This window comes from Microtus oregoni, unplaced genomic scaffold, assembly GCF_018167655.1.
Source record: "Microtus oregoni isolate MIOR12 unplaced genomic scaffold, Mior012 000029F_ref0000214, whole genome shotgun sequence".
Lineage (NCBI taxonomy): Eukaryota > Metazoa > Chordata > Mammalia > Rodentia > Cricetidae > Microtus > Microtus oregoni.
This window is the reverse complement of record NW_024543088.1, coordinates 12,997,456-13,058,403: the sequence shown is the minus strand read 5'-3', so window position 1 is coordinate 13,058,403 and position 60,948 is coordinate 12,997,456. Positions and strand designations below refer to the sequence as shown.

At 46.5% G+C, this 60,948-nt stretch overlaps 1 protein-coding gene across 1 annotated transcript; it reads right to left on the bottom strand.

Moving 5' to 3' along the window:
- Positions 1-662: 662 nt before the first annotated feature.
- Kl (klotho) lies at positions 663-39,587 on the bottom strand. The gene is made up of 5 exons (XM_041678190.1): positions 38,763-39,587; positions 11,195-11,705; positions 9,461-9,729; positions 4,373-5,474; positions 663-2,647 (listed from the first exon to the last, which is right to left on the bottom strand). The coding sequence occupies exons 1-5, from the start codon at positions 39,585-39,587 to the stop codon at positions 2,310-2,312; spliced, it is 3,045 nt and encodes a 1,014-aa protein (XP_041534124.1). The 3' UTR covers positions 663-2,309.
- Positions 39,588-60,948: the final 21,361 nt, after the last annotated feature.

The window sequence follows — 60,948 nt, the reverse complement described above, 5'->3', positions numbered from 1 at the left end:
GGCTTTCTGTCTGTGTCTTTCTCTCAGGACTCACCTCCTGTGGCTGTCTGAACGTCCCAGTCGCTCTGGTAACTTCTTAGGTGCCTTAGCTAACTTAATACTTTTTATTTTATTACATTTATTTTTTCAGATTTTTTGACACAAGGTTTCTCCGTGAAACAGTCCTAGCTGTCCTGGAACTGGCCTTGTAGACTAGACTGGCCTCGAACTCACAGAGATCCACCTGCTCTGCCTCCCAAGTGCTGGATTAAAGGTGTGAGCTATTACTGCCTGGTAAGTTTATTACATTTTTTTAAAACACGGAGTCTTACTCTGTAACCCAGGCTGGCCATGAACTCCCAATCATCCTCCCACCTCAGGCTTTTCACATACTAGATTATAAGTACAAGTCACCATGCCTGACAAAAAATTTCATTAAAAAAAATCCACTAGCAGTCTACCGGCACATGGTTATGATAGAAGATAAAGATGCACAAAGATTGATTATAATGCTTCATCAAGAACAGAATTACTTTTCCTTACATTCAAGGAACAGAGTAAGTGATGCAGCAAGAAAATTATTTTTAAATAATATTTATTATTGAACTAATTAATGGGAAATTGGCTCAACAAATAATACAGTTTTCAGATATTCTAACAATATTTTCCATAGCTATTAAAATTTTGTTCTTGAAGACTAATGACAGAAAAATTATTCAATAAAAATGAATAAAGAAGATGTGTACCTGTGTATAATAGGATCTGACTACATCAAATACAACACATAGGAACTGTCAGTAGTGTCCTTGTATTATATTAGATCTTTTTCTTCACATATAGTTGTTGTCTTTTAAATCTTTACAATTAATATATATTACTCTGTAATCAAGAAAAATAGAGGCATAAAATAAACTATTGGTTCTTTAGCATTTGACTTCAATAACAAGTCCAATTGTATAAAGAACACCACAGCAAAAGCTGATTGTTCATGAGGAAAACCATACCATATCACAAGATGAAGTAAGACCCTCTGTTAACACGGGTAACTATGCATGCTTTGGCTGGCTTATCTTGTCTGTCTGGTATTGGCTTATCTCTAAGACCACTCAGGTATAGCAAGGGAACATCCCCTGTGGACTCAGTAAGACTTAGGGTAGCGGGTGTGGAAGGAGAAGACCCAGGTAGCCCTTTGGATAGAAGTCAGTAGCGTGGTCGGTGTCAGAGTTCCAAGTGGGACAGGTTCGAAGACCATTCACAGTTGCAGAAGCCCAGAGTGACTCTCGGTGGCCATAAAGACAGGTTCCCAGTGTGTTCACACCCGATTGCTCTTGCATCTACTACGAAGTTGGGAAACTATTGTGTCGAAGCATTGACAGCATATTCTCAGAAAGCAACAGTCATTCTCCACAAATCGGGTGACAGTTTCATCTTTCTTCACGTGGGAAAGGTCATTTCATTCATTCCAAGGTCTGCTCGAAGACAAAAGGATGTTTAATCAAAACACTCATGCTGCTCATTAAAAAACAGAAAAAAATCCCTCCTTTCTCCTTCCTAGAACCGCCGCCGTGCCCTGCATTTTGCAGTCGGTTTCCCAAAGAGGCCAGCAGCTCAAGACTCATCTTTATTTTTTGTGTTCATTTACCAGAAAAAAAAAAATCTCCAACATGCAGACTCTGAAAGGAGAGGCAGTAAGAGAGAGAGCCCTCAAGGATCTGAGGTTTAGAGAGCACCTCAAAAACATTCACAAAAATCTAAGTCTCCATAATGTGCTCTGTAAGCATGTTCATAAGTTAATATTAGCAGCATTTGGTAAAAACAGCGCTCTCAAATGGACTGCTCTAGCCCAGGGTCTCTTGCCCATCCGCGCTATAAATTCTTCCGTCGTTGCCTTGTGAATGTGGAGCAGGTAAAGCTGTTAGGTATTAACACGGCAATTGAGAGATTGCTACTTCCGAAAACATGCGAAATTTAAAACTGGACACAGATACATTTTTCTCTGTGTTCCTCACGTTGTTGTTCTTCAAACTTCGGTCCAGTTAGCACTGTTATGGCTGCCATGTTTCCTTCCTTCCATACAGGGGTTCTGTAGAACTTGCGGCGAGTACAGTTGCCTAATCGACCCCAACGAGGGCAAATTCAGGTACTCTTCATCTTACCAATATTTTGCAGTTACCAGTACCTGTTACAAAACCTCTGCCATCTGCGACAAAAAGGCTTTCTGACATCCAAATGTGTGTAATGTCACCTCACGATGCGGAGAGATACAAATGGCTGGCAGCTGACAGCGGGTGCTTAATGAGCCCAGAGCAAACGGCCAGAAGGCATTCACACTAGATATAATTTCTCCTGCCTTTCTTGGAGTAGTAAAAGATAAGAGCGAGAGAAATAATAAAAGCAAAGACAAGAAACACGATGAAGATGAGTAAAGACTTCCGGGTGTGAAAAAAGCTGCATTCGGTGCACAGGGCGTATTCCTCTGGACAAAACCTTCCCTGCGTTTCGGAACCCAGGAAGCCATTGTCGTCGATAATTTTCCTATAATGTCTCAGAGATGGTTTGGGCTCGAACTGATTCGCAGCGTAACGATAAAAGCCAGACTTCGGAGCCGACCGATCACTAAGCGAATAAGCAAAGTAGCCGCAAAGGTTGATTCCATCCAACATGTAGGCTAGGGAGACAAAGGGCAGGAGAGGATTTACTGAAATATTTTATACACCACTCAGCCTTTTTACACCGCTTTGGTGGATAACGAAAAGCCTCAATACCAACAGGCTTTACGGAAGAACAAATTGGCAAATATCAAGACAATATGGAAATACTCTACAGAGCTGGTTTTGCACAACCAAACCTATGCTTGGTTTATTTTTAATACATCGAGCAGATAAGATGGCTGTGGGAGCAGCTGCATCATTCACAGTAAGTGTGAGGTATTTACCAACAGATAAAGGATAAAGGAATCGTGGCACATGCGCATGGTGGGATTTCGTTCAACCATGAGGCGTGAAGGAGGTCGTTTGCAGGAAAGTTGATGCAGCAGAGATCGTTATATTAAATGAAATAGCTAAGACTCAGATAAGTATCGCACATTTTCTCTTGTGGCTCGTGTGTGACACACACAGATGCACACACACAGATGCACACACACACAGATGCACACACACACAGATGCACACACACACAGATGCACACACACACAGATGCACACACACAGATGCACACACACACAGAGGACATGAAAGCAGTTACTGGATTATGAGTGCTGGAAGAATCTAAATTCTTGGGAGAACAAGAGAGTAATGGAGAGAAAGGAACAAAGGAGAGCAATTTCCTTACATGTGCAGAACACCAGACACACACATACAGACACACACATGTACATATACGAGGCAAGAGGGGTCCCGGTACTCTGGTCCTTACAGTCTTTCCGTCCCCTCTTCTGTGATTTCCCCACAGCTTTAGGTGTAGGCGTTGCCCTGTGGATGCATTAATTGAGGTCAAGCACCCCATGATCATTTGTTCTAGACACAACAGGAAAGCTGTACCCATGAATTCTCAACAATAGGGCTGCTTAGCGAAGACCTGTACAATAACACCACTAGTTGACAGGCCAACTTGGATGGGTGAAGTCTCACAAGGCCCCGCCCCTAGATGAAGAGCTGCAGGCAATCAATGGCCACTGGGGGAGAATCGATCTCTCCCCAAGAAGCCGCCTGATAAATCCAATTCCAAGTGACCAGCCCTACATAGGTACATACCAGCAACATTAAATGGACTTGGTAGTGTGTGTGTGTGTGTGTGTGTGTGTGTGTGTCTGTAAAACAATATCAAGGAAGAAGTCACAGAATTTGAGAAGGAGTGGGGGACACAGAAGGAGTTAGAAGGGGAATAGGGGACATAAATGATATAAACACAGTATTCATACAAAAATAAACCATTTAAAAGGTTTCAATGTGGTAAGAAAGCCTGGGATAATCTGCAGAACGAGGGGGACTATCAGGAGATGGGAGGGTGATGGAGGACAGAGGGAAGTGAATGAAAGCACTCTACAACAACACCCATACGATCAAAAATGTCATAAGGAGCTCCTTATTGTGTATGCTCACAAAACAATTAATTTAAAAAAAATAGGAAAAATTTTTTTTAAAGAAAATCTAAAGAAACAGAGAGAAAGACAGACAGGTAGACAGGGAGGGAAGGAGAGAGGATCATCTGAAGCTAAGCTTTTCAGAGTGGGGCTGGAGACTCTGTCTCCACTTTCCCCTATGCTCTTTCCACCACAGGGGAGATGCTATCTTTAGCTCTACTTGAGGACGGGCGGTGTTCCCCTCTTCATCAGGAACCACACACTCTGATGGTGATGGCATTTCTGGGAGTGGGGGCAAAGGAGGCTCACCTTTCAGGGCCTCGTTCACGTAGTTCTCAACATAGTACATCCTCAGCGCGTCCTGCTCGGCGTGGGGATCATCGTCTATGCCATTGGCAGTCACATACATGGGGAGGTCTCCGTACTTGAACCTCAGCCAGCTGAGCACCTTGCGCAGCCCCCAAGGCACCACAGCCACCTGACTGGGAGAGTTGAGCCACGTGATGTCAGTCATCTCCTGTACCTCCAGGTAATCGTTGTATTTTATGGGATCCTCCCTTTCCCAGTCCACGAGGATGGTGGTGTAATGGCTCAACGCCAGGAAGTCAAAGGAACCCCTGATTAGCTTTGCCTCGTCTTCAGTGAAATATGGCAAAAGGAAATTGTTTTTTTGGTTCAACCAGTCTCTCATCACACGTGGATAGTCTCCGGAGCCGAAAATAGGCTCTGCCAGCCAGCCAATATCAAATTCCAAAACTCTCTCGGCCACTTCTTTGTCCTTCTGAGAGAAAGGGCAGGCCGGTTCTATCCAGTCGGCCTGCAAGGCAATGGATATTTTGCCTTTCTGAGCCGCCCTAAACTTCTCGTCGTACAGGCGCCAAGCCAAGGCATGCGCTTTCAGGAGGTGATGGCCGGCACGGTAGGTCATGTTCCGTGTGTTGGGTTCGTTTACAGTGATCCAGAATTTGACCCTGTGGCCCAGCTCTGTAAAACACAGGTTCGCATAGTCTGCAAATGCCAGGGCCGTGTGTGGGTTCTCCCAGGCCCCGTGTTTGGCCAGTGCGTGTGGCAGGCCTTGGTGCTGGGCTGCTGGTTGCCACAGGGCCACCACCGGAGTGATGTTGGCGTGCACCAGCTCGCTGATCACGCAGCGGTAGAAATGCAGAACCGTGCGATTCACTTGGGTCTGGTTACCCAGAGGCAGGATCAGTGCCCAGTCCAGGGAGAAGCGAAAGTGGGTGACGTGCATTTCTCGAAGTAAGGCGATCTGAGGCCGGATGGCAGAGAAATCGACACAGTAGGGTTTTCTCTTCTTGGCTACAAGCCCGTCTACTTTAATAAGCCTCTTACTGCGATGTACATCCCACAGGTAGATGTTCAGGTCGGTAAACTGAGAAAGAGTAGTGTCCACCTACAAAGAACCAAGCGATTGTTACCTTCCTGGCAGACCGGCAGAAACTCAGGCAATAATTTCAACAACGTTAGCAAGCAAGAGATGCACACTTAAGTTCTCATCACGCTGAACACTTAAATTGTTGTTCGCGAGAAAGAAAACATTACTCCCCCCACCCCCGCCTTTTTTTAATGCGTATGGATATTACCCGTAGTTCTTACTAATTGAAACTCTTACATTAAGATATGTTTTTAAGCTGGATTTTGTTACTTCAGATAACAGATACTAGTGGTTTCTATACGTGGGAAGTCTGTAGATTACAAGCAGAGAATTTTTCATTATTTTATATTAATTAAAAATTTTTATGTAGCCCAGGCTAGTCTCCCCTGCCTCGGCCTCTTGAATGCTGCGATTACAGGTACGTACCCCTGCAGCTAGCATGGATGTTTTGCTCTTACTATAAGACGCCACTAATGGTGTGAGACTGCTCTTTCTTTATTTTTAAAGGCATACTTATTTTTTTGTTTTAGGTGTATGGGTGTTTGCCTGCATGTCTGTCTGTGCACCACATGCTTGCAGTGTCCATAGTGGTCAGAAGAGGGCATAGGAGTCCCTGGAACTGCAGTTAGGCTGGTTGTAAGCGGTCGTGTAGATTCTGGGAATCAAATCAGAGTCCTCTGCACAAGCAGCCTGTGCTCCTAACCACTGAGCCATCTCTCCAGCCCTAGGACTACTTTTTAGAAACAAACAAAAAAAGTGTTTAAAAAAAATAGGAAAAGAAGGAAAATTGCTTCTGAGTGGTTTAAAGTCAAAAAATGAAGTGCCGTTAAATCGTGCTTGTTAAAATTGTGCTCTGTATTGAGGCTTGTGTTGTTCTGGGTGCCAGATATGTGTAACCACTGCCTTTCGTTGGCCTGAGAGACAACAAAATCTTAGATAACACAATGATGATTAAAAATTCTGAAAGTTTGCAAAGAAGTATTATTGACACACAACATAATTTCTAAGTAGTTTTAGGTTTTGAGTTTCCTAAATTGGCTCTTTTTTTTTTTTTTTTTTTTTTTTTGGTAGCAGCATTAACAATAACCGTGAGATATGTAAGCCTCCAAATCGAAAATGTCTCTAGGAAAAGTAGGCCAAGTGTGAGAGCAACATCATAAAACCTCGGGGCTTGCACAGAAGGGAAAATCCCCCTGACACAGGCCACCCAACCTAAGCTGGACTTTGCTCAGAAATAATCCTCTGAGGACAGGAGCCTTCATCTGACCTGTCTATAAGAGCAGGGAGTCTATGAACCCTGGTCTTGAATCTGTGGAGGAGGTTTTATCAGATGGTGTCAGGAGCTGATCTCCGAGGGGCGGGGCAGGGCCAGGCCAGCACCGCGTTGACAAAGGAGAGCCAGGAACAGTCACCCTGCTGAGGGAAACTGCCTTTCTGGAAATCGGATCAAAGGCTCACCCTCCCGCGTTTCCTGATGCTAAGCGAAGGTGTCAGAGGCCCCCTTCCACCTCTGAACGCCCACAAGTGCTTCCAAATCTCAGCTCCACAAGAGAAAACATTGGCTTGCGTGCTCTTTTGCGGTTTAAGTCTTCAGAGTTTGAGATAACTTTTTTGGATTATTTTTATTCAGCTCTGAAGGGGCTAAATTCATAACTTCTCTCCCAGAATCATCCCAGAATAACAGTTTCTATTCAGTCTAACTAAAAACAAATATGAAGACCATGACAAGATTTCGGGTGGTGGACTCCGCTCTCCAAAGTATGGGCCACTTAGAAATGAATGTGTAGGCAAAAATCCATTTAACTTACTGCAAGTTATTAACTTAGGTTTTAGTAAAAAAAATAATATATGTATGTGTGTGTGTGTGTATATATATATATATAATCTTTAAGGAGGGATGGGTACAAACATGTATTTAATTTGCTACTGATGAAAGTTTCTCCTCACGGGTGGAGCTCCATGCTATATGTAACCTGTCTCACCTTTGTGAACTAAGCGCATCCGTGGCAATGAGCTGACAAACCGGCGAGCGGGGACACTGAGTCTAAGCAAAGGCACCCTGTGACTACACCCACCAGCAAACTTCTAACAGGTCTTATGTAGCTAGGTTATTTTAAAAGTTATGTGGGTGAAATGTTTGCCTCCACTCTTGAGTTTGGAGAGTTAGGAAGGAAGAAAAAGAGAAACTTTCGTGGTTTAAAAATCACTTCTCAAACTTTCTTGATGCGGAAACTCAGGGACCAGCTGAGAAGGGTTGAAAGGATTGCAAGAGCAGAGGTTGGGGAGGGTCAGAGACCAGCAGCATCTGCCAGCTGCACTGGATCCCTGCGCTCACAAGCCCACAGCAGCTGTGGCTGTCTTCCCAGAATCAAGCCAAGCAACATATCGGCATAAAATTTTAAAAGCTCCCACTCCTGAGGCGCTATGGGTAGATGATGGCTTCCAGGTAAGGGAAAGTTAATTTTCTTCAAAGATGTAACTCCTGGTAGGCCGAGCATGTTCCAAGGGATGATCCTGCGCCAGGATCACAAGGGTACAAATCAGGGTTCATACTTATTTCAACAGGGGGAAGGATGTGAAGTTTAGGCTTGGGGGAAGTATGATGGATCTGGAAGAGGTTAGGAGGCTAGTAGGAAGCAAATATGACCAAAATACACTGTATAAAATTGTCAAAGAATTAATAAAAATATTCTTTAAAAAATCACTTCGACATCGTAGAAGTGCTGAACACTGCTTGTCAAAAAAACACTCAGCTCGTCCTGAGAGAGCCAAGAACTCCTTTTGTCTTTGTCAGCCAGGGAGTTGTCTTGAGAAAAGCGCTGACAACATGGGGAGAGCCAGCAGCAGGGTAGACAGAAGCCAGTGCCCACAGCAGCATTGAGGGTAACTTTAAGTTGGGTTCACAGAGGACACAGTGGGACTTGAACGTGGAGAGGGACAGACACCCTGAGTGTGGATAATCTCAAAGGACAGTATGACCTGAGAGAGGGGTTTGGGGTCATTTCACGTTTGATCTAAGATAAGATCCTGACCCAGCCATGAGAGCTGGGGGGGTCTGACTCAGTAACAGGGCCCAGCAGAGCAAGGCGCTGCAAAATAAATAAAAACAGTGTTTCCATGGTAAAAGAGACATTCTCTCCTCATTTCTGGTTCTGATTGGGGCTGCCCTTCCCTTTCAAGAACATCGAGCGCAAGCCTAGCCCTGTACACTGTTTATCAGGTCCTCAAGTGAAGATGCAGCTCTGCCCCAGGGAACAGGGTGGGAGGAGGGTGGCTTCCCCACACAGCCCTGCCTCCCGGCACAGATGCAAACCTGAGTCTTCTCTGAATGCAAATGACTGAACTTGTCACTTGCCAGACTCCTGCCATTATGAGAGATGGTGTGTATGAACCTCCATGGCAGGGACATGGCCAGGAGGGACCTCTCCTGAGACAGAACCAAGACAGGAACCATCTAATCTATTCCTCACTCCAACAAAGACAAGAACGCAGGAGCTGTGGGAAGCCTCTAGTTTCTTCTCCTCGTCCTCCTTCAACGTTCCCATTGCTGATATCTTAGAACCTACTTAAGCATTCCTGTAGATTCTGACAAAGTAGGGTAGGATGTTCCAGATGGCCTGGTACTGAGGGAGAGAGACGGGAATATGAATCAGCTCATTCTCAGCAGCTTCCCTGAAGCTCTCTGTATTTCCGTGTTGTGTCTCCTTTATGAAAACCTTGACTTCTTAAACAGGGATTTCAACCATAACACTAAAGGAAGTTATCTTATCATCATATTGTCTTAGCAGATCTTACATTTTGGGACCTACTGAAAAGTGCAAAATGAAGATTGGAAGATGTTTGAAGAGTGAAGCATTCTGGACTGTGTGTTTCACCTGCTCACTAGGGAACCCACTTTGGCTCAAAGTCCAGACCCTGTGCTACGGCAAGAGCCTGGTAAGGATGTGCTACCCACTGGCAAGAGGCTTACTGACACTGCTGATGGGTTTTATTAGCTGACTTACTTGAACGTAGTTGTCAACAACTCCCCAAGCAAAGCCACAAGGAAATGTCCCTTCTAAGGGTTGGTTTTCAGGTAAAGGAGGGAAGCCATTGTTCTCTATCAGCTTCTGGTAGAACAAGGCCGAAGACTTCGGCAACAGCTCCTTGTCCTGACTCAGAAAGTCGACATAGAAGAGTCCACGTCGGATGCTGTAACCCCTGTGCCACTCGAAACCATCCATGAGGGACCAGGCAGTGTACCCAATGACGTCGACCCCATCCAGCCTGATGGCTGCAGAGGGAAGAGAGGACAAGAGCAATGTCATCCTCCACGGGGTTTTGTGTGACTTTTCCACTTAAAGAAACAAGGCAAAGGGCTGGAGAGATGGCTCAGTGATTAAAAGCACTGGCTCTTCTTCCAGAAGACCCAGGTTTGGTTGCCAGCACCCACGTGGTGGCTCATGGCTATGTCTCCAGTCTCAGGGGATCTGATGTCCCCTTCTTGCATGTGGTGCAATACACACATGCAAGCAAACATTCACACACATAAAATGGAAATAAATAAAATCTCAAAAAAATTAAAAGGAAGAAACACATCAGGCATATTTCTTCTTGTTTGGTAAACAATTTTTTTCCTGTTCACAAATCTAGTTAAGTCTACCAATCAGTGTCTTCATAGACAGTTTTACCTTCGCAGTAGCAGACAGTTTCTCAATCCCAGAGGCTCTGGGATATCTTGTTCTCCCTACCCAGGGCACCAAGCATTGTGACTTGTGTCTTCTTTTCATTCCTGCCCTGTGCATGGAGCCAAGGGCCTTGGGATGCCAGGCGCACACACTATACCTGACCCACTTCTGCAGTCTTTAACTCTCTACCTTCTAACTTACCCAGATCATATCAATATTCTTCTTGCTTTAAAAAGTGCTTTATTATCGAAGAAGGGAGACAGTGGTGGTTATAAATGACCAATATACATTGTATAAATGTATGGAGGTTTCAAAGAATAAAAACATTGAAGAAAAAGCATTTTATTCAGCTTAAACAAATGAACTAAAACGTGTACTGAGAGCTAGAGAGCCTGAGATTTGTAATATTGTATTGTATAACCTAACAATGTAGAAGAGAAACTGCGAGTTGACCAATTTGAACTATTAATCCTGTTTTGCTGTTTTATCAACAAATTATTAAAATTCCTTTTATGGAACTTTAAAAATTAATTTTTAAGTTTCCGAAGGGCCCAAATGAGAGAAGTGTTACATAAAGACATTCTTGCTACTGCCCAAATTATCCACATTGCAACAAAATTTATATATCTACATTTTTCAGATAGTCTTAAAGGTGTGTGTAGGTGTAGTATGTGTGTATGTTGTGTGTGTGTTATATTGTGTGGTGTGTATGTATAATGTGTGGTATGTGTGTAATGTATGTGTGTGGTGTGTGTGATATTATGCATATGTTGTGCAATGTGTGTGTGTGTATATGATGTGTTATGTGTGGTGCTGTGTGTGATGCTGTATGTGTATGATGTGTGGTGTGTGTATGTGTGTGTGATGTGTGGTGTGTGTATATGATGTGTTGTGTGTGGTGCTGTGTGTGATGCTGTATGTGTATGATGTGTGGTGTGTGTATGTGTGTGTGTATTATGTATGGTGTATGTGTGTATGTGGTGCTGTGTGTATGATATGTGGTGTGTGTATATGTATGTATAGAGGGTGCTAAATTTTGGCAGGAAGTGGGAATTTTCCTTGAAAACCTACCTTTTAGGGTTTCCATTATAAACTTCTTGAGGTAATACATGTATTTGGCATCATCTCTCTTGGTGGTCCCTGAGACAAACCAACCATTTTCCACAATAAATATTTGAGGGTGGTTATATTCCAGATCTATCCAAGTCAGGAGCTGCCTCAGGCTGGGAGATTCCAATTGTCGGAACTTCATGTGAGGGTCCAGTAGTTGAAAACTCAAGGTTGGTCCAAAGGAAAGAGCAAAAAAGTCAGCAGTTCCCCTGACAAACCTCTTCTCAGACTCAGTAAAAGCAGGCAGAAGTGAGGAGAGGTTGCTCCTCATGCTCTCTGGGTAGTCCCCGTCGATAAATATGGGTTTGGCAAACCAGCCCAGCACAAAATCGAGAGACTTCTGGCACTCTCCGATGTTGTGGTCAGTCATTCTTCTAGGACTGATCCAGTGGGAACTCAAGGCAATGGACACCTGGCCTCCCTGAGTGGGGCGGAAGGAGGTGTTGTAGAGATGCCAGATTTTGGCATGAGCCTAAGGAAAGAAAAACATGGTGAGTTTTTCCCTGACTTTGAAGAGATATACAAGGCCTGCTGGAGCCGCCAGAACCACTGACACCTGACTTCCATCGGGCCCACTACAGAGGCTCATCCACAGTACAGCAGTCAGCGATAGCCAGCCAGCTATCCCATGGAAGGCCGCCCGACAGAGAACTGCCACCATGAGAGATTTCCAGTATGTTTCGGTAGCCAATGGAAAAATGTAAATCTGTTGTGTTGAGTGTATAATTATGGTTCACACTGGAAAAATTAATAAAATAAGAATGTGTTATAATAATAGCTTACTGATAATTTATCTTTGGATTATGTACTTTTAAGTTAAGGGGCTTGATAAAAAAAAAAAAAATCTTCCATCTGTGACCATACCAGGAATTTCTAAGTAGGATTATATGTTTTTTTTTCCTAAGAGACCGGGAGTTTCCAAATGGACTCCAGTCGTTTGAGTCAATCGGCTATTTCTTACTTGTCTCCCATCACCAGAATCCTAAGACATGCTCCCACAATCCTTGTTTTTCCCTCTAAATCAACGCCATAAACTGAAAGATGAACCTTAGTTATCTTGGCTCATCCTCTAGGGGGCTGAGACAATGCTGGCTCCTCGAAGTGCGGGAGACCAGCCAGGAGCAAGAGACAACCAAACACAGCTGTGAGGACCTGGGCTACCAAGGCATGGCCTGGAGTCCCTGGAGTGTTGCTTTACACGGCCAACTGCGTGTTTCCAGAAAATGCGGCTTATTCCTTTTTGACTTAACACTGAAGCTAATCTGGGCTTCATTCCCTCTTTTCCCTGGAACTCCGTGATTAATTCTTCCTATTCTCCTACAAATACAAGGGCTGTTTGTCAGCCTTTTATTCCCCCAACACACATTTGGGCAACTGCCCTTTGCTTGCTGCTTGACGCTGCGTAGTTTCCAGAATGACCAATCCGACGTCCCTCTCACGGCATGAGCCGGAGGACCTTCCGCTCGCTACTCCAAATACCCTCTTCATTTTCCTCTGATATTCTGGTTTGTCTCAGCACAGGCACCCAAGAATGGCCTCATCACTCATCTTCCAAGTTCAGCGAGCCGTTCAACGAAGCAAATTTGTTTACATCCCTCATGTTGACTTTCTTTAGCAATATGCCCCATTTCACCGAGGGCAATATCTCATGATCTGAAGCAGCTGTCTATAAGCTAAGACAAGAATAAAAACTGAACTGTTAAGCAAGGCAACAATGGCTTTGGCCTGTAGGACTGGAGCGCTAAGTCAGTCAGTTCCTCCTCGCTGTCGCCAGCTCGCCTTGGAACACTGGCTTCCTGAATCTAATAGGCACAGAATAGGGGCAGAACCGGAAGAGCTACACCGGAGGATGAAACAGAAGCACTACACTGTCCAGTCCGGCCTGGGCTGTAGAGTGAGGCCTGTCTCCAAACCTTTACAAAGGAGAAGAGGGAGGGGAGGAGAGAAGGCAGGAACACTGAGGTATAGCTCAGTTTTAGAGCATTTACTAGCTCATAAAACGCCCTAGCTTTAAACAAACAAAAAACACCAGAGAAGAAAATGAACCACCCTTTCATGCAACAATAGAGATTGACCTAAAAGATGTTATCTAGAGCAAAGGAGTCAGGACCCAAAGGACACTCACGCTGTCGCTGTCGGGTGAGCCATTTGCAAGCCTCTAGTAACGGGAAGGAGAACAGTGGCTGTCTATGCAGGGTGAGGACCAGTGAGGAGTTAGAGGAAGTTCTAAGACTCTGTGCTTCTCTCTGCAGGGGATTTGTCACACAGATGAACAGTGTCCCAGTTGTCTTCTCTGCTGCCGTGACAGAAGACTGACCAGAGCAGCTGGGGAAGGGAAGGGTTCCTTTGTCTCCCAGGTCCATTATTGAGGGAAACCCACGCAGGAACCTCAAGGCACAGTCTAAAGCAGAGACCCCAGAGGAACTTTCTGGCTTGCTCAGCCAGCTTTCTGATAGAGCCCAGGCTTAGCTGCCCAGAGATGGGGCTGCCCACCGTGCACTGGGCCCTCTTCCATCAATGAAGAAAGGCCACACAGACATGCCTGCAGGACAACCTGAAGGAGGCAACCCTCCCGCTGAGGCTCCTCTTCCAAGGGGGATTAAGTTGACAAACGAGATTATCCATCACACATGAGGTTGCCAAAGCTCATCAGATTGCGAGCAAAAGATTGAAGATTTATAGGGAAACAGATCGTGAGTATACTACTAGCCATAAAGATAGTCAGAGTTGTAAATTACCCAAGGTTTATGTGACAAGAAACAATGATTTCCTCTGAAACATAAACTCAACTCTGCGACAACAGGGATAATTCATTACTTTAAAAAAAAATCTGTTATTTTGTTTTTATTTGTTTATTTATTGGTTTTTCGAGACAGGGTTTCTCTGTAGCTTTGCAGCTTGTCCTGGACAAGCCTGTAGAAGAGGCTGGTCTCCAACTCACAGAGATCTACCAGCCTCTGCCTCCTGAGTGCTGGGATTAAAGGTGTGTGCCACTGCCCAGCTTTTTTTTTAAGTTATTTTGTTTTAACATTCATTTGTGCAACAAATATTAATTACACTCTGCACTTTGCTGAGAGGTTCAAAGGCTGATATCTTCTCGTGGAGCTTCTATACCAGGGAGGAGATGGACAGAGAAAGGAGGGTGGCAAGTGCCAGGACGGGAAAGGGTTAGATAGACTGGAAGGGCTGGCAGGGTATCACTTGAGGAGAGGCCCAACCAATAAAAAGTAACCAACGTTAACTAGGACAAGGGTCAGGGAATTATAGCAGGGCATCCAGGCAGAGCTGACCAATCATCTAAGGGAATAGACTCTGACGGTTCCAATTCTGCACCCTTCCGAGCCTTGTCACCACAGGCCAGCTTCTCTGTTAGCGGGCTAGAAAGCTGGCTCAGCCATTAACGGATAGGCTCACAACCAAACATATAAAACAGGAATAGCAATGACATCATCTATTCCCATCCTTGTGAGAATTAAAAAAGTTGATACTGGTTAACTATGCCTAACCCCCAAACCCTAACTCTGAAATGCTCCAAAATTCAACATTCGTTAAGACCCAGTATAACCACCACAGGTGAAAATGCCCATCAGCCTTCACGTCAGGGTTCTCCGTCAAAAGGCAGATGCCCTGCAAAAACTGGCCTGAGGAAACCACGGCACACAAGACATGAATGAATCTTGTGTCGGCTGGCACTCCACCCCAAGGTATCTCATTATGTATGTGAAAATGTCGCAAAGTCCAGGATGTGAGTGACTTCTCCACTCAGCCACTCGGGAAGAGACTTACTCAGTCTTTGCGTGGGTGGCTGCCACTGTGGCTGCTGCCTAAGAAGCACCATGTGTTTATCCCTCGACCGCAGTCACAATGCCATTTGCGTTATGATTTTCAAAAGATGGCTGGATATGAGGTAGAGAATGGCAAGCCAGCAGGGAACCCAACCTACCAGTTAGGCAGCTGCTGCTATAATGATGGTGCCGGGCAAAAGAGGACGGCCCTTTGGGCCACTGGTCCAAGTGAGATATAATGATAGGCAAGGAGATGCTGGCTGTGGCCAGCCTGAAGCTATCACTGATGGTGGGATCAGCGTAGCTGATGTGCTGGATGCCACATGTGGGGTGTAAGAGAGGAAGGGAATCACAGACAACAAAGGAAGCCCCAAGTCGAGGTGATCAAATTCTCTTCAAGACATAGAATCGCTGTCTCGAGGAAGAAAGCCAGGCGTTTGAAGGCAAAGGTAAAAAAGTCACAGGTGATGCTAGCGCTCGTTCTAACACACCTTGGGGACCACACTCAATGGGTCATTTTGTTGTGACTGTTCCTTAGATTTAAAAATTAAAATTAAAATGGAATAATTCTTAGAAGATTAATTTAATCCTGTGAAAATTAATGTAAAATCTTAATTAAATTAGCTGAGGCCAACAGTGAAAGAATTGAAATGCGGCCCATAAATAGAAAGTAATTCAGTTATCCGTGCGTGCCACTCTGAATCCAAGAGCGGTGGTGTAACGTCCCGGGGGGACCTTAGAAGACAAACAATTGAGACATTCTAGGGAAACATAGGGCTGCTTTTTGTTTTTGCTTTCTTTCCCTCAACTTTAAGAACAGCGGCACATTTGAGGACTTTCTCAAGGTCACCGTTGTGTTGCGTGAGTTACACAAGCTAGCTGACTGGCCCGATGCCCATGTTTATAGAGCAAATTATCCTCTTATTTGTATCAGCACAATTCTGTGGATTATAAACTGCAGTTCCTTAACAGAATTTCAATCAGTCTCTTATAAAACACTCATGTAATGATTTCCCCAAAATAAACCTTCTGTATTTTCCATGCACAGAACCGCCAGCCGTCTCCACACAGAGCCCCTTAAAGTTGCAGAGCCAAACCTATCTCTCAGGTAGACAAACAGAATAAAATCATGGCACCTGGAATGATTAGCCTTGCCTTTACTGAGGACGTGTGTGTGTGTGTGTGTGTGTGTGTGTGTGTGTATGTGTCTGTGTGTGTGTGTCTGTGTGTGGTATGTATGTGTGGTGTGTGTGTGGTGTGTGGTGTGTGTGTGTGTGGTGTGTGTGTGGTATGTGTGGTGTGTGTGTGTGTGTGTGGTATGCATGTGTGTGGTGTGTGTGTGGTGTGTGTGGTGTGTGTGTGGTGTGTGTGGTGTGCATGTGTGTGGTGTGTGTGTGGTGTGTGTGTGTGGTGTGTGTGGTGTGTGTGTGTGGTGTGTGTGGTGTGCATGTGTGTGGTGTGCATGTGTGTGGTGTGCATGTGTGTGGTGTGCGTGTGGTGTGTGTGTGTGGTGTGTGTGTGTGGTGTGTGTGGTGTGCATGTGTGTGGTGTGCATGTGTGTGGTGTGTGTGTGGTGTGTGTGTGTGGTGTGTGTGTGTGGTGTGTGTGTGGTGTGCATGTGTGTGGTGTGTGTGTGGTGTGTGTGGTGTGTGTGTGGTGTGTGTTGTGTGTGTGTGGTATGCATGTGTGGTGTGTGTGTGGTGTGTGTGTGGTGTGTGGTGTGTGTGTGTGGTGTGTGTGTGGTGTGTGTGTGGTGTGTGTGTGTGGTGTGTGTGTGTGGTGTGTGTGTGTGGTGTGTGTGTGGTGTGCGTGTGTGATGTGCGTGTGTGGTGTGCGTGTGTGGTGTGTGTGTGGTGTGTGTGTGGTGTGTGTGTGGTGTGTGTGTGTGTGGTGTGTGTGTGTGGTGTGTGTGGTGTGTGTGTGGTGTGTGTGTGTGGTGTGTGTGTGTGTGGTGTGTGTGGTGTGTGTGTGGTGTGTGTGTGTGGTGTGTGTGTGGTGTGTGTGGTGTGTGTGTGGTGTGTGTGTGTGTGTGTGGTGTGTGTGTGGTGTGTGTGTGGTGTGTGTGTGTGGTGTGTGTGGTGTGTGTGTGGTGTGTGTGTGTGTGGTGTGTGTGTGTGGTGTGTGTGTGGTGTGTGTGTGGTGTGTGTGTGTGTGGTGTGTGTGTGTGGTGTGTGTGTGGTGTGTGTGTGGTGTGTGTGTGGTGTGTGTGTGTGGTGTGTGTGTGGTGTGTGTGTGTAGTGTGTGTGTGTGGTGTGTGTGTGGTGTGTGTGTGGTGTGTGTGTGTGTGTGGTGTGTGTGTGTGGTATGCATGTGTGGTGTGTGTGTGGTGTGTGTGTGTATGTGTGTGTGGTGTGTGTGTGTGGTATGCATGTGTGGTGTGTGTGTGGTGTGCATGTGTGTGGTGTGTGGGGGGGATATGTGTGTGTATATGGTATCTGTGCTGTGTGTCTGTGTGTGTGGTTTGTGTGGTGTGTATGGTGTATGTGTGTGGCATGCGTATGTGTCTGTGTTTGTGGTGTGCATGTGTAGTGTGTTGTAGTGTACATGTAGTGTGTGTGTACCTCTGGTATCATTCCTCAGGGGCTTTCTATCTTGTTTTTTGAGACAGTGTCTGTCATTGGAACCCAGCAGCTATTCTAAGGTGGCTGAACCTGTGACCCCCGGGACTAGCCTCTCTCTGTCTCTTCAGTACTGAGGTTACAAGAACATGAACTGTGACTTTTTTGTTTTCACGTAGGTTCTATGGACCAAACTCAAGCAAGCACCTTACTGACTACAGCATCACCCAGCCCTCTAACGAGGACCCTGTTCAGCCACTTCTTTTTGTGGCTATGATACAGACAACAAGACCAGAAGCAATTTGTGGAGGAAAGGGTTTATTTGGCTTCACACCCCTACCACCGTCCATCACCGAGGGAAGTCAGAGCAGAACCTAACTGAATTATGTTGACCCACAGATAATGGTGCAGAGTGTTAGCCAACTCATGGGATTATACACATGTATAAAACTAGCATACATAGGACAGGTGTCTTAGTTTGATTTCTGTCGCTGTCATAGACCAGGACCAGAAATAACCTGTGGGGAAAGGGATTTCTTTCAGCTTATACGGGTTACACCCCATCCATCGCTAAGGAACCTCAGGGCAGTGACTCAAGCAGAGCTGAAGCAGAGACCACAGAGGAACGTTGCTTACTGGCTTGCCCCCACCCTGGCTTATTCCATCAGCCTCGTTATACAAGCCAGCAGCACTTGCCCAGGGGAACACTGCTGACCATGGGCTGGACCCTCCCACATAAACCCTTCACCAAGAGGATACCAATCTTATGAGGGTATGTTATCAGTTGAAGTCCCCTCTTCTCAGATGACGCTAATGTGTCAAGGTGACCAAAAACAAAACAAAACCAAACCACCTAGCCCAGCATTTTCAAGGATTTGTACCAAGGGCACGATTGCTAGCTATCGTCTCTCCTGGAGGAGCACAGACATTTCAAAGGCTTTCCTATGTCTCTGATTTTTCTGTTATGTAACGAGTACATATTGCTCATCACATGAGAAACAAAATATCTTAAAGTCCTGGATTTCCAAGCTTGCAGAATTTCCCCTGCTTCTCTGCACGGATACTCATCTAGCCTGATTGTCTGGCTGTTTTCAGTTTCTCACTAGCTGGAAGCCTTGGATCGTTCGAGTAATTAAATCCTTGCATCCAGGAATTATTAATTCGGTGATCTCTTCCTGCATCTTTCAGTCATCCCTCACGCTCCCAGATGTGAAGACACGACAGTTGCATGCATTTCAACCTTCTAATGCCGGAAAAATAGTGTAGCTAGAAACACTAGTTTTGTTCTCGGGGTTCCTAAATTATTAACGCCGGAAGGTCTAGCGCAGGGGTTCTCAACCGGTGGGGTTGTGACTCCTTTGGGGGTCTCATATCAGATATACTGCGTATCAGATGTTTACATTACGATTCATAGCAGTCGCAAACTTATGGCTATGGAGTAGCAATGCGATAATGTTATGGCTGGAGTCACCACAACATGAGGAACTGTATTAGAAGAGCATCGTGTTAGGAAGGTTGAGAACCACTGCTCTAGTGATTCCTGATTATTGTCTGCCAAGTGGTCTCCTTGATGGAATTGTTCTTTTTGACTGGGTTTTGTTTCACCAAATCATCTGGACCTCTACAAATGAAACGTAAGATCATAGCGCTTAACTCAAGCAACTGGGCTCTCTTCTAAAGCCAGTGGCACCTTTTAGGAAAGACGTGAAGGGAGCAAAACATCTCTCCAGCACCGTCTGTTTAATAGCACGATCAGAAACCATAGATGGAAGGCGCAGATCTAAAAATGTGCCCGGTTTGCTGCGAAAATAACGCTACCCACATAGTTAGCATAAATGACTAATAGTTTATGGCTTTTAGAAAGTAAGTTTACAATAGAGACTATGGGAGCAGGATATGAAAAGGTGCTCGCTTGCTTATAAATTTAAAAATGTTGGATTTTGTTTGTTTGCTTGTTTGGACATAGGCTCTCAGTATGTAGCCCTGGCTGTCCTGGAACTCACAAAGTAGACCATGCTGGTCTGAAACTCACAGAGATCCACCTGCCTCTGCCTCCCGGGAGCTGGTGTGCGCCACCACACCTGGCATGAAAGTTCTGAATGTGAAGTGAAGTGGGTTGGACAGGAGTACCTAGAGATGAGCTGAAGATCCGGGACGGTGGTCAAAGTCTCAGTACTCAAATCATCTGCTGCAGGAAACAGTGGGAACAGCTGGAGGCTAGGATGCATTTTCCCCCAAAACATAGATACGACTACAGTGCTGACCAAGGTGACAGCTGTAGGTCTTCTGAGAGGTGGCTCGAAGCACAGGATGGAAAGCACATGTTCCCACATCCACCATCCAGCATCGACCGGGAGGCAGGGTCGGCTCCAGCAAGCATCATCTGGCTTCAGCGGCCTGGTGCAGGATGTTACTGTCTGGGACCAGTGTGACTTTGCTCCACACCTAATCCCCCTGTGCACCAGTCCTGGCATTTCCACAGTAATTACTAAGGAGCAGTGTGTAGATGTGTGGGTGTGTCTGTGCGTGCATACATGTATGTGGTGTGTAAGTGTGTCTGTTTGCAAGAGAGGAAGAAAAGCAGTGTTTCACGCTGCTGAAACGGGAGAGCAACATCCTGAAGTCAGGCCCTTGAAGCTCTTTCTCAGTTCCATAGCCTCATCAAGCCCGTCTTTTCCTTCAGTGGATGCCAGCCCAGCTTCCCTCACATGCATACATTTGCATATATTTACATGTTTACTTCTCATTTTCACACTCAGCTAAAGTGCTCTAGCACTGCACCGGAATGAAAGCCAGGGCAGGGTTTTCAATCAAGCTGTAGCTTCGGAGTTTTGTCACCTGAGATGGTCTTGTCTTGGTTTTGCTGAGTGGGGTAAGTAAAAGGTCTTTTTCACTGGCTTCAAAATTCTTCAAAGGAAGCCAGGTATAGTAGAATATACCGTTAATGCCAGCACTCAGGAGGCAGAGGCAAACAGATCTCTGATTTTGAGGCCAGCCTGGTCTACACAGGGAGTTACAGGACAGACAGACATAGACATATATATATATCATATATATGTATCTATACATGTATATATCATATACACACGCATATATATATTCAAAGAATGGAAAAAAATCATAGCTCACACTAGGCAAACACATCAGTAAATTTTAGATTAAGGTTTGTGCCTCAGTATTTATCTGTGCAGAGCTTGACAACAATCACTAAATCATTCTACCTGATACTAAATCACATTACTACAAAAATTCTTCTAGGACTTGGAGAGGTGGCATTGTGGTTAAGCCACTCTTGTGGAGGACTTGGGTTCTGTTCCCAGCACCCACATGGTGGCTCCCAACCATCTGTGACTCCTGTCCTAGTGGTCACAGCGCCCTCCCTGGTCTCTTCAGGTAGTACATGTATGTGGTGCACAGACATACATACAAGCTGGCAAAATCCACATACATAAAAATAAATAACCTAAAATAAACCACTCCCAAATCCCTGATGTTAGATCGTTAATAAAATATCCCAGCTCACAGCCAGAACTGTCACTGGGCTAGATGGCAAGCCCACTGTCGTGACTGGAGACATGGGAGAGTGCCAATATTCCAGGTTGTACCTCTATTTTTCTAATGGCAGAGAACCGTGAAGGAACAGGGAGGGAGGCGCACGGTTAGATGCAGAACAGAGACAAGACTGTGAGCTTGGAGACAGGTGCCGCCTCAAGGTCAGCAGAGGCCACTCATAGTCCTTCTGTCAAGCAGGACCTCTCCCGTCTGCCAACGTCTGTCACAATCATTCTGGAATACCCCCACCAAACAACTCCTTTTGGCTTTCAGCAACAGAACTGCTTTTCTCCCATAACTGCCACCTCTGCTTTCTGAGTGCCCTCCTTTCTCACCAGGTTCTTCTGCTTTGAATCAGACAGCAGAGCAGCCCCGCTTTCCCTGAGCCTTCCTGGTGGTCCTCTGCAAAGCTCCCTGACTTTTTAAATTGCTCGCTTCCACTTACAGGCAAGAACACGTCAACTCAACAGGGAAGAATGACAGGTGGATGCGTTTCTCCGTCAACAGAGAGGGTAAAGATTATAGAAAAATGTAATGTGCCGTATGGATTTGTAGCTAGTAAACATCAATCCATCCGCCCTCCCACCCTCTTCTCATTGACCTGTTTGTGGTGGAATGCTACTCAGGCCACAGGCTGTGACTCACCCCAAGTGTGGCCTTGACGGCTCTGGCCACTGAAGTAGACATGATACAGTGCATACGACGACGACAGTGGTGCCGCTTCTGGGGCCTTCTGTGTTCTGTCAGCAAGGGGAGTGACAGGCATCAACAAACACATTAAAATGCATTAGAATGCAGTGGGTACTTCAAGGAGGAGGAGGGGGAGAAAGAGAAGGAGGGAAAAGAGAAAGAAAAGGGAGGAGGGGGAGGACGGGGGAGAAAGAAGAGGAGGAGAGGAAGAAGGTGAGAAAGAGGAGAAGGAGGAATAAGAGGAGAAAAAGAAAAAGGAGAAAGAGGAAGAGAAGGAGGAGGAAGAAAAGGAAAAGAGGGAGAAAGAAGAGGAAGGGGAGGAGGGGGGCTGTGGGAGGAGGAGGAAAACAAAGACCTGGTGTGTCAAAGAGGGGAGCTAATTTTTCATAGATGTTTGGTTTGGTTCTGTTTCAGGGGGGCACTGTTTGGTGACGCACACCAGAGTCTTTATTCTTCCATTGCTATGATATGGTTTTAACCTCTTTACTTCTATCTCCGCAGAGGAGACATTGCATGTACCCCTACCAGCAGCATTTCCCTTGCTCTCCATTTTCCGGAAGGTGATGCCACCTTCAGGGATTTTCACTTCCCTTACCCTTGGCAAATGGCATCCCTGAAGAATCAGAGAAGAAGACTGGCCAGGCAGGTCTGCCCCGAGGCCTCAGCCCCAGACACAGGCAATCTCGCCCTGTCCAGACCCAGGAGAAGTGTTCCTTACAACCTGCCTTTGTGATCAAAAATAATTGCCAAAGATTATCTTTATCACTAAAAGGAAAAGCTGCTGATGTCCTTGGTCTTTGCTCAGGTTAATTTTCAAACGTTTACCCAGGGGTTTTAACAGCACCTGAGCCTCTTGGCTTCACAGTGTTGACCTGTCATAGCAAAGAAAGAACTGGCTTCTAGCTGGGGGGTTCACAGAACTCTCCGATTTTCCTGCATTTTCGGGAATCACTGTCATCCAGAGTGGTCGAGAGGTTTGTTTGTTTTCTTTTTATAAAGTGAGCCCTAATGAGTCTTCTCTTCAGAAGCTGAGCTATCAAGCCCATGAAACCTTTTCTGTAGAGTTTCACCAGCAGCACCTGTGAGTTTCATGTTTCTGGATCTCCCAGAAGCACCTCCCCATTTCCTGCCCAGAAATTATCACCTCCACTTTCTGTTAGGTTGAGCTGTTTTAAACGGAAGGTCAGAATGTGTTTGGTGGAGAAGTGAGCACAAAATTAAGCTGATACACTGACACAAGATATTCCAGAGAGAAACTCTTGCTCCTCCCTTGGCGACTAGACTTTTAAAACAACGGCCCTCTAAAAAATAAATCCCGGCTCCAGGAATTCAACCTTGGGAGAAGGAAAGTGAAGCCCTCGTACCAGCTAGAGGGGGAACTTGGTTCCTGGGAGAGATTTCACAGCTTTGACCGCTTCGTTAATATATGCATATTTCTGAGTCTTTTTTTTTTTCATGTTTTCTATGAAATTGTAACACTCCTACAGAAAAGAAGGAGAGAAAGGTAGGTGTCTTCCTGTCTCTGTTAGGGACAAAGTGTTAATAAATCCACTTACCATTATTACCTGGCTTCCTGATTTCTTTGAAGATGCATTGGCTTTATGAAACTAAATGCCTGTCTGTACCAAGGTCTCTGGTTCTATGGCTAGAGAAGCAGGGTGAGGCAGGGAGAAGAAAACAAGACTCCCAAATGCAACAGCAGAACCCTTGGAGTGGCTAAAAGGCTGAGTGGGGGACCAGAGGCAGAAGGGAGGCCAAATTTGCACAGTGTGTCTTCCCCTGGCACAAAAGGGACATTTTAAACATGAAGAGAAAGAAAAAGAATGCAGCATTTGGATTCCATGGCCTGGTGTGCTCCTATGGACTGGCCTCCTTTTGCATGTGCTCTCTGGTTACCAAAGACAGCAAGTCTATAGGAATCTGCATCCATTCCAAATCCATCAACTCCAAGAGTGGCCTCAGAGAACTGGCACTGGGTCATGCAGGAGCCATCAGACACCCTGAAGGATCACAGAACACTGGGCACTTAAAGGATGACAATTTTCTTTTTAAAAGATTTATTTCAGTTATATGTGTATGAGTGTATACCTGCATGTATGTATGTGCACCAGGTACATGCAGTGTCCAAGGAGGCCAGAAGGTGGCGTCAGATCCCCCCAAAACTGGTGTGAACTGCTATGTGTGTCCTCTCAGGTCCTCCACAAGAGCAACCGTCTTAACCACTGAGCCATTTCTCCAGCCCTAAACGTCTTAATTTTAACGGGAAGCAAATGTAAATCTCATAGTAACAACCCATGAGCAAACTGTAAATAAAGAGAAAAACCAAAGGAAAGATAATCGGAAGCCAACACAAATTAATAGAATTAGTCTAGTAAATTAGCCTCAAATAATTTGATAGTATTGTAGTGTTCATCTAGCAACAACACAATAGTTAAATCTCTAGATACCATAAGTTTCTAAACCTTTGTGTGACATGCTTGGAGTTAAAAAGAAGAAAAGTAGAACATACACAACATAGGATAGATTTTGCTTCAAGAGCAGCATTTTGAAGGCATTCGATGGTTAAAAAATTTGACGGTTGCTTCTTAATGACAAGGACTGATAGAAATTTGGAACGCTGACTAATGGGAGGGCTCTACTTGAGAAGGTGACTCACACTGTCCCCCAGGGTGTACTCAAAGCGATGCTTCTCTTTCACTGTCAGCAGACCCGGAAATTCACAAGACATTATTCTGAAAACACGGAAATGTTCCAGCGCTTGCCTCAAAATGAGTTCTATGGGCTGGACTGCTATAAATGTTATGACTAGCCAAATTAATTTTTAAAGTGATGATTAAAAAATACCCATTTTCATTTTTATGGCAGTGATATATGTTTATGCTTTAAAAAGTCAAACAATGGGGCTGACGAGATGGCTCAGCAGTTAGGTTTTAATTTACTGCTCACACTCTCTTATTGTAGCAGTATACACCGGCGTCCTGTTTCATGGATGCTAACAGTTTAGCCCTCGTATACTGACAAATTAGCCTTGCAAACTTTTGGTTTCACTAACATCCGGGGCAGGCTTATTCCACCATCCTAAGTATTAGTCCCAGATGAGCCATGCGGCAATGAAGCCCCTTTTCCCGGGCTTTGTTTTCTGTGAAGTTAGCAGTCACCTAGCCTTTTTTCATTTGCACGGTTTTCTTTGTGCTCGTGGCTCACTGACCTTACCATCCCCAGCATCTTGGCAGCACAGACTCCCGTTGGCTCACACCAACCTGGAGACATATTTCAGGAGTCCTCCTCCTTTCTGCTCTGGCTCTTCTGGGCCTGCAGCACAGCTCGCCTCCCGGGCCAGCACTTCCCCATTACCTTGCAGGCTTACCCGTGGCCTCTGCACACTGTGCTTCCTGCCTTCTGTTCTGTGATTTTACGTGGAAGCTCTTCTCTAGCCCAGTGATTCTTAACCTTCCTAATGCCGCGACCCTTTAACACAGTTCCTCATGTTGTGCTGACCCCCAACCATGAAATTGTTGCATTGCTACTTCAGAACAGTAATTTTGCTACTTTTATGAATTATAATGTAAATATCTGCTATGTGACTCCTGTGGGGGTCGAGACTGACAGGTTGAGAACCACTGCTCCAGAAACTTCCTGAGAAAGAACTCATGGGAAAAACATTTATTTTTTGGTTGATGGTGTGGTGGTTCTTGTTGTTGTTGGTTATCTGAGAATTTCTATATTTTATACTCATGAGTTCTAGGTTGGAAATAATATCTCTCTATCTATCTATCTATCTATCTATCTATCTATCTATCTATCTATCAGCTTTTTGAGACAGGAATTTCTCTGTGTAGCCCTGGCAGTCCTGGAACTCACTCTGTAGACCAGGTTGTCCTTGAACTCACAGAGATCCGCCTGCCTCTGCCTCCTGAGTGCTGGGATTAAAGGCGTGCATCACCACTGCCCGGCTGGAAATAATTTTCACTGGGATGGCACTGCTCACTGGTCTTTGCGGTGGCCATGACAATATGTCACCTGGCCCTCCTGCCATAAGGAGCACAGTTGACCAATGGCACCAGCTATCACCACACTGAGGGCACTGCTGCAGCTCTGCCGTGGCCATGCTTCTCATTGGCTGTTCCCAAAGGACAGAGAGAAAATGTCAGGGGCGATACAGACACTGCAGTAAGACACAGACTCCCACCACGAGCACTGTCGGCTCAGGAAGCGCCACTGGCTCGCAGATCTTTCTTAGATTCACACACACACATCTGAGACCCTTCTCACGAGCCCCACCCCCCACCCCTTCCTGCCCTTTCCAGATATCACATTGCATCAAGAGCTAAGGAGTGGCTCCCATTCTCTGGCCCCTTCCCCTTTATCGTGCATAACTGTTTCCCAGGTGGGTTTTCTGCCCATTTATTCATCCCTGCCTTGACATCTGCTTCTCAGAGGACACAAACTAACGCAGGTGGGGTTACAGAGCCAAGTCACCGCCCTGAAGAAAAGAATGCCGGCATAAGCAATATGTCGAGGTAGATAGCTCCCTAGCACAGCCCCCGCTGATGAATATTTCACCTGGGGTAACCTGGGAAATGACCTGCTGAGGGACACACATTGTTAATGTAGTGACTTGGGCATTCCAACACCAGCAAGGAAAGGAGAGATGAGCCGGCCACTTCCTTCTGCATGGCGTTGAGGTCTGCCAGTGAGAGAAGACTAAGAGCCTTTACCAAACAGCTCAAGTTTGGTGTCCAAGACACAGGTTCTCACGGGCTTCAGAGAGTCTTCAGGGAGTGGGGCCAGAGGAAGGAAAAAAGAAGCTGAGAGACACAAGCGTTCAGGAGCTAGCAGCACGTTATTCCAGCTACACAAATCACTGGAGGAGTGCGTCTTACAGGAGACCCAATAGGGACACACACTCTTTGTCAAAGCCATTGGGAATATGGCTTTCAGGACGAAGCACCTCTCAGAAGTGCGGGTGCTCCTCTTCCGGCCAGGCTGATGGAGAAGGGCCATAGAACTAGGGTTGGAATCCCCAGGACAGGATGAGACCCTGGAATACTGAGATCCCAGGAACCACTGCTAAGTTTCCAGAAGCCAGATATGGAGATGGCTTTGAGTGAGAATGTCCCCCACAGGCTCACGGTTAAACACTTGGTCCCCAGTTGGTGGACTTTGGAGATAGACTGGTGTGACCTCTAGAGGGTGGGGCCTTGCGGGAGGAAGGGTGTCACTAGGGGTGACCTTTGAGAAGGAGATCTTCACTTCACTTCCAGTTTTCTCTCCGCTTAGAGGTGACCTCTCAGCTTCCTGCTGCAGTCCCCTGCCGCCAGACTCCCCTCACCCATGTGGCTCTCCCCTGGAGCTGTAAATTTCCTCCAGAATCTGTGGGTTGTACCACAGCAACAGTGGTGACTAATACACTGGAGAATTAGAAAGAGGCTCCACAGGGAACCACATGGCCAAAAATCCTAATCCCTTGCTCAGCTCCCAATGGAAGCCAGTTTTCTAGACTCTAACTCACTGAGTAAAAAGGCAGTGGGGTCCCTGGCAGGAAGGATTTGGCCACACTGCATCAGCTATGTTCTGCAATGCCCACCCTAAGACAGCACATCAATGTGGTCTCTCCTGTCCTCAGGTCTAGGACAGTTTTGAATCATCACCTCATTGTTTCCTGTTCTTTCTATTACTGTTATAATGTGAAGTATTAATGCCTCCGATTTAGAGGGTTAAAATAACAAAGGTTTGTTTTCTTTGGTTCCTGTGGACTGAGTGTGGCGAGGCCCTTCTTTCGATACGCTCTTCTGTTACGCAGTGGGTTTCCAGTGGAGCTGGAGCACACCAGATACGCCTTGATTGCCCAGTATCATAAAGCCTGCTGTAAATTGCAGTTGCTGCCATGGTAATCATTTGTAATCTGATACAAGTTATTTGAAACCCAGTCAAGCCCTTTCACCTGTGGCCTAGATTAAAGTTCTCTACCCTGCATAGGTAATGTCTCATTCCACTCACCCAAATTCCCAAGCTCCCCAACATGCTGGCCATGATGAACCCACAAGCAAACAGTGCTATATTCATGCTTTCTTAACTAGACAATCCACGACTCCCACGGGGAAGCCTCGGGACTGATGCCCAGGGGCCTTGATAAAGAGCTCTCTCACTGGCACTGTGACTCCTATCTCGGCTCCCACTTCCATCTCCTCTCCCTTTCTGCTCTCTAGTTGGTCCCCCATCACCTCCAGACTAGCATCAGCTTCCTGCTCTTATGTCTCTGGAACCTGTGAGTAATGAACTCATTCTGTTTTTGTATATTTTCTTCTCACCCCTTCATTGTGCATTTAGCTGAGGTGAATACTTGAAACCACGCCCCACCCATCCACTGCAATATACACTTTTCAGGACTTTGCCTAGGAGTGACCTGGCTTGTGGCTACTCTCTCCAAAGAGGGAGCTCAAGACCACACAAAGGATTGGTAGGTGACTACAATGAAGCTGTGTTTTTCCCAACACAACAGAGCAGTTGCAGGTAGGAATTCATAGTGGTTGGGACAACATGCACAAGAACTGTGCAAGGCCAAGCCAGAAAAAGTCCCAGCAAGGAGAAGAGAGGCATGAAGCCCACGCCTAGTTCAGGAGCTATCAGCAGCTGATAGCTGATAGCACAGGGAGAATGGGGCTTCTTTAGGGGGGCGTCCTCTAAGAGGTTGACCACACTCCAGTGGATGCTCACACCGAGTATTTGGGCAACACACATTGGACTTGATGAGTTTTTCTATAATGTTTTTAACTATTAAAAAAAGGACACAAAGTTGGTTTGATTTGGAAAGGGGCTCCAGGGAGGGTTTGCGAGAAGCATGAACATGATCAAAATATACTGCATGAAATTCTCGGAGAAGTAATCAGAAATAAAATGAATAAGCCACTGCAATTGACATGACGGCACTTCACAGTCCAGAAGCTGACCTTAAGGAGAGAAAACCCCTGGTGGGTGTTCTCTTGCATACACAGCCATAAGCCTTTATTCCCATCACATTTACACCGTCCCATTAGTCATGACAAATCCTAAGTCTGAGCCCATGGGCCTCGTGTGTTGTGAGATATCTGTGCACTGTGTGACGATATATTTGCTGTGGTTGGTGTAATAAAAAGTTGAACAGCCAATAGCTAGGCAGGAGGGATAGATGGGATTTCCAGGAAAAGTAAGGAAGAGGAGGAGAATCTAGGCTCACAGGAGGAAACAGGAATGCAAGATGGAAGAGAGGTAATGCCACGTGATAGAATATAGATTAATATAAATGTATTAATTTAAGATTTAAGAGCTAGTTAGAAACAATCCTAACCTATAGGCCAAGCTTTCACAGTTAATAATAAGTCTCCATGTCATTATTTGGGAGCTGGCTGGTGGGGCACTCATGAGAGGAAACTCCTGAGAGCTTGGACACTGACAGGCATGCTCCAGGGCAGGCTGCAGGGACATCTTAGGGCACACCTCACTCTCTCCACACCCACCATCTGAATGGCCCCTTCCTTCTAGCCAGAGACCTGCTGGGGAGAAGCAAACCATTTCAACACGTTGATATTTTCTCAGAAACTGTCCTCATCCCCTTCTCTGTTGCTGTGATGAGACAGGGACCAAAAGTGACTTGGGGAAGGAAAGGGTTTGTTTGGCTGACAGGTTACAGTCTGTCATGGAGGGAAGTCAAGGCAGGAGCTGAAGCAGAGACCACAAAGGAACCCTGCTTACTGGCTTTACACTCCCACTGCCTTCCCCTCTCCCTTCCCCTCCCCCATCCCTGGCTCACTCAGATACCTTCCTTCTATAGCCCAGGACCAGCTGCATAGGGATGGTGCTGCCCAGAGTGGGCTGGGCCTCTTATCTCAATTAGCAATCAAGGAGATGCCCCACAGACATGCCACAGGCCAATCCGGAGTATACAATTCTTCAACTGAGAATCTCTCTTCCTGAGTGTGCAGGTTTGCGTCAGCTCACCAGAACCAAACAGTGGAGAGTACAGTATTCGGAGGGCACAGATGGAAAGACCCACTCTACTCTTGGATCTGTGTTCCAGGAGGGGTTCCTGGGAAAAGGAAGAACACCCCAGTCAGAGAACTGTGAAGGGCCCAGCACTACTAATGCACAGCTCTACGGCAGAGATGCAGAAAATATTGTGGGAGAGCTGCCAGCTCTTTCCTTCTCACAGTGGACCACGGGCGGCGTTCTGATCAAATGTCGCTGTCTCAACAGCCAGCTAAGAATATTCCACCAAATACATATAGCACTATTCCTTATGCTGCTCCAGAAATGTTCCTACATTTCTATTATTTCCAATTAAACAAACAAACAAACAACAACAACAAAAAGCATGTTTCCACCTATGGGAAGCTTTGTCTCGATGGCATTTAGTAAGATTGTGAATTCAAAGATAAATTCCCACAGGAGACGACAGGCACAGCCTGGCTTAACAACAGCGCATGGGGACTGAAGAGCCTGAGAGGATTTTAGCTGTCTAGAGTGAGTGTCTCAGTGAGGTGGCAGCTAAAACTACCAGAACAGAAAGCTGTGAGCACCTGGACCCCTGCTCAGCTCTGCCCGGCAAATATGGCAAGACACCTTGAAGATCCCCAGACCCCATCCCTCCAGCTTCTGGTCCTTTCCCACCCATGGTTTCCAAATATTGAGCCTCAAGTGAACCGTTGCCTTTGGCAGTGAGGGGCTGCCTCGCAGTCCTCCACTGCCTGCTGTCTACTTGGTGTGTCTGGCACACCCCGCCCACATAGGACTTGCACGCTACTTAGGTACAAGCAGTGTTCTGGGAGCTCAGCTGTGGTCATCTGACGACCTTCTGGGGCTCTTCTGGGGCTCTTCTCGTTGCTATTGAGTAGTTCCCAGCCAGCAGATACAGCCTGGTCCCGAAAGCTCAAAGCAGCCTCCACAGAGAGCCTGGCAGCCCTTGATCTCCCCTGCATAGTTTTCCCTAACCACTCCCCTCCTACCTGTCAAAACTGGCCTGTCTCCCTTGGTGTTCCTACTGTCATCCGCACTTATTTCTCCTAAGGCCTTGAGGGTTCTAGTGTGACTGCCTGACAGTTGTTGCATCTCCCTAATCCTCTGTAAGTGAGGAAGGACAGCAGTCTTCCCTTGTCCCTCTTGGGTCACTTTAAAACCTCTGCCACACTGCACCCAGCCCCTCCCAGAGTGAAAGGCAGAGTAGAAGAAAAAGGAGCCTTTTGTCCTATGTCAGGGAATACAGGCTTGGGCATTCAGCAAGAGGTGCGAAGCCTCCCGTCTACCTGCACTTCCCCCACAATCCCACGTTACATACAGTTAGACTGGGAATCTTCCATGCTCATCAAACAGTAAGAAAGAGTCATGCTGTTAGCTGCAGGATGTGCACACCAGAGCACATACTAAAAGGCAAGCAAGCCTTCCAGGGGTATTGAGAAGAAGCACACAGCATTGTGGAAGAATTTGGAACAGCCAGTGGAGAAAGGGTTGAAGGGAGAGGGTCTGTGGTTGGGATTCAGAGAGAAGCGGAGCCAGGGGTGGGGATAGAGTGTCCCCAAAGGCTCTACAATGGCCTCTTGCCCACTGAAGCAAGAGGTACCAGCCCACAGAAAGAGCTATAAATGCACATGGCGCCACGAGTCAGTGTTCTCTGAGGGAGCCTGTTCTGATTCCAAGCCCTGTCGCCCACATCCATCACCTCCTCTCGTGAAGCACTATGGGTAGGGGTGGAGCCAGACCATGCAGACCGTCTTTTTGGTCTACTTTCCTGTCTCTGCGCCTCCGTGTCTTGCTAATGGGTCAGTCAATGGAGAGGCCCATCCAGCCTTTACATGTGTGCTCTTGAATTCAGCCCCACCCCTTCCTGCTACTGCTGGAAGCTCTGGGGAAAAGTTCCTAATTGTGGAGGGGAGAGGCGGGGTGGGGGAGGGGGGATCCCAGCATCTTGAAGCAGACTTTTTAGCACACTGAGGAAACACTTAGGAAGCACACACTGGCCTTTTCAAATATTTAGAAAGCTATTCCTCTGCTCATTTTCCGTTGCTATAACAATATCGGTCTAGGTCATTCTTTTAAAGAAAAGTGACTTCTCACAGTTCAGAAGACTAAAAAGACCACGATCAAGGAGCTGCATACAGCATTCCCAGTGCATCATGGGAAAAAGGGTGCCATGTGGCAGAGACCGTACCAGGAAAGACAGCAAGCGGAGGTCAAGCGCTCCTTCACAACAGATCCAATCTTCAGGTGCCTCACCCACTCCCCCGGCCACAGCCCCCCACCAGGCTCCACCTACTACAGCAGCAAACAACTCAACCCGAGTTTTGGAGGACGACAAGCAGCTGCCCTATGCAGACATGATTTATTTTATTCATTTAGGAAGGTAAACAGACAACCAAGGACTGGGCTCTGTGACAGCAGGTGTCAATTCAAAACAAAAGATGAAAGAAACTCAGAGGCAACTTAGGAGGTCCATTGACTATCCTGCAGAAGTTAGAGGGAGGAAGGTTGACATGGATTTCCCAGACCCTTCCCCATTCTACCATTCTGCTTAGAAACCAAAAAGGCACTTACTGACATGGAAATAAATCTGATAGGATCGCCACATTTAAAGTCTATGTCCCTTACTGCTCTCAGCTTGAAAAGTATCTATTAGGCCACAGTGGTGCTCGCTCATGGATGCTATTCTGACAGCCACATGTCAAACAATCGTTTCAGAGTCTGAACACACACCTCACTAAATACTTATGTTATTTTCTGTAGCCCTTACGGCACATTGTGTCCGCCAGACTAGGACCAACAAGACACCTGCTAATATATTATATATGAAAATAGAGTATTTCAAAGATCCAAAGAAGTCTTTGGTGAAATCCTATTAAAATAACCTCTAAAATGACTTCATTCTGTTAAGTGGTTTACGTTCCAAGAAGTTAAGTGAGGGACTGGAGAGATGGCTCAAGAGAGAACTTGCTGCTCTTGCACAGGACCCAGGCTTGATTCCTAGTGCCCGCGTGGTAACTCACATCCATCCATGACTCCAGTCCCAGGTGATCTGAGACCCTCTTCCGACCTCTGACATCAGGAGACATGCACGTGGTCACAAACATACACGCAGGCAAAACACTCATACACATAAAATAAATCTCAAAAAAATAGAAATATTACATACAGATTGTCACCTCAAGGAATCACAAGCGTGAGCAGTCTGTCTCTTCTGACTCACAAATTGTGTCGACAGCGTTAGGTCTTTAGAAGGTGAGTAAGACTGTATCCCAAGACGCAGCAATAACTAACGTCATGCCAAAAGCACCAGCACAGCACAGGAACACATACAAGCTCACTGTGGCCCATTTAAGTGTGCCTTGTAACTCCTGGGGCTTTCTGCAGAGGATGCAGATCTCAGAGCATGCGATAATTATGGGCACTGCTGCTCCTGCTCTCTGCCTCGCCTCCTCCCAGCAGGCATGCATTCTATTCCCACCCTTCACCTAAATGCCTCAAGAATGGTATTCAGGGAAATAAAGCACCTTTCCCACAAGTGAATTATGAAAAGTGTGGTACAGAACAATGGTATTTTTAGAGACGGTGGATTGACTTAGGTCTTGAGGGTCCAGAAGCCATGGCTGACTACAGTTTAGCTAACTGCGGTTCTGCTAAGGCAGCCGAGTGCTCACTGTGCCCCCCAAAATGGACACTGACGTTACTTAAGCTCTTAGCAGTTTACATTTCCTCTTTCTCTTTACCTAAAACAACCGAGATTTTAACGATTTGTTTCCACTACGTTCTACTTATGTATATGTGGGAGTGGGGGTTATTGCCTGCGCCTGTGCCTGAGGAGGCTGGAGGCATTGGACCCCTCTGGAGCTGGAGTCTCAAGGGGTTGTGAGTCACCCGGTGTGGGTGCTGGAAACCAAACCAATTGAGGTTCTGCAAGAGCAGTGTGTGCTCTCAACCATTAAGCCATCTCCACAACCCCACAATTGACATTTTAAGGACACTGGTATGATTCAAAAATTATTTCACTAGTTCTTTATCTTGGACTTGACTTTAGCTTCCAGAGAACATTGTGTTCAATCAGGTATGCAGAGAGGCTCAAGTGCCTTGAGAGACAGTTTAACTGTTTCTGATTAAATGCACATGGAATTCAGCCATGTTCTATAAAATATATTAACCTTCAACCCGGCTGATACTTCCAAAGGCATTTTAATAAGAGGGAAATTCCTGAAGTGTGGCTTGAAAGTACACATTGTATGTCATGTGAATGCATGCATGTTGTGTATAATTTGAATACATGCACATTGTGTGTCACTTGAATGCATATACATTGTGTCATGTGAATGCATGCAGGTTGTGTGTCATTTGAATGCATGCTGGTTGTGTATCATTTGAATGCATGCACGTTGTGTGTCACCCCATTCTGGAAACATCTTCATGGTGCAGTAGAGAGAATTCTGACAACTTCTAAATGAAAGTGGTTACAATAGAGCCACATGGCAATGACCTTCAGCAGTTCACTCCTGAGTGCCAGATTTTACCTGCCAGATTGGGGGGTTCCCCCATCCCACCAGAAGATGGCTAGGCAGATAGACACCCGGACACAAGGAGCAGCTCCCCAAGAGTGAAGTAATAAAAGCAGAGTTAAGCCACTGGGCAACTGGGATGCAACTCGGTACCCACCAAGAGAAAATTAGGTTGGTTTTTGGTTTGGGGTGCTTTTTTTTTAAGATTTATTTTCCATTTATCTGTGTGTGATCTTACCAAGTTTATGTGAATGATCGGCATGTAGGAGCCCACAGAGGCCATAAGATGGCTTTGGATCACCTAGAACTGGAGTTACAGACCATTATGAGCTTTCCTGGGGGTGCTGGGAACTGAACCCTGGTCCTCCTTAAGGGCAGTAAGCACTCTTACCTACAGAGCCATCTCTCCAGCCCTAGATCAACACTTAAGAAAGAAGCAGATGGAGGGAACAAGGTTTCCTTGCTTAAGAAATTGACTAGCTAATGGGGTAGGGTAGGGAACTAAACTGTGCTATGAGGAGAATCATGGAATTCCATGGAAGGAAGAAATGACGTTCAAGTGAGAGGCCAAAGGAGCATGCAAAGTGGTTCTTAGGGAGTAGGCAGGACTGTAGCAAGCAGGGATTTGTACTCTTCACACACAATGGCGCTCCTTCAGAATACACCCTCAGGGCTACATGGCAGGGAGCAAGGGATTAAACCAGGGCATTACTGAGGCAAAACCCAAGGGTAGCCTGAGCCCCAATCATAGATACAGCTCAGTGGGGTACAGTGCTTGTCTAGCAAATTCAAGGCTCTGGATCCACTCCCCAGGAAAGGGGGAGGGACAGAAAGAGGGAGGGAGGGAAAAGGGAAGAGTTAGAATCGGTACCTGACCAACTAGAAGAGCAGAGTATCACAACAGAGAGGATGTGGCCGTTTGAATGTAACTGGTCCCCATAACCTCACAGGGAGTGGCACTATTAAGAGGTGTGGCTTTGTTGCAGTGGGTGTGGCCTTGTTGGAGGAAGTGTGCCACAGTGTGGGTGGGCTTTGAGGTTTCCTATGCTTGGAATGCTACTCAGTGTCTCAGTTGACTTCCTGTTGCCTGCAAGATGTAGGACTCTCAACTCCTTCTCCAGCATCATGTCTGCCTGCACACCACTATCCTCCCTACCACGATGATAATGGACTGAATCTCTAAACTGTAAGTGAGCCATCACAATGAAATGTGTTTTTTTAATAAGAGTTGCTATGGTTATAGTGTTTCTTTGCAGCGATAGAAATTGTAATTAAGACAGATGGGAAAAGGGAGTTTGATCTGGGGCATGTTGCTTGTGACCTGCCTTGCCTTGCCTACTAGCTAAGTGGGCAAAACTATCAGGGCCAGATGCTCAGAAAGGTCCCAGCTGGAGACTGAATCTGGCAGCTCGGGATTGCAGGGGTTGGGGGTCCCAAGACTCACATGGAGGGCTTCCCAATGGGAGGCTATAAGACAGAGCTCTGGACCCAGGCACATGAAGAAGGCACTCTAAAGACAAAAGGAATGCCCAGGGTACCAAGAAAAGACACAGGGGAGAATGGGTGTGATGGCTGATTTTTTGGCACAAGCTAGAGTCATTTAAGAGGAGGATACCCCAACTGAGAAAATGCCTCTGTAAGGTCAGGTCGTACACAAGCCTATGGGGCATTTCTTATTTGGTGACGGGTACAGGAGGGCTCAGCCCTCTGTAGCTAGTGCCATTCCTGGGCAGGTGATCCTGGGTGCTATCAGAAAGCAGGCTGAGCAGCCATGAGGAAAAAGCCAGTAAGCAGCACCCCTCCATGACCTCTGCATCAGCTCCTGCCTCTAGATTCCTGCCTTGATTTCCCTGAATGACAGACTACAAGCTGAACAAAACCAAAACCCTTTCCACTCCAAGCTGTATGGGTCAGGGGTTTTGATCGTCACAGCAACAGAAGCCATGAGACGGTGAGGGTCTGAAAACCCGAGCTTAGGAGTTGATTCCAGAAAGCAAGAGCAATAATAGTTCAGAAACAAGATGTGGTAGCCCAGTCAAGATGTGACCTTTGATACCAACACGCCTAAGCGATCCCCTCTAAATGAGGAGAGGTGGAGCTAAACGTACCTTCAACCTGGTTCTGGACCTCTCAGATATTCATAGGCATAACCAAATCTCAGAGGCACCCTCAGGTTAGACTCCCCAGCAACAGACTTTGACGGCGGAGGGGGGGGGGAGGGGGCGGTGGTATCAAGAAATGTACCTCAGGAGAATCATAAAAACTGAGATGTCTGACTGCCAGCCAGAGGAAAAAGGCATATTCTGTTGTAGAACTCTGATGAGCAAAGTAGCCAGCTCCATGCTCTGCAAGGAGTGCCTTCCTTCATCCCATCCCACACAATAGCTAAAGTCCAAATTCACACCAGGAAGCTGCCAAAGAATTTATAGAGACCCCCACTGTGAGCAGGGCCTCCAAATTTGCAGGAAGTTTGCCCAGACTCAGGCTCTCCAACTAACTCATCAGCAAGTGGTTCTGCAATCCCTATAAAGTGGAGATTCCATCCACTGCCATAGTCTCCAAAGCCCACCTGTAGACTAGCGGAAGCACAGGGGAGAGATGTTGGCTCACGGGATCCTTCCCCAGCATTCCACATTAAAAAACAAATTAATACTCCAAGGGCTCGGGGGCCTCTAACTCTTCCCAAAACCGTCAGTGTCTAAACCAAAAGATCTCATTACCAAAATCTGCACCTTTAGACTTTTTCAGATAAAGTGAAACTCTCCCTCCCCCCATCACACAAGCACGGAGAAACAGCACCCAAAGCTCAATAGAATAATCTTACACAATGGCATTCATTCGCGACCCCTCACTTCTAAATAAGGTAGCGGGATGACTAAATTCTAAACCCAATGGCATTTTTTAAAAGTAAAATTAATATTTTACAGCCACTGGGGTTCCATGTGCGGCATCAGCAAAAATGGGCCGCGTGCTGGCCGGTTACTAATTTCTCACGGCTACAAAGTCCACCTCGTTTCTGCAAAGGACAGTTAGTGTTTGGCAGCATTTTTGTGTAATTCCTCAAGAATACAACTGCAAAGTTAAGCCCGGGACTGATAGGGAGCAGGAGAGAGTGTCCGAGCCATCCTTCATGTTGTAAATGGCAACTAACCACCAGAATAACAGTTGCCCACTTCCGTAGACACGGAGTTTATTACCTGTACTTAAAAAAAAAAAACAAAAAACCTAGAATTTGCATGATTTAAATTTTAAAGAGTGGACCCTAATCTGTTTCTAGTTGGAACTGATAATTTGTTTTTGTCTTCGAAAAGTGGTATAGCACTTCCCATCCCCAGTTTTTCTAGACGAATCTGTTCACTGAGCTGATTTGTTTCAGGGCTTGTTGGTTCCCTTGACAACACTTAGGAGTCACGATTCTAAAAGTACCAGTGTGAAAAGATACACACCTACCTGACACCAAGACCACTGCAAACTCAGATTTTGTGAAGCTGGCATACAATTCCCTTTAGCCCAGATCGCATTACCAGGGGCTGACGGCAGGAAGTCGACGCAACAGGCGAGTGCTGCTCTGCCTCAACTGTCTAAGGCTTCAACTAAAAGTGTTTAGAACAGGCCGGACGCTGTAGCTTAGCAGGTTGAAGTGCCCGTCTGGTTAAAAAGTGTTTAGAGCTAGCCTTTATCTTCAAGGTATTCAGAACCACTTGCGAAACCTGGTAACTCCTCCGTCCGTGAGGAATCCCTTCAACTAGAGACAGCATTGTGGAACACAGATGTTGGTGAAGCCACATGCTGTAGTCGGCCCCGTGTTTTTATGCTCATCCTGTAGTGTGTAAAGGGAGTCTTCAGTTCGATGGTAACCACTGATGGTGGAGGCAAGTCAGTTCCCTATCCTATCCTGCCTCAGACGGGACCTCTAAACACAGCTTAATCGCAAACAGTTTAGGGATGAGGTTTTGACACCTTTGCACTATATGCAAAGTTAACCTTGTGCCTCTTAGCAAGACGGGTTTTACTGGATTAACAAGGAGTTCTAGCGGGTTGCAATGCCTGTCTACAACTTGTAGACAAACTTGTTACTTTCGCCCACCCTCTTCATTCTGTCCCCGCAGCTACTTCTAATAAATCTTCCCCGCCCTTACCTCTAGGAACTTCGCTGAACAGCCAAGGAAAGGTGCTTGCTCCTTTCCTCACTAGACAGAGTCCTGTGCCCTTATCTAAGGGCCCCACCGCGCGTGCGTACCGCGGGATTTCCCTCCAGGTTCTAACTCCACTTCTAAAGGGGAGCCCGGAGCTGCTGAGGGGTGTCCCCCTACGAGGTGCAAGTCCTTTGAGACCCCGTAATGAGGTTCAAGTGTGGCTTCCTGAAAGTGGCCCTGGCACTTCTGAGGCCCTCTGTCCCCCAAGGTCGCCCCCTGCCTGGCCCCCTCGCACTCACCAGAAGTAGGTTGTGCGCAACCAGGTACCCGAGCCTGGAGCTGCCCCGCACACCCGGGGCCAGGCGCCCGGTGGCGTACCCGTGCCAGGCCACCACGTACGGGTTATCAATGGTGATCCAGTACTTGACCTGGCCACCGAAGTGGCGAAAGCAGAGCTCGGCATAATCCCTGAAGTGGTCAACCAGGGCTCTATTGGCCCAGCCGCCATAGGCGTCCTGCAGGCTCTGCGGCAGATCCCAGTGGTACAGGGTGACCACCGGCTGCACGCCCAGCTCCCGCAGCCGCTCCAGCAGCCGCCGATAGTAGCGTAGCCCCTCGCGGTTGGGGGTACCAGCGGTGCCATTGGGGAACACGCGCGCCCACGAGATGGAGAAGCGGTAGTGGGTGACCCCCAGCTCTCGCAGCCCCTCCGTGTCGCGGTAGACGTTGTTGTAACTGTCACTGGCCACATCTCCAGTGGAGGGCAGAGGAGGCGACGAGGCACCCGACGGCGCCACGGCGATCGGGGAATCGCCCGGGGTGACCTGGGGGTGATGGGTGAACGTGTCCCAAATGGACGCGCCTTTACCGTGCTGTTGCCAGCCGCCCTCGGTCTGGTAGGCGGCGCTGCCCACCGCCCAGAGGAAGCCGTCGGGGAAGGTGTCGTGGAGGAGGCCGGCGGCCTCAGGGGCGGGAGGGCGCGCAAAGCGAGCCCAGGTCTGCGCGCCCTGACCCGGCTCAGCGCTCAGGCAACGGGCGCGCAGTGCGAGCAGCAGCAAATGCAGCGACAGCAGACGGAGCAGCAGCAGCCGCGGCAGGCGGCGAGGAGGGGCGCGGGCTGGCATGCTGAGGGAGACGGGAGGGCACCGCGCCGCGCCCCTTTATGCCCGCGCCCCGCTGCCCGCCCCCCGCGGTGCCCACCCCCGCTCCCCCCGCCCGGCGGACAATGATTACCCTGAGCAGGCGCCGCCCCCCAGGTCTGGTACGGGCGAGGGGGGGGGGCAGGGGCTCAGACAGCCAGGGTGCCAGAGAGAGCACCGCTGGTGTCCTCGGGAACGTCGGAGAATAGGCACCTGCAGCACCCATCTCCGGAAGCAGCGCATCGCACATCCCATATCCCACATCCTGCATCCTACAATCCCATATCCTTCAACCTGGGATGCTCCCACGTCGCCCACTCCCCCGTGCCCACTCCCTTTGCCTTCCTGGGACTGGTGTTCATGGAGAACAGAGGCGACTGCCCAACTTTCCACGGCGTTTAGAATCACAGGGGAAACACCTGCTTTCCCATCTCTCCCGTTCTGAGTTTTCTACCCAGGGGAAGCTTCCAGATGACATCCCTAGAGAGTGTTGTTGGTGTCTGAAGGTAGTGGGAAGGCCGGGTGGGGAATTCACGTTGGAACTTTGCTGAGTCTGAGAGAGTTCTGGCTGTCTCTTCTGATGAGGGAGTTCCCCCATCCCATCCGAGAAGACAAGAGTTGGCCTGGCCTCGGACTCCAACCTGGGAAGCCTTCAAAAACACACAGTGGGTCTTAGATTTATGGGTTGAATGGGACTTCTGTTTCTCCTCCCCTCTCCTTCCCTTCCCTCCCCCTTCTCCTCCCCTCTCCTTGTTATCTTTTAACCCTTTAATCATCAGTTTCTTAAGTAGATCCCACTGAATTCTCTGGTGAATTTGTATCTGTGGGTTGTTTTCTGAAAGAAAGAAAAACCATTCAGATTTCAACTGCCACGACACCGAATCCTATTTATTATCCGTTGTCATCTTTCTTATGACTATTCACGTTTCAGTTTCCAGTCCTGACTTAGCAAGTGGGGTCCCTGTGCAGGAATGCTGGGTGGGAGACCTCTAGCCCCCCTACATGCACACTGTGGAGGCAAAGTTACCCAACCCATCCCCATGCCTAGAATGAAATAGAGAAAGCACATTGTTCCCAGTTCTCTCAAAGCCCTTTTCACAGAAGTTCCAGGCCATAGTCTCTATTATGCCTCTCTGTATGTATGTATACATACATCATATATATATGCATACATGTGATTTTGAACATGTGTTTGTGGCGGAGCATCATAAAACTCAAAGGAAAAAGGTGCGCGAAGGTGGGTTCATAATGGGAAGCCCAGAAAAACAAAGAATCCCACCCTCGGCTTCAGTAAGTTACAACTCAGCCTCTGCCACCCGCCCACAGAGGGATGAGTAACATCCTGGCAGAGTACAGGCACCCGGAGAATGATGGTCTCCGAAATCCATACAAACCGAAAGTCAGAGGAGGCTGAAATGTTACAGCTGAGATGCATTCCCGTATATCGATGGAATATTCTCAACCCCAGCTAGCATCTGTGCTTAGTGAGATGCAGTTGCCCGACAGGAACAAAGACTCTGCTATTCTGTTCAGTGTGGCATTTTGATATCTCAATAAATGTGACATGAACAAACAATGACACCTGAGCAATTAAAAAAAAAAACTTACTGCCTTCCCACTCACCCCCTCCCACCCGACTATGGAGCAGCACAGGTCTTCCGGCAGCATCTAGACCCAAGGCTTCATGAGTCTTGAGGAAAACAGTTGGGGCTGAAGTTTAGTCTGCTTGCTCAGAGCAGACTCCATCTATTGTTTTTGTTTGGTTTAAAAAGAAAAAGAAAGCTTTTACCAGCAATATAAGAAAAGGGAAATTCTCTCATAGCGGTGATTAAAAGCTTCCCATTTGAAACTCATCTGCAAGGGAGACATGTGGTCTATGAATATACATAGATGAACCCTGAGGCTACCAAACTTGATAGCGGGGCTCCCACAGCACAGTTAATTCAACCAAACAAACACCATTCTGTGGTAATTAATCTTGATTTCCAGAATTTTCTTTTAAAGATTTTTTTTTCAGATTTATTTTTATTTCATGGATGTGTTTGCCTGCATGTATGTATGTATACCACATGTGTCGCTACTCACAGAGGCCAGAAGATGGCACCATCCCCCCTGGAGCCACAGTTCCAGCTGGCTGTTAGCCACGTGGGTGCTGGAAACTGAACCTGAGTTCTCTGTAAGAGCAACAAGCATCCACAGCTGCTGAGTCATCTCTCCAACCCTTGATTTCCAGAATTTCCTGTTTATTGAGTTTATTCTTGTGCCTATTAAGTTCTGAACTCCCATAGTATGAGTAAAGACTCCTGTGTTCCTTCTCATGTTTGGGGAGATTGGTGGGTGAAAGAAAACAGGAAGCAAATCCATCAATCAATCAATCAATCAATCAATCAGAGAAGCACAGAAATCCAGGCTAAGGTGGGGTTTTTTTTTTTCTGCTTAGGAGATAAGAATGACAAAATGGAGTTACAATCGTATTTTATTTTAATTCTGTAACATGTAGCCTTCAAATACCTTGCATTTTGAAATACTGTGAGAGACTATTGCTCTTCTCTGAATATAGAGAAAATGTTACAACCACAGCAAAGGAAAAGACGCAGTAAATTTTGCTCATTGATTTTGGTCATGGTGATGAGATTATTGTCAACAGGCAAACTGAGGTCAGTAGGGGATGGAGAGGTGGCTCTGTGGTTAAACGGCTTGTTCTACAAGTGCAAGGACCCGAGCTTGAATCCCCAAAAGCCCCACATGGGCATCATGGCCTGCCTGTAATTACAGCGGGAACAAGCTGGATAGGAAGACTGTGCAAATCCCTGGGCTTTATTGAGAAGCCCTGTCTTAATAAATAAGGTGGAAGAGCAATGGAGGGTGATTGCCTGATGCACACGTACACATCACACAGTACACACGTGAAACTGGAAAACCTGGTCAACAGCCTGATCATCTGCTTCTCCATCATCCCCATCCCTTCAGCCAGTCGCCTCAGGCCTGGGACCGCAGGGGCCCTACAGCCAAGGGAACATAAGGCTTTTTTTCTTGATTCTAGGAAAATGTCATCCTCACAAGTTCTCAGTTTACCAATCACAGACCTTCACCCTCCATGGGAATGCATTTCTGTCCACAGCAGCAAGCTCACAGAGTCAGTGGTAAGTCATGCGACCAGGAAGCACTCATCATTAAGGCAGATGCATCCCCGTTCTTAAAGACAGTAGAGAATCAGGACCAAGTCTAAAATAAGTTCTTTAATTTGTTAATGACACCGAGAAGTTAAGAGACAAGAGAAATTGCCCTGCTTTGAGTTTTCTAATAGAGACAACAATTTTAAGTAGCCAGTCAATTAATTTGGCAGTGGTTTACAGAATTAGCTGAAAAAGACGATACCAGAATCTAAAAGATCATCTGGAAAGAAGCCATAGTAACCTGGACAACAAATTAAGAAGGCCTCATGTCTCGCTTGGTAAAAAATGCAAAAATGAAGAAGGGAGAGACACTGAGGAATATCACCTGAATATGGAGGTCTGGAGAGGATAGAAGATTAAGAACTGCTTGACTGAAGATAAAAAAAAAAAAAAAAGACAGACCCACAACTATACTTAAGTACATCTTTTATATAGAAAAAGATGAATTCAATGTTAAGTAGGGTGTTGAATGTTTGTCTTTTTTGTTTGCTTGTTGGGTTTTGTTTTCCAAGACAGGGTTTCTCTTTGGCTTTGGAGCCTGTCCTGGAACTAGCTCTTGTAGACCAGGCTGGCCTTGAGCTCACAGAGATCTGCCTGCCTCTGCCTCCCGAGTGTTGGGACTAAAGGTGTGTGCCACCACTGCCTGGCAAGTGTTTGTCAAGGATACCCATTGAGATACACAATCAAAACTCAAGGTACAGACTGAAGAACCAGAAATTTTCACTCCAAGATACAGGATGAAATGAGGGTAGTAAATGAGAAACAATTAAAAGCCAAGGGTTAAATGCTGGTCTGTGTCTTCATCTGAGGAGATGGACCGGATGAGAGATAGTGAGCAGGTTTCTTTTTCCATCAACTTGACCCACACTAAAGTCTTCTGAGAAGAAAGACTCTCACTTGAGAAAATGCCTCCATAAGATTGGCCTGTGGCCAAGTCAGTGGGGCATTTTTTGATTAATGAGTGATGTGAGAGGCCCCAACCCACTGTGGGTAGTATGACCCATGGGAAGGTGGTCCTGGATTGCATAAGAAAGCAGGGTGAGCAAGCCATGAGGAGCAAGCCAGTAAGCAGCACCCCTCCACGGCCTCTGCATCAGCTCCTGCCTCCAGTTCCTGACCTGACTTCCCTCAGTGACATGACCTGAGAGTTGTAAGCCAAAAAAAAAAAAAAAAAAAAAAACCTTTTGGTCTTGGTGTTTATATCATGTCAATAAAACCCCTGACTTTGACAGATGGGAAACAATAAGTAAATAAATAAAACACAGAGAAGGACCAGGAATCCTAGGATGAAGGGTTTTTGCAGCTTAGAAGATAACAATGAAAAAAAACACCCAGAAAACAAAATTAGACAAACAAACAAACAAAAAGGCATGATCACACTTGTTGATAAAGTGTAGCTGATCTAGAGGTTAGCTCCTTTGGTGACTCTGTGGAAAGATTTTTATCGGTTGTGGTGGAATGAAGCCAGGTCACATTGCAAGGCATTAATGAGAATCTACAAGAGGCAAGAAAACATCGCCCACAGAACAACACAGTCCTCTGAGAGGTTGGAAGTGGAAGAAAGAGCAAATATGTCACTTGGGGAGCTACAGAATGCAGAAAAACATTTCGAGTAATAAAATTGCTATACATATGTGCGGATCAAGGAGGGCAAAGGAGAAGATGATCTGGGGCTTTCAGGAGAACCATGAAACAAGACAGCAGGGCAAAACCAGCTGTGGTGTTTTAAAGCCCCTTGGAAATAACAAAAAGAGCAGAAACCCAGGCGTGCACAGCTGGAATGCGAGGCAGCAGGGAGGCAATAAGCACACTGGGGGGTGGAGAGAAAGCTGCAATGGGAACAGAGAAGAGCCCTGAGAAAGTGCAAGGCAGCAGCAAAAGGCTTCTCAGAAGGGCGATGCTGCAGGGCTTTCTGGAACAAAAACAGATTCAGGAGTCGTTCGAAAATCTCAAGGAAAAATATTTTTTAAAAGCTATAAAACCTGGTGACCTTTACTAAGCCTTTCAACACTATCTGACATTTCAGCTTGTGTTGAGGGACATCCACGTATGTCAATAGGTCTGGGTCCAGAGAGCAGAAGGATCCTCCTAGGAGAAGGAAAGAGTCAGCGAGCCTGAAAAAGAAGATAGCACAGCTAATCTCCCTCATAATTTGTGACGTTGACTGAAGCATCACTGAGCAGCGAGACCGAGGCTTCAGGGCCTCGTTTTAAGATCATCTCTTAGGAGCTGGAGGGATGGCTCACATGGCAGCTCACAACCATCTATAACTGCAATTCTGGTGGATCAAACGCCCTCTTCTGGCCTCTACAGGCACTGCATACACATGGACTACATACATACATGTAGACACTCATTCAAATAAAATGAAAACAAATCTTCAAAAAATTAAAATTATCTCTCTGTATAAACCAATTTACTTCAATTCCCTTACTCAGCTGTTTCAGGCCCTCTATGTGTGCTGTTTAAAATCCACTATTTTGTAGGCTCGCTGAATAATGATACAGCCATATTTCTCATGTGATTGAACAACAGATTTGCTGTTCCCTCAGCTATCATTGGTGTCTTGATGATTAGGACCAAGGCCAGTAGTTCATTATTTGTACAGTCTAACGAACATCCATGTAATAGATGTTTTCTTTGGGCTGCCAGCTTACAAAAAGAAAAAGTGACACAAAGACTTATTAATTATAAAAGTTCATCCTATAGTTTAGGCTTACCCCACTAGCTCTTGTAGCTTACATTAACCCATTTCTATTCACCTATGTGTTGTCATGGGACTTATGACTTTTACCTGTCCTCCTGAATGTCTTGCTCCCTTGCTCCCTCTCCGTCCAGTTGGTGACTCCCCCTTTCCTGACACCTCGCTACCCTCAGAAGTCCTGCCTAACTTCTTTCTGCCCAGCCATTAGCCATTCAGCTCTTCATTAAACCAGTCACATGACACATGTAGGTGGACTTTTCTGTCTAGACTACTGACCAGCTCTGTCCCATCAGCCTCTCCCCCAAATAACCACACAGAGACCTAATATTCATTATAAATGCCCAGCCGATAGCTTAGGCTTATTTTTAGCTAGCTCTTGTAACTTAAATCCACCCGTTTCTATTCATCCATATGCTTCCCCGAAGCCCGTTTACCTCGCATACGCACATCCCATCCCACTCGGTCTGTGCCTCACGGCATCTCCTCTCACTCTGCCCTTCTTTCCCCAGCTCCCCAGCATTCTCTCTGCCCTGAAAATCCTGCCTAGCCCCATCAGCCAATCAGCTTCTTATTAACAACGAGAGCAGCACATCTTCAGAGTGTGCAGAAGGATTATTCTAGAGCAGACACATCTTAACACAGTGTAAAGGAGTATTTGGCAACACATCCATCAGACCCATTCTCATAATCATCACCCTGTACCTGCCATTCTTTTGAAACTGGTACCCTGGGTCATCAGGGCATTGGCTAGAACAGAAGGCGGACTGACTATTTGGAGTACATTTCATAAGCAGACAGTGTGTTTTCTACGGCCGACGTCTTCTACACCTAGCACTGGGGTTGCGGCTTGACTGTCTTCCCATTGCTTATTGTCCCCATCGCCTCACCTTGACCCTCTGTTTAGCTCTCTCCTTCTGGGAGCAGCTTCTCCTCGAGTTCCCCTGGGAGAGTGAGCCATGTAAACTACTGCATCTGCCCCACATTTTGCCTGGAACATTTCAAGCATCCATTAGAGCCAACAGGTTTAATTGACAACGCATACACAGAAGTCACCGGAGAACATCACATGGGTACAAAGAGCCAAAACATCCGACATGATCAGCGATGAGATGGTAGGAGCTGTACTAAAGAGTCTAGAAAATCACAGAATGAAAGCTGCATTCCTGGAATAGAAATAGTGGGGGAAACAATACAGAAAAAAATATATAATGTTGAAAAGAGCCCTGGAGAGATAAGTAGTAATTTAGTGTTCATGAAAACGTGGGAAGGGAATGTCTTTTGGAAAAAGGAAAATGGCTGTTCATTAAGAAAAAAAAAATAAAACAAAACTGGATTTCAAATTCACATACCATCTCTATTGGACTGGAGAAGCAAAATGTTAAGTGCAGAAAAGTAGCAGGGGAACAATGGTATGCTTTCACAACCTTTGGTTATAGAAAGCCTTTTTGAGCATCAGAAGCAACCTGGAAAACCTAATTCTTCAAATGAGAAGTAGTTAAAGGCGCTGCTGAGAGAGATGGCTACAAGACAGCACTGGCGGCCGATAAAGGTTAACATCTACAACCATAACGAGTTCTGCTAAATAATAAATAAGTAAATTCATTGTGTGAATCACCAAAAGATTCTGTCAGGCAAGCCGCAAAGGGAAAGGAGGGAAAAAAGCTATAAATACAGCAAAGCCTCCCAAACCAAAGCAATCATTGGAGAGAAGCTGTGTTTTAGCCCAAGATAAAACCTCGGACGGCACCAAGATGGAACCAAGAAAGGACTGCCATCAAGTGCTAGGTCTAGGGAGACGTGCACACGTGTGAACGCGGCAATCCTGAATCCCACAACTTTAGGGGAGAGCAATTTGCTCTTACTAAGAAAAATTCACACGCTCATGCCTTACGATCCAGACGCATTTCTTACAACTAGGACCTACCCTACAGCACCCGCGGCTGCCAGTGCATAAGGACATGTGTGCACAAACGTTCCTCCTGCGACAAGAGCAAGAAACCTGAATTGTCCATCAGAAACGCAAATTACATCAGTTATGTTCACCCCCCTGGCTGAAGCGATCGATGCCAGAGCTCACCTCTGAGGCATGGAATTGGAGCTGGAATTTTCCCTTCTTCCTGTTGTTTTTGCTTTATGAATTATTCCATTTTTTTACACCTCAAGAGAAAAACAAAACAAGAGAAGCAAGCGGGGGAGGGGCTCACAGTGGATTGACTGCTCTGTAGGTGCCAGGGGGTACAGACACCCACAGAAATCAATGCTGTACAAGAGAGCAGCCAGTGGCTCGTTTGCCTTTTCTCTTTACCAACTTCATCTCCAAAGAGAAGATATGGGGGAGAAAAGAGAGAAAAACAAAAACAAAACAAACAAAACAAAACTGGACTCTCAAACTCAGTATCTACATTCCTTTTAATTTTTAAAAATTTTATTTTATGCATATGAGTGTTTTGCCTGTATGTATGTATGTGCACCAACAGCATGCCTGGTGCCTGTGGAGGCCAGAAGACCCTGTCAGATCCACTGGAGACCCAAGCCGGTTGTGAGATGTGAGACTAGGAACCCAACCCAGGTCCTCTGTGAGGGCAGCTAGTGCTCCTAACAGCTGAGCCCTCTCTCCAGCTCTTCCTTCCTTGAAAAAAAGATTTATCAATAACTTTTAGGTGTGTGTGTGAGAGTGTGTGAGTGAGTGAGTGAGTGTGTGTGTGTGTGAGTGTGTGTTTGTGTGTGCGTGAGTGTGTGTTTGTATGTGTGTGGTGTTTGCATGTGAGTGCAGGAGCCCACAGAAGCCAGGGGTATTGGATTCCCCCGAGCTTGAGTTAAAGGCCTATGTGGGCACTGGGAACCTCTGTAAGACTCGTATGTGTGTATGTGCTGGAAACCCCTGGGCCATCCAACCCCATGAATCGACATTCTTTTGCTTGTTTGGTTTTTTTCGGTTTTTAGTTTTTACAAGACAGGGTTTCTCTGTGTAGTTCTGGCTGTCACAGAATTCGCTCTCTAACTCAGAGGTCCACCCGCCTCTGCCTCCGGAGTGCTGGGATTAAAGGTGGCGTCACCACTGCCCAGTTTAGCAATCTACATTCTTATTTTAAACAAAAATGCAGAAAAAAACAAAAATAAGAAGAAAGACTTAGAGAGTTGACAAAAGTCAGAGCCTAAGCAGGAAAGGAGAGGGGAAGACAGAGACAGAGAGAGACGGAGACAAAGAAAGAATCGGAGACAGAGAGAGCAGATCTCAGTGAAGACTAGCAATATCAGAGTACTTCTGATCCCTCCTGGTAAAGCTGTCACTGCACCTGGAAGCTCCACTGGGCGTGGCCTCCCTCAAGTCTTTCTCTGAGCCTCCAAACATCTGTGGCCCCTCCCCAGCTTTAGGGCCTACAGGATAGGTTTTAGCAAGCGCAGCTGACTGTGGCTATCCTAACCAAGTGCTTTATCCCGACAAGGTGGCCCAACTTGCTAAGAAACAGAAGGTCTTGCCCAGAAAGAGGACGAGGAGTCACGTGATCTCAGCCCCCACTCACGCGGGAGTCGTCTTTGACTCCCATAGCCGGAGCCTGTCCTATGACAGGAAAAAGAGTTGTCGTTCACTGTCACTCTGCCTGCAGAACACACTTCCTGAGTCTTAGCCCCGTTATCTGGCTCTCAGTTGAGGAGTCGCCTCCATCAGACTGACCTGTGGCATGTCTGCGGGGCGTTTTTCTTGATAACCGATGTAAGAGGGCCCAGCTCCCCTTGGGCCGTATCATCTCTAGTCAGGCAGCCCTGGATGTATAAGAGAAGGAGCTGGATGTGAGCCAGGAAACCAGCCAGTAAGCAGCGTTCCTCCACGGTCTCTGCTTCAAGCCCCTGCCTTGATATCCCTCTTTGATGGACTGTGATCTATAAGCTAAACTAAACACTTTCCTACATAAAGTCGGTTTACTGAAGTAATAAGGGTGGCGGGGCTGCGTCCCCAACACCCCAGCCGCCTGCTCGGCTAGCTTATGCTCCGAAATAACAACACACAAACTGTATTCATTTAATCACTGCTTGGCCCATTCTCTTCTAGGCTAATTCTCACATATTAATTTAGCCCATTTCTAAACATCTGTGTGTAGCACCCCAAGGTGCGCTTACCAGGGAGATTCTAGCCTAGTCCATCCTGGGTCGGAGCTTCATCCCGGGAGCGGGGCATGGCGTCTCTCTCAGGCGTCTGCCCCGGAGAGCAGAGCTGTGGAGTCTGACCTCACTTCCTCTTCCTCCCAGCGTTCTGTTCTGTTTACTCCTCCCACCTATCCTCTAACCAATAAAATAGGCCAGGGCAGTGCCTTTATTAGCCAATGACCTTCCTCCATCAGTTTACCACAATGACAGAAATCAAACTTCATTCTGTCTCAAGAGTCACACAAAGCCTCCACCTTCCCCGTGACTTGTAAGAAGTCGGTGACAAGCTCTTGCTCTGCAAAGTGTCCAGCGATACCAGGACAGTGAAGAATGAGGGATGCTTCTCTGTAAGTGTACTGGGGACTGCATTGTGACTCAGCTTATGGTCATGCTTCTTATAAAACCCATTCCTCCAACCCTGCTTCTTCCAGCATCTCAGCACGGAGGGACAGACACGAGCCTCTATTCCCACCCTACCCCAGCACCTCTGAAGAAAGCTCTCCACTGCCCTGGGGATGCTCTCAGACGGTATCAACTGTAAGTACCCAGGGTGCAACGCTAAGGCTCGGGCTGTGAAGTGGTTAAGGGCTGACAACCCTGGAAAGCAGACAGAGAGGGAAACGGTATGAGATATTATTCACACGCAGTACACAGTGAGTTGGTAAAGCCCCTTGGAAGGGGCAATGATCCAGAGAGGCTGACCTGGGGCCCTGCCCCAGTCTAGGGACGGTGAGTCCATAGCCAACGTCCTAAGGGAACATTGGTATGGCAGAAGATGGGGACAGCATGGCCTGGGCCAGAAAACGTTTGCGACAAGCAGGCCAACACCAGGAATGTATTTAACATTCTATAGTATAGTGAAAGTGCCCAAATTGATGACCTTGCCTTCATCCCTGGAACCTGTGCTCCCCCAGTTACCATCTGAACTCCCATGTCACCCAGGAAAAACAAAAGTAAATTTGTTCTCCACTGCTATAACAAAATAATTTATAGAGAAATTTCTTACAGTGTGTGTGTGTCCAAAGCTGAAAGGACACATTGGATGAGGGGCATCTCATGATCTTGTTATAAACCACTCCTTAGATAACCCCACTAATCTAAACCATGGATGGCTCCATCATGACTGAGTCACGAAGATCCCAAATCCAGATAGCATCAGCATAATATTTACAGGATCGCACTTCCACCTTGAGTTCTGGGAAGCAAGCGTTCATGACAGCCAAGACAAAGGGGTACCACAATGACTGGACACGCCCGTCACTCATGTAAAATCAGAGTAGAGAGAACAAACAAACTGATTAAAGAATCGAGTTTGTAATTAAAAAACTAAGCAATTGAAGAAACACTCGATAATTATTAAAAGTCCTCACAAATTTAAATATAGAGTTAGTTAGTTGGCAGAATTCTGAAGATTTGGGACCATGGATTTGTCACCATGGTTCCACGGTGAGATACCAGACGGTCCAGAGAGGTTTTTAATTAATTTTGCCTACCCTGTATTAAAATTTGTAATGTGGAAAATCTCTGTTTGGCTTGGGTTTTTCTTCCAGATGTTTGTAGTTGTGTGGTTATGACCTCTGTGCTTGAGAACTTCGTTTTTAAAGGAACTAACTACCCAGCATGCCCACTGCCAGGCGTGACACTGACTATTTAACAATGTCTCCCCGACTAATGCAAATTCAGATGATGTGTGTGTGTGTGTATAATCTGAGAAGTAAGTATATCAGATATTAATGTAGATTTCCAGTCTCTGATACAGATCACACTTGAAATCAAATTGCCAAAATGATAAGTCTTCAAAGGTTTTCTCAAACATTTAAATACTCATAAAAGTATAGCAGATACAGAATACATAGGGGGAAAGTCACTAATTGGTCTTTATAAATATTTTCCAGATGAACTAAGTTTAATATAAGTCATTGTACCTTACATGAACACAATATTACAGACAGTTCTAAGTGCTGGCAAGTAATTCTCTTTTTGTAAAGCCTATCACTTTTACACACATTCATCCAGATGATAAGTGTTTACAGAAACCTGCTGTGTGTCTGGCAGCCGAGAGAGTGGCTGGCTGTTTCTTCTCAAACCACAGACTAATCTCCCAAGAACAGCTTGCTGACCCATCTCCTCCCTCAGGAGTAACCCCTCCCCCCAGGTCATCTCTGAAGCTATGGAAATCCAGATCACTAGTGTTACGGTTTTCTGTCTCTTTAAGAGACAAGCCACGCCCACTCCCTTCCCCATCCGCTGAGGCAGGCTGATCTTCAGCTTTCGGCCTGCTCTCTTTTCCATCTTCCTCTCAGAGAGGCAGCTTCACTTCTGCCTCTCTCCCCACTTCTCCACTTCCCCCTTCTCTGTCTCCTTCTCCTCTTTTCTCTCTCTCCCTTGCTCTCTTTCCCCCCCTTCACCCTTCCTCCTCCACAACCTCCTGAATAAACATTCAACCTCACCCTGCATGTCGTGTCTATCCATGTCCCTGCCTCCTGCCCACTTGCCATGTGTCTCCCTGCCTGGGACCAGCCACTGCTCGGGGACCAGCAACCATCTCTGCCTGGGACTGGCTGCTCCCAGAGCCCGCTGCCTGCCACCACATGGCCCGCTACCACCATTTGGGACCTACAGCATTTCTGCTGCCTACTGCCGCTGGGGATCTTGCAGCATTTTTTTAAAAAAAGAATCCTATGGCTGCACCGTAGCAGTAGGCAGCAGAAATGCTGTAGGTCCCAAATGGTGGTGGCGGGCCATGTGGCAGCAGACAGCGGGCTCTGGGAGCAGCCAGTCCCAGGCAGAGACGGTTGCCAGTCCCTGAGCAGTGGCTGGTCCCAGGCAGGAAGACACATGGCGGGCAGACAGAAGACAGAGACATGGATAGACACGACTTTCAGAGTGAGGTTGAATATTTATTTAGGGGGTTATGAAGGGGGAAGGGAGAAGGGGAGCAGAGAGAGAGAGAGAGAAAAGGAGAAAGAGACAGAGAATGGGGAAAGCGGAGAAGTGGGGAGAGAGGCAGAAGTGAAGCTGCCTCTCCGAGAGGAAGATGGAAAAGAGAGTGACCTGAGGCAGGAAGCTGGAGATTAGCCTGCATCAGCAGATGGAGGAGGGAGTGGGCGTGGATTGTCTCGTAAAGAGACAGAAAACCATAACAGCTAGATGGTCCTCGCTCACCTGCATTTAAACATGTCTGAAGCTGAGCTTCTAATTGTCCTTTCAAAGCCTGCCCCGCCCTTCGTTATTAGCTTTCTGTTACTATAACCAACCAACCTGAGAAAAATCAACGTCTGCTCCAGTCACAGAAATGTTGGTGCATAGATGGTTGAGTCCCACTTAGTTCCAGGGCTCACTATGATGAACTGAACACAGGCTCAGTACTTGAATACTTAGTTCCTGGTTGGTGGTACTGTTTAGGACAGTGCAGCTTTGTTGGAGGAAGTACAACTGTTTTAAGGCCGAAAGGAAACATATAAAAACACTAATAGCACCCCTCCATGTGTGATTACAAGCCGTTTCATCCTTCTCCTTGTTCTTTTTTATAGTTTTCAAGGGTTCTGGATTATTAGTTTTATAATGAAGGCATGTAAGAAGGTAATGAAAACCATCTGCATCATGTTTGCAAGCGAGGCCGGCAGCTACTTCTGTGCATTCCCAGCAGGAGCCAGAGAGCAGAATCAGAGACCGCAGGGCCAAAATGGTGTCTTAGCATTACAGAGCTAACCCTAAAGGAAGGCATCATAGACGACGCCAGGAGCCGCTGGGGTTCTGCCATTATTCCAGTTCACAGAGCAACACTGACTCCTGGTTGGCATGCTACCTGATGACATTCAAGAGTCACAGAGTTCATTTTAGAGGGGAAAAGTTTAAGCTGTGCTCATGTGCCAAAGGTTTCGGAAAGAACTGAACCCATGTGGGGAGAGCCTAAGGAGTCATTGCAGCGAATGAAGACATCTGCCTAGCGAGAAAGTCAGCCAGAGGGGAAAAGACAGCAGACTGCTTTACAGAGAGGACAGAGAGCCCCTATGCGGAAAGATTAATAATGTGTGCGCGTTAACGAGCAGTTTATCCTCGCCGCATTCTGCATCAACAGGAGCCTCCTGGAGCATAAAAAGCAAAAGAGAAGCCGGTTCACACTTAGAGTAACAATAGAGTCCATGGATATGTGGCAACACTAACTCTGAAGTTCCTTTGAAATTAGAAGCCGTCTATATCATCAGTTCAAATTAGGTTCAAATACATTTGCTTTATGCCTTTCCCAGGAAATAAAAGCAAGAAACAGTAATAACACATCGGCAACACGTGGGTCTGTGTCTCAAGGTCTAGAGGGAGAGTTTGCACAGATGTATGGACTTTGAGCTGTGCACGACAGAATGGAGTTGGTCCCGTGGAATGGGAAAGGACACAGCAGAATCGAAGGCAACCATAGAGATAGATATTTTTCAGATATGGTAAGAAAGCAATTGGTTTTTATAATCTGTTAAAATCACCATCAAAGCTACTGTATGGGAAGCCACTTGCTGAAATAAAAATACAATGAAATCTAAACTCACTTTGCGAAAAGTCGTTTTCTTCAGACACACAAATAGAACGGTGATCACGGCTACTCTGTGCACAGAATTTCAGCAGCTCCTATCCCAATTGCATTTTCTTAACTTGTTACTGAGAGAGGCAAGCCTCATTTTACTGCACTTCCCCTTTTTCATGCTTTGCATATGTTGCTTAACACACACACATACGCATGCGAGCACACACATGTGTGCGCGTGCACACACACACGCACATGCACAAGACTGAAGGTTTGCAGCAGCCTGCATTACAAAGGACAGGGAGAAGAGAGGCTGGAATGCAATGACTCAGCAGGGTAAGAGCAATCACTGCCTTGCGGAGGACCCAAGATTTAGTTCCCAGCACCCGCAGGGCAGCTCACAACCACCCACAACCCCAGTTCCAGGGGATCTGATGCCCTCTTCTGACCTCTGAGGGCACTGCACACATATAGTACACATAGATACATAGAGGCAAACACCCCCACACATAAAATTAGATTTTTAAAATTCATTGGCACCCTTTCCCATCAGTGAAGATGGCTGCTAGTATTTTTTAGCAACAAAGCTTTTTAGTTGGGGTATGCACATTGTCCATATAGACACGAAGCTTTTTCACTAACAGACCGTAGTGTAACACAAATGCAGCTTTTTGAAAAGGCACACTAGCAAACCTAAAACCCCATGTACTGCCTTATTCTGCTTGGACTTTATTGTGGGCTTCTGGAGCTGAACTCACAACACTCTAAGGGACTGTTGTAAACCAAGAAATAATGGACTAAAAGGGCCTGCGGAGAGGAAGTGGTAGCCTGGGGAGTGTACTGTACATACTGACTTAGTTTTAAAGTAGCCACATAAAGAGCAAACATCACCCCAGGTTTTAATTTTATTTGCTACTCATCAAACCCTTGATACAAACGATTTCTGCTATGTGTCATTTTTTTGTTTTGTTTTTGTTTTCTGAGACAGGGTTTCCCTGTGTAACAGTCCTAGCTGTCCTGAAACTAGCTCTTGTAGACCAGGCTGGCCTCGAACTCACAGAGATCCACCTGCCTCTGCCTCCCAAGTGCTAGGATTAAAGGTGTGCACCACCACCACCCAGCAGTAATTGTTGTGTCTATAGACTAGGTCTCCAGCGATGCTGACAAGGAACTGGAGTTACAGATGGTTGTGAGCTAACACGTGGTTCTGAGACCCAAACCCAGGTCCTCTGCAAGAGCCACAAGTGCTCTTAGCCGCCGAGCCATCTCTCTAGTCTATGCTGCCGATTTTTGCCTTAGTCACACAGGCCCAACTGAAACTGAATGAATTACTTTGCTGGGACCCAGCTCAGTAGTAGAACACTTGCTGACAGTGCTTCATACTCATTGCCCAGTTCTGCAAAGAGACCAGCATGCTTTCCCGCCTCAGCAGACATACTAAACACAACAGTTCATTTTGCAGCTTATTTTGTACTGATTTCCGGATATTTATTTATTTATTGCCTTTTGTTCAAACATAAAATACAGGGTTTAGATGTTATCTATTTGTTGCTGTTTGATTTTTGGTTTGTTGTTGAGACAAGATCTTATGTAGCCAGGGCTGTTCCAAACTCACTATATATCCCAGTACGGTTTTAAATGCATAATCCTCCTCCTTCACCTCCCAAGTGCTAGGATTGCAGGAGGTACTGCCGGGGCCTGCTTTTAAATGTTACCATTTAATATCCCTGTCCCAGGAAGGCCGTAATGTGCTTGTGGAGAAAATGCACACATGCACACTCATTCAAGCTGAATTAAAGTGCTGTTTGTTAAAGTGAGTTCAATGTTAGTAATCAATAATGCAGAGTAAATACGGTTTATCTTAAGAGAAATACACAAAAAGCAGGGTTGTATATTGATTGATCAAAACTGTGTCTAGAGGCCTCATGAGAACCCAGTCCTGGATTGCCTCCAAGATTAGTGGTGCTGACTGATTTGGTGTTTTCGGTGCCTTTACTGAACAAAACTTCCTCGGAGAATGGGAACTGGGTGCATCTTGCCTTTCTATGAGCAATTAATAGCAAATAATTTGTGTAGTAAGCCTTCAAACCATGGTGTGTATTTTGGGCCGCAAGGGCAGCCTGTCTGGGCCACCTTAAGTGCTCTCAGTGAACCCCTGTTGAGTGGCCACTCTGCTGAGCACTATAGATGTAGCCTGGGACTCAGCTTGGAGCCACAGCCACCCGCTCAGCTCCTCCTCAAGGTCGAACCCATTCCCTGCCCACTTGGCATTGCTATCTTTTTTCTAAGACCAGCTCCTCTCCCCACTGGTGCTTGTTTTACCGTTAAAAGCTCAGAATAGAGGCTGGAGAGGTGGCTCAGCGATTAAGAGCACTGGCCGCTCTTCCAGAGGACCCATGTTCAATTTCCAGCATCTACATGGCAGCTCATACTTTTCTGTATCTCCAGTTCAGGGCTTCTGACGGCTGTCACACAGACATACATGCAAGCAAAACACCAATGAATTAAAAAAAAAAGAAAAAGCTAAGAATAAGGAATCGTGTGTGTTCCTCCAGCTCCTCTGCTGGCTAGCGTTCCAGGCTAGCATCGTCTCTCCCGCTGATGTAGTGGTTTTGTCTTCTTCTGCTTCAGTCGGGGCACTGGCCACTTTCTGTTCACATTTTATTCAGTCAATAAAGACTTGCTATATTGAGCATACTCGTGGCATCTTGAAGGGTAAAAGTAGACACGTCCCTGTTCTGAAAAACCTTGAGACTCATGGGTGAGTCAGGCATTATTCAAACAAAGCTTCAAAGAAATGAATATACAGAAGCCTTGATAAGTGTCAGGGAGGTGAGCATGAGGTTTTGAGACCCTGTAACAAGGAGACTCGGTCTAGTTTATGGGATCTGACTGTCCTGAAGAAGGCATGTTGAGCTAAATCAATCATTCCACCAGAGTCAAGTTCAGCTGTCAATCAAAATGAAACCTCCAATCAGGCAGGGGGCTTATTTAATCGCTAAATGAATATTCATCACCCAAAACAATGTTAGAATAAGAATTGGTGAGCGAAGGGCAGAACTAGGTTAAAAAGAGAAGAGGGAGATTAAGGGCACTTTGTGCAGATGGAGAGAAAGGGAAGGACACGGACAGAGCAACTGACAAGAATAAGCCACAAGGATGCCTCTGGTCATCTCTGTGATTTTTCTCTTCAACTTCTGAGACCTCCGTCAGAGCGGAGGACGGGTGGGAACTGGGTGGAGGACGAGTGGGAACTGAGCCAAGGACGGGTGGGAACTGGGTGGAGGACGGGTGGGAACTGAGCCAAGGACGGGTGGGAACTGGGTGGAGGACGGGCAGGAACTGGGTAGAGGACTGGTGGGAACTGGGTAGAGGACAGGTGGGAACTGGGCAGAGGATGAGTGGGAACTGGCATAACCATATTTGGTTTCAGTATAAGAGTGAGGTGGAGGGCTGGGCAGATCTGGGACCTGGGGTCAGCTGGCATCAGCTTTCCTAAGCTGACACCTGAAGCAGGAAAGCACCAGGCTGAGAGGAATTTACAAGATGAGCTTGTGTGTAAGGAGTTGGTAAAATGGCTGAGTCAGAGGTGTTGAGGGCGACCACCCGGCATCCACTTTCTGTCAATTACATGGATGCTGCGGCAGTTCTCAGGGAAAACCCAGGCCACACAGTTTGCCTTGACGAACCAGAACCGATTAGGGCCGCACTGGATTTGAGCGACCCTTGAGATGGTCAATGGGAAGAGAGCTGCAGGATGGGTTTGGAACTCAATAGAAACCGACAGAGAGAGAAAGTTGGACCTCCCCGTGCGCATTTCAATTGAACCCGTAGCTGGCATATGGTAGGTGCTTCCTAAATATTTGAACTAATGAACAGGAGGCTACCAATTAGTTCTTGTAACTTTGTGGTAACTAGAAACTAATAAATAGATACATCTTAAAACATCTCTAAAGTGTTAATTTCCATAGGAAATCAACTATGCAAATAATCAAGTATCGTTTAATTGTCTTCGGAACTACCATGTTGTTTTATGTTATAGTTTATCTTAATTATATCCCTTGGCTTTTCACTGTTTCTAGAGTCATGTGAGGTGAAAATTATGCCAAAGATAAAATCTCATTTATCTTATACCATTTTACTCTGCCATTTATACATCCAAAACAAACTTTTCTCCAGAAACTAATTTTTGTCTTGTTTTTCCTCTGTTCTTTGGACACATGTACTTTTCTGCCTCAGATTATAAAGTCTCCTTTTCATGGGTTCATAAATCACAGTTAGGCTCATATAGGATCAGAAAGCACAGATTTACACAGACGGTCTGGAGCCAGACATGGACCCCTTAGCAAATGTAATTAGATTGAGGAGTCACGGGCATGGGTTCCATTTACTTTGGTGTGTTTTGTTGTTTTGTGGTTGTCATTGTTGTTGTTGGGTTTTTGATGGTTTGCTGTCTTTTGGCTTTGTTTCTTGAGAGTCTCACTCGGTAGCCCTGGTTGACCTAAAATTTGCTATGTAGATCAGCTTGGCTTCAAACACAGAAATCCACCTGCCTCTGCCTCTCTAGAAACTGGAGGTGTGTGCCACCATGCCTGGCTCTCCATTCATTTTTTATCCCTTTTCATCTCTGTATAAAAACCCTTCTCCTCTCAGCATACACTCTTAGCATGACATTTCTTAGCATGACTTCTTGTTTGAAGTACATGTATTTGTTTGATTCAGACATAATTTTTAAAATATGTTGTAAATTGAAATAGGGTTACATCACATTATCTCCTCTTCTCCCTCTCAGCCCTTCCCAGCCATCTTCCTTCTAACCCCTCCTATGCCCCCAAGTTGAGAGAGAGAGAAAGAGAGAGAGAGAGAGAGAAAGAGAGAGAGAGAGAGCAGACTTTCTGGTATTCTGTCTCTTACAATGTTTCTTAGTGGGTGGCTATATTCTTAAATGATATGTATGGAGACAGAGTATATACCCTGCTGATTTCTTTTGTACTGCTGTAGAGAAACTGAACCTAGGTGATTTACAATGATTAGGGAAACTCCAAGCTAATGGGCACGCAGTTAGTAAGGAAGGACCCTTTTGTTATATCATCCCATGAGGGAAGGAGGAAGAATCAACTCTCATTGCCCATTGGGCTCCACCTCCCAACTTGGCTGTATTGGAATTAAGATGCCAGCCCCTGAATTAAAGGGGACACGTTCACCCACAGCAATCCTCCTGTCTCTCACTCTCTTACTCAGCAGTATCTCAAGGCACGTCAGAGCCTCCATATGAAAACTGAGCTTGTTCATTTGATAGTGGCTTAATCCTCGCTGGTTGTCCATCCCTCGCCTGTCTACCAGCCCCAGTGATGAACGTTAGGGTGCCAGCTTGCGACCATACACACCCTGCAATCCATACTATTGTACAATCCCCTCACGGCCTAGCAATGAGAACATCCCCAGGAACACGCCACAGGAGGACAGCCAAGAAGACCGTAGAGTTGGTGTCCACATAGCTGGGCTGAGAACCATCATTACTTCTGTGCTCGCTGGTTTGTTGCCAACTTGATGCAAACTGGACTCGTCTGAGAGAAAAGAACACCAATTAGGGAATTGCTTCCATTAGACTGGCCTGTAGGCAAATCTGTGGGCACGGGCAGGCCTGGTCCACTGTGGGTGGCACCACCCTGGACAAGAGGTCCTAGAGTTTGTAAGGAAGCAGGCTGGGCAAGGCGTGAGGAGCAAGCCAGTAAACAGTGCTCCTCCAGGGCCTCTACCTTCAGGCTCCTATCTTGAGTTCCCCCTTCCCCCGATTTACCTCAAAGATGGATTGTCTTGGGGAAACAGAAGCCAAATTAAACTCCCCCATCCTCAAGTTGGTTTTGGTCAGTATTTCAGCACAGAGACAGGAAACCAAAAGAGAGCTGTCCCAGGCTTCTTTCCTATCAATAGAGTGGGAGGATACTTAACCTCACTCCCACACTTACCAATAGGAGGGCACCTACCCCTCCCCACCCCCACCAACAGGGGGGCACCTACCCCACCCCTTCCACACCAACAGGAGGGCACATGATGCGAGATGCCCTTCTGTATGCTGTGAATCTGCCTTATTACCATTGGTTAATAAAGAAGCTGATTTGGCCAACAGCCAGGCAGAATATAGCTAGGTGGAAAATACAAGCATGGGAGGTAGGGGAAGAAAGCAGAGTCAGAGAGACAATAGATAAGAAGCAAGATGAGCAGTAACAAGTCACAAGCCTTGTGGTAAAAGACAGAATATTAAAAATGGGTTAAATTGTAAGAGTTAATAATAAGCCTGAGCTAATAGGCCAAACAGTTTGTAATTAATTTTAAGCCTCAGAATGGTTATTTTAAAAGCAGCTGTGGGACCAGGTGGGATGAGAAACCTCCATTTACCAGCATGTACCTCCCCCCACCCTCACCAACAGGAGGGCACCTACCCCACTCCCACCTTCCCCCACAGGAGGGCACCTACCCCACTCCCACCTTCCCCCACAGGAGAGCACCTACCCCACTCCCACCCTCACCAACAAGAGGTAACTGTTACTTGAACCTACGAGAGTCTGTTAAAGGGTCACAAAAATTTATTTAGGTATAAATTGGGGATAAACACTCACTGATACAGAACAGATTAGATGCCACCGTGATCCAGCTGCTGTGTCCTGCCATTCTGCCCAAGGGAGCTGGGGACCAACAGCTTCTGGATCTGACCAACAGAGAGAGAGAGAGAGAGAGAGAGAGAGAGAGAGAGAGAGAGAGAGAATGGGACTCCACACCCTCAGCTTTTAAGCCTGCATGAGC

What these genes read in the sequence shown, in the direction of transcription:
- Kl (XM_041678190.1), bottom strand. Translation starts at nt 39,587, where the DNA reads ATGCCAGCCCGCGCCCCTCCTCGCCGCCTGCCGCGGCTGCTGCTGCTC. An exon ending in TTGCGCACAACCTACTTCTG is followed by an intron (nt 11,706 to 38,762) that starts GTGAGTGCGAGG and finishes TTCTTTCCTTAG; the next exon opens with GCTCATGCCAAAATCTGGCA. An exon ending in TTGTTGACAACTACGTTCAA is followed by an intron (nt 5,475 to 9,460) that starts GTAAGTCAGCTA and finishes GGTTCTTTGTAG; the next exon opens with GTGGACACTACTCTTTCTCA.